At 45.7% G+C, this 72,089-nt stretch overlaps 1 protein-coding gene across 2 annotated transcripts; it reads right to left on the reverse strand.

The window, feature by feature from the left end:
* Positions 1–1,157: 1,157 nt before the first annotated feature.
* RASGEF1B (RasGEF domain family member 1B) lies at positions 1,158–55,919 on the reverse strand. 2 transcript variants are annotated; one of them, XM_040417936.1, is made up of 14 exons: positions 55,708–55,917; positions 41,247–41,429; positions 38,233–38,355; positions 27,386–27,523; positions 22,236–22,448; positions 22,080–22,154; positions 21,719–21,814; positions 21,533–21,635; positions 18,654–18,733; positions 7,757–7,852; positions 5,896–5,991; positions 5,567–5,690; positions 4,603–4,675; positions 1,158–4,148 (listed from the first exon to the last, which is right to left on the reverse strand). In XM_040417936.1, the coding sequence occupies exons 2-14, from the start codon at positions 41,421–41,423 to the stop codon at positions 4,124–4,126; spliced, it is 1,419 nt and encodes a 472-aa protein (XP_040273870.1). In that variant the 5' UTR covers positions 41,424–41,429; positions 55,708–55,917; the 3' UTR covers positions 1,158–4,123. The 2 variants fall into 2 exon arrangements, with proteins under 2 accessions (XP_040273870.1, XP_040273869.1); XM_040417935.1 differs by lacking the exon at positions 1,158–4,148 and having other exon boundaries at positions 4,258–4,675; positions 55,708–55,919.
* Positions 55,920–72,089: the final 16,170 nt, after the last annotated feature.

Raw genomic sequence — 72,089 nt, forward strand, 5'->3', positions numbered from 1 at the left:
CTACCTACTACTACAATTTGGTGCTGCACCACATGGTGATCACCGACGCCACAGCACAGCACCAGTAGATGGCATGACCCAGCAGGCCAATAGCAACCCTGCTACTAATTGGTTGGTTGGGCCCAGTGCCAGGGGAACTTGGTCTGGCAGAAGGGATGCTGTTAGACTGCTTGCTCATGCCACCTTCTGGTGCTGTGGTGTCAGTGGTCATCATGTGGTGGATATTATAAAGGAGACTAGTGTCAGAGTGTCAACACCCAGGCAGTTGAGTGCAATGCTAATGAGGAAGAGAGTTGTTGCCTCTTAACCACCTTGCTGCAAAAATCACATACATGTACTTTGATGGCCACTGGTTACTCTTGTAACCAACAAGCTTGTTGCCCCACGGAAAATCTGTAAAATGCCTGTGTTTCCATCCGCCACCAGTAGGGAGTCACACAAGCCACTCTGTGCCAAAATATATTTTCTGCAAGGACCAACGCCCTTACAAACTGTCAGGGATTAGCACTGGATAATTCTGCCAGGCATACCTGATCAATGAGTGATCTTTTCCATGAGTGCAGAAGAAAGGTCTTCAGGACTGTGCTGTAAATTCAGATCTGACCCACTGAGTCCCTGACACTCACTTGTCATAAGGTTTGCAAATCTTGAGCCTCATAAATTAGGCTTGCGAGACATGTCATTACTTTTTTGACAACCACCTATGTTCCATAGTTACGACTAAATCAAACTGTGTTTTAGATCATTATTTATATAGAGGGGTTTATGGAGGTTGTGTACTCGATCACTTTTTTAGAGAACCGCATTCTCATGAAATTAAGACAAACAGACCTTCATAAAGGCACAGTAGCTTCTACTAACGTCTATCCTCCCAGTGCTTATTCAAGCGAGCACACTAGACTCCTAATATCCCTACCCCATACTTTGTTTCACCAGAAGAGGTATGGCTCCCACCAGAAGGAGCAATGAAAATTTCCTTAAATATAAAGAATCTCCACATTGATATTCGAGATCTAGTGTGAATAAGCTCATTCTCAAATTATCATAAAGTACCAATGCATAGAAGTGGTCTACGAACAGGTGGCTAAACCAGAGCAGATTCTCTCAATTACACACAGAAATACAATCTAAATTATACACAATGTGGTACACTTTTATTTACAGTTTGCTTCAACTACATAAATTATAAATGTGTTTTATAAGCAAGTCAAAATACATTACAATGATATATACACACATACGATTTACTCTCTGAACTAGAGACCCGTTTCCAGAATTATGGAATGCTTCTTCACGTCCAGCAGAGAAAACTGGACAAAAATTAAATTCTGTATCCGATCTGCTTCACCTGTTGCAAGCAGATTTGCTGTGGATTTTGCTGAATTTTTTACCCATTTTGTTGTAGGTTCATTTCTGGTGTGTATTTCCCCCCTGATAGCATGGATGAGACTTTGGAAAAATATCATCCACTTTGCTGGTTATGTATTCTATTGCGGATTTTCTGCCCGAAATTCAGTGGCAGACTATCTGCCACATGTGATCATATGCTAAACTGTACATTTTTGTGTGGTTTTCACCCTTTCTACAAGTTGGTCAGAAGCTCCCATTGTCCAAAGACTTAAAAGGGTTGTCTCACCTCAAACATTGTTGGAATATCGCCAAGATATGCCCCCAGTGTCTGATAGGTGGAGGTCCCACCTCTGGGACCTGCACCTACCTTTAGAACGGAGTCCTTAAAGTGAAGGCAATCCTTTAAAGGCAAGTCATATGACTTGGGCTTCAATATAAGGTTTTCCTACAGATGTCCTGTATGTGGAGCCAGAGGGCACAAATTATACCACATGAAAAGAAAAAGAAAATGAAAATTGTCCTAATATATCAGTTAGAATTTTACATCATTAAAAATTAGTCCAACAACTCGTGTTGATCTTACTTTTGTTAGCATGAATGTAGGTATTGATTTTACTGTCCATGTGATAATTATGCCCAAATCATAATCTCACAAAGGATGCAGATAGATATTGCTCTAAGCTACACTATATTGTATACTTTTCACATTGAGGTCAAGTTCATCTGCATCTTCTCTATAAAATCAATTTTTTCTCTCCAGAGAGGACAAAAAAATAAAATAAAAAAAAGTTACTTTCATGCATAGAAAGACCCCTCAGCAATAAGGAGTATATCATTCAATAATGATGGGCACTGATATTGACAGATCGCACACATCCGAGATACAGAGCCTGTATGCCTGGTGCAGTTTCAATCCAGGACACAGACGTGCCCTTCTCTAGAGATCATGGAATGTATTCATGCGTAGTAGTGAGAAGGTGCCTAATGTCTGGTCTCAGCAGCTGTTTGTCAGAATATTCATTTCCCAGCAGTAGGAAAGGTCTTTAAAATTGATTATGCAAATTCTAACAAATGTCTTTGAAATATCATGAAGCAAGTCATTCCCTAGCAATAGGAAGCTCTAGAGCTCTACTGGAAAAAGTAAAAACAAATCCGCCAGTAATATCAGCGTATTCACAAATTCTATCCACATTTTGCTTTTTCATCGTCCTTCATTGACTTTATGCCATAAATGCGAAAATGCAATGATAAATTATTTCCCTTTCATAAAGGAATGGAGGTCACGATTTATAGTCACATCACTGAATTCATTAAGGATCCCCATCTTGCCATGTCTTGTCTCACGCTGCGCTGTAAACCCTTCTGCTTCAACTAAGACGAATGACAAGATATATATGGAGTCCAATGCATTAACCCCTGGCCTTTTTAGTATCCCAAAACACATCCATCAGTTTTACACGCTTGCAACAAAACTTGTATATTATCACATATTTATTATCGCTGTCTAGTTCACAGTTTTTAGCATTCCTATACGGCACATGCACAAAGTAACCTATCCATCAGTGAAGTGGAAAATTACACTGAAAAAAAAAAAAAAAGTATACAACAGGGAACTCCAATGTCAGGAGGAGTCTGCACATTGCAAAGAGAAATACATGAGGTATAATGGTCCATTAGTCCTCGTCACAGGACAGTCACATCAATAGAGGAAGACTAGTAAACAGACATGATCATGTCGTAGAAATCTGCATTATTAGCATTTCTAACACTACAGCAATGCTCTTACTTGAAACTTTTCAGTTCATAGCAAAATAGACTTTCTTTACGAGAAACTACAAACGTCTCTTCACAGCAGTTAAGCATGGAATCTGTTGCGATTCATTGCTGCCCAGTTATTTGAGAAAACATGCGTATGTATTTCCTGAAATCTCAGTGCCTAAATGCAGCATCTTGGAGGACAAAGCTGATGTTTGCAGCTATGAGGTTGCTTGTAGAACAAAATGGAAAAGTGGTAGAAAGGTTACATATAAAAATGCATTCATACAAAGTGGAAGAGGAGGGGGGAAAAAAAAAAAACCTTTTTCCCGATATACAGTCAGTGCACAACTTGCTCTGTACCAAAATGTTCTGTACAGACCCTTGCTGCAATAAATAAGAAAATCCAAAAATAAAGAATATACAAGCAAATCGCAAAAAAAACAAGGAAAAATACTGTAAACCGGCTTGTGTCCATGTACACACATACTGTGTCCGGCTGCAGCCTAGATCCCAGAAATAGGCTTTAGCTCTGGACGATAACATACAGGAATATTATTAAATGTCCAGTGAGTCCCACTGTTCAGTTTACCATCCAGCGGTAAACTAAAAGCTTTAGACCACAAATCAACACGTTAACAGACCCCGGCCAGCCAGTGTTTTTCTTTTAATATTAATTTCCATCTTCCGCTTTAAGTACTCCTTGTCTTGACCAGCACTGTACATGGTGAGATAGCTGGGTAGGGTTGATAAGCACGATGTGAAACCCGGTAAAGAATCTATACGCGACTGAAGAAAGAAAAGTCAGCATAGGGGCGACTGTGAAACATCAAGTCATTGTCTGTCCTAAGCAGGCTGGGCAGACAAGCCAGTTGTGATTCATTTAATGTGCCTGCCCTCGAGCGGTCTTGATTCATGTCTGCTCTGCTAGAAAGCCTCAGCTGCTTCCAATGCACCCATCATTCAAATCCCACTGTGTCCATAAATAATGGTCAATTCATGGCACTGACTTCATACATTAGACTCTGCCCAAAAGTGCTGACCTGGAAGAAATTAACAAAAGATGGTAAGTGTAAGGGAAAAATCAGTACAAGTAGGATTCCCACATTATAGAAATATACAGTAATACGCAACTGAAGACTCCACACAATGAACCATGAAAATAGAAAATTTTATTATATACAAACAATAAGTTAAAAGATAAATAACAAATAAATACACAATTTTCATCTAGGCCTGCGTCGTTTTATGCCCCAGTTTTCTGTTCTGGCCTAGAAAACGTCGCCAGTGATGGAAAATGACAGTGACCTTATTGACTTTTAAGGGGTCTGTGAGATTTTAAATAAATCTGCGGTGGAGGAATTGGACGTAGATGTGAACAAAGCCTTAGTCAGCATTTCAATCACTAAAGTTTGCAAATATTTTTATGATTGTGAGCATCCAGAGTAAAAAGAAATGCACCCTTGATTGATAGATGGCATGGCCTTTGACACACACCTCATAGTTTTCCATCTGTCTTTTTCAATGTGATTCTCAGGACCCTCGTTCTCATAGGAAGCCAGATAAAGACCTGCAGGCAAAAGGGAGAGTGGAGCAATTAATTCCATACGTCTAATTCGCAAACACATTTTGCCCATTGTCATAACAACCATAGTAGCGTATTGGATGAAACTTGAAGGAATAACCCTGTAATAGAAGGTGCACATGGAAATCTAGCTATTCACACAGCACATTTGCTGTAAGCATCCTTATCTTGCACTAAAGGAATATGCTCAATCACTACTCCATTCTATGGATAGGTGTGATATGTCAACTGTGGGAAGACCCCCATTAAAGACTCATGACTGATGCTGTAGCACATTGATAACTACTACTCCCATACATGGCTACACCTTTGGAATAGGAGAATCACTAAAATTAATTTGTTTAAAAAGACAGTTGTCCAAGATCATAAAAATTAAGGCAAAGGAAGAAAATGTTATAAATTTAGCACTGGTGCCTTGCAGTGCTGGGGTCTTCGGTTAGTTTGACCAAGGACAAGATCTGCATGGAGTTTTTATGTTCTCCCCATGTTTGCATAGGTTTCCTCCGGGTACTCTATACGGATAGGGAACTTAGATTGTGAGCTCCACTGGGGACAGTGAGTGATGGATGACGTCTGTAAAGCGCTGCAGAATATGTCAGCACTATATAAGAGAGTATTACATACCTGTTAAATCCCTGTTGACACCAACAGGTCAACAACACTGGCTACAGTGCTTGGCTGCAGTGGTCACGTGTTGTCAAAGTGACTTCACTGCTGCAGCCCAGTAACCAAAGACCACCAGGGATCACCAGAGTGGTGGTCCTGGAGTGGCAGGGATTTATCAGGTAAGTGCTGCTTCTTTTAGCTTGGACAACCCCTTTATCAGTAAAATAAACTTTCCAGACTGATGTACTTAATGGTGCCCAAAGCTCATACCATCTTCACTGAATATAGGAGCAGTCAGGACATAATGCAGAATTTTTCGATCTTTTTCAAAGGGGCACTCAACTTGCTTCCAAGCCATAAATTCACTGACTTGCTTTGCCAGCTCCCAGAATTTCTGAAGGGTAAGAAAACATGACTAACATCAGAATCTATTTATGATCATAAAAAAATACAACACATCAAAACATACAAGACTGACTTGTTAAAAGGAAACCACCCAAGAACCATTCATAAAAAAATAGAATTCCTGCATATCTCAATCACTTCCTATAAAACAACTGAATGAGGGCCACACACAAAGTATATTGTTAAGTAAATACCTCAAAATTGACGTGACCGTTAGGAAGGCGACTGGTACAGCCCTCATTTAGAAAGTAGAGGTCTTTGATCAGCAAACTGCAGAATGGGATCACAATCTAGAGAGAAAAATATATCCATTATTCTAGACAATGAGAAACGACTCATTGAAAGCAATTCTCCCTCCTAAGCTAGCCATGTACAGTATTTCAGTGGCACTGACGTCATAACTCTACAGTTATAACTAGATTTCATGTGGACTCGAAAAATCACCTCTCATTTAATGCAATGGGGGCAGGGATAAGCAATTTCCTGACATTAAAACCTGCTGGATCATTTTTAATCTCCAATTAATGACAATAAATCCCATAGACCTTAGACTGAAAGATCAGATCGAAATGAACAAATCAAACAAACAAGGGATATCCTCTGTGATAACATTCAGTCTACGAAGAAGGTCAGCAAGACAGTAACATGCTACATCACTGAGCAGACCTTCCTAAATGGATGCGGGATGGCAAGGAACTTGGCTGCCCGCCAAACTCTAGCAGAGAAATGGATGGGCACAGCATTTTTGTGATTATAAAACCCATTTGCTAAAGGTGGATACTTTATTTATAAGTAAAAAGCAGAGTTGCCAGCCTGACAGGCTTGTTAATTTATAAGCTGTGAATATAAATAGGTCTATGCTTTACACAGAGTGTTTGTCAGCAGAAAAAAATGCTGGGAGTTGTTTTTTTTAACCCTGCAGTGGCATTTTATATGCATACCTGAAATAATAAAATAAAATGCATTACCATATCTATGAACTACTGGTATTCAGCTGTTCGACAACCTAGGTTCTCAGCTGAGGGGGTATTTGCCATGCGCTCACATGGAGCTGCACATTGTATCATAGCCTCTGGGGTCCTGCGATGTATTGTATTAGAAGGTTCTAAGATGTTTTACAACATTACTATACCATAAGAAAGTAGAAGCCAACTTCATGTCTGGTAACTTATGTGAGGCAAGGTCTTAACGCCAGCCTCCAATCAGCAGTGGACTGGAAGGGATGGTTTTGGGGATTCAAGTAGAAGGTTAATGCTCATAATGGTGTAACACCAGACTATAAGAAGAGGCTATAACTGGGAGGTAGGGGCAACTAGCTTAACCACCCTTGCAAGTTCCCAACATCTAAAGTGGTGCACATAACCTTCAATGACGGGAACCACTTTGCATAGCACTAATCTAAACAAGCACACTACTAGATGGGAATAAAAAGGTAAATCATTCTGGCAAGCCAAGTACTTCTATAAATCTGGGTGACCCCTGTTCTTACATAGTGCAGTTCACCCCAATTCCAGCACTGGAGGATCCATACAGGAAAAGGACATGCTGGAAAGTTTACAGATACTCAGAAATTTCGAATTAGCTTTCCACAATTGTGGTGCCTGAACTACAACAAGATGCTGTGACATCACTGCAAGATTAGTATGCTTCCTTACAGCTACTGAATAATGCAGGCTATAAAACTGATGATTTAAGGATGCGGAAGCTTGGCAAATGATCTTGTACATGTTGGCAGTCAGATCAAGCGTTTTCATTTGCAGTGGATTTGCCTGCCTGTTATTGAGATGTGCTTGGCTGTTACTGGGATGCGACAATCAATGACGGTTGGGTCAGTCACATTCTTAATTATATTTTCCAGAATACCAAATGGGCATCAGGGATCTTTCCCAAGCTCTTAAAGGGTGGCTAACAGATACAAGGATTACTTCAAACAACTGAAAAATATACTGTCCACATGTATTACCTTCCCCTATGACAAACCTATATCTAAATAAGCCATAGTGCCACCTGCATGTACTCGCAGTACTTGTCTGCTGAGCAGTTTAGTCAACATACCTTTTCTCTGGTGCTGTGAGCAGTTAGGGACCTTTGAGCTGCTCCTCGCAGAGCTGTTCTGTAATTGTAAAAGTTGCTTGAAGGATCCATTTGATGCTGTAGGACCAAAAAATAAATAAATAATTTATATAATATAATATATATATATAAAATTAAAATCAAGATTAACCTGCGAAGAGTAAGCGTATTACATTCCCCCTAAACACTTTCATTTTGGAATAGAATACAGAAGATTTAATGATTTAATGCAGATTTATCCAAGTATGACATACTATTGATTTTTGATTCCCAATTAAATTACAATTAAGCACCCGGACCCCCACTAATTACTAAGAATAAGGGCAGAAGCATGCAGCTAAGCACTGTGCCCCTTCACTGCTGTTTGGCTATGAGCAAGCAGTGTAGGGACTCATAGTCCGCACAGTGCATTTGGAAAGTCTTCCGACTATTTAATTGTATCGTGACATTGTGCAGAAATAAAAAAAAAAAAAAAAAAAAAAAAAATCATCAACTCTTCCCCATCAATGCACTCAATACCACAAAGGAAAAGGGAATTTCTCGCCCATATTCCTTGGGGGACACAGGAAACCATGGGTATAGCTCTGCTCCCTAGGAGGCGTGACACTAAGTGAAAGCTGTAAGCCCCTCCTCCATCAGCTATACCCCTCAGCCTGGAGAAGAGACTGCCAGTTTTTGCTTAGTGTCCAAGGAGGCAAGACACCCCCTGCTTATGCAGGGTTGTTTTCCTATAATTTTTTATTTTTTGCGTTATTTGTTGTTTTAATTCGATTTTTTTCTACTTACAGGGACAACAGAGGCGCATTAGACCCCTCTGTTTCTCCCGGGGTTGAGTTGCGCCAGTGCCGGTAATTCCGCACTGCCGCCTCCCCCACAGAAGACAAGGTGGACCAGGGCAGCCTCGCTCCCCTGCGTCCCGCCAGCTCAAGGGTCGCCCGCACGCCAAGTCCCTCCCCCGGCTTCCTGCCACTGCGGTGCCAGTAGCTGAAGGGGCGACCCTGCTGGATGGATTGAGGGCGAAGACAGCGTATGGTGAGAGTGGCTGCTCCAGCCTCCCCTTCCTTCCCACTGCTGCTACATCGAGCCCCCCCCCCCCCCCCCCCGGGCATATCTTACCGGCACCTTACCGGGTATCATTTGGGGGGGACTTTGTCAGGGCAAAAAATTCACTTTATTAGCGGCAGGGCACGAACTCATGCCTTCAGGGACGGCTGTAGGCTGGGGCCGTCTGCCACATCAGGCGCGGCGGGGGCCGTTTTTTCCTTGGCACGAACAGGCGCCATAGCTGGCCGGCACTCATCCAATCTTGGGGGTTAAAATCATTTTGCCGCGCGCGCGCGGCTTTGCGTCTCTTCAGCGCGGCAAGGGGTGGGCGGAGCTTCATAGCGCTCCGCTACTTCCGGTTTCGTCGGGCTCCACATCGCATACTGCGTGGAATCCTCTCTACGTCCGATCCTGAAGCTGTTCATCCCCGTGCCGGCTGCCTCTCCTCCACAGCCTCCTTCAGTCTGCTTCCCTTGCTGCTGCCGCTTGCAGGGTCTGGTAGGACTGTTAACCCCCTCCGTGCCAGTACTGTTGTTGGGTGTAATCTCCGTTCCTTTTGCCCTGGGGTCTCCCATAAGGCAACATTTTTTTCCACCATGTCAGACCCTTCTGCAGCTGCCAAGCCTTGGTACCATGCCTGTACTGCTTGTAGGGAACCCTTTCCCCGGGGGCAGTCTGATCCGCACTGTCCTGCATGCCGAGCTCCACCGCAGCCTCAGTCGCCCGCTGTGTCGCTCCCTGCTTCCTCTGACCCGCCTGACTGGGCTAGATCCCTGTCCCAGGCCGTGGAAAGCCTCACTCATGTCGTGGGCCGCCTAATAGACAGGCCACCTACCCCGCAGGACGCTACTTTTACTGTCGCGCCCTCCGGGTCCACCGCTTCTGCCGCTGCAGCGGGTTCACTCCCTCTTAGTGACCCCTCCCGAGCTAGGCACTCTCAGAAGCGTCTTAGAGTAGAGCGAGCCTCCTCCTCGGATGCCTCCCTCTCCCCGCCACGCGTGCGCACCCAGACGAGCCTCTCCTCTCCAAAGGATTCGCTCTCTGAAGGTGAATTGGCGGTTTCAGATTTGGAAATGGACTCGGCCCTGCCGTCCAAGCTAGCCTCAGCGATGAGTCAACTCATCTCGGATATTCGTGACACCTTTAAGGTGCAGGATGACCCCCCTAGCTCTGACGCAGCTAGCGTCTCCTTTATCAGACCCAGGCAGGCCTCAAAAGTCTTTCCAATCCACTCTGATTTCTCCTCCGTGGTGTCTAAGGCTTGGGCTCGCCCGGACGCCCGTTTTGTCAATCCCAAGAAGCTGGACATTTGCTATCCATTTCCAGCCGATGTCGTGGCCACCTGGTCGTCCCCACCCAAGGTGGACCCCCCTGTGGCCCGTCTGTCAAAAAACACGGCCATCCCTGTTCCCGACGGGTCCTCTCTTCAGTCAGCGGAGGACCGTCGCATGGAGACCCTTTCCAAGGGCATTTTTGCTGCCTCCGGTTCTGCTCTCAGACCGGTTTTTGCCTCTGCTTGGGCAGGTAAAGCAATCTCTGCTTGGGGTGCGCAGCTGGAACAGGAGTTGGACTCGGACGTCCCCATCCAGGACCTACGTTCCTTGGCCCAGCTTATTATTCGGGCCGGGAATTTTGTTTGTGAGGCCTCCCTTGATGCGGGAGCCCTTATTGCACGCTCCTCCGCCCTGGCGGTTTCCGTCAGGAGGGAGCTCTGGCTGAAAGTTTGGAAAGCGGACTCTGCCTCCAAACGTTCCTTGGCGGGGCTACCGTTTGCGGGTTCCCGCCTTTTCGGGGTCCGCCTAGACGAGCTTATTTCGGAGGCCACGGGTGGTAAAAGCACCCATCTCCCTCAACCCCAAGCCAGGGGCGCCCCCCGCGGACGCCCCGGTGCGTCTCGTTTTCGGTCCTCCCGCAGGACCTCTGGGGCTCCCCCCACAGCTGCCGCTTCGGCCCCTCCCCAGGATAAACGTAGGAAGCCGTTTTTTCGGGCACAGCCCTCCTGGCGCAGGCCGCAGGCTGCCCGCACACCCGCAGCAAAGCAATCCTCTGCCTGAAGGCGCGCCCCCACCCACCCGGGTGGGGGGCCGGCTCCTCCTTTTCAGGGACATCTGGATGGCTCACATCTCCGACGCCTGGGCTCTCGAAATTGTGTCCTCAGGATACAAAATCGAATTTGCGTCTTTCCCTCCAGATCGGTTCTTTCGCTCCCGCGGGACCCGAAAAGCGCGGCTGCGTTCTCCGCGGCTGTTCAAGCCTTACTGGACAGAGGGGTGATTACCCCCGTTCCTCTAGAGGAAAGGTTCCAAGGGTTCTATTCGAACCTCTTTGTAGTTCCCAAGAAGGGAGGTTCGGTGCGGCCCATTTTGGACCTCAAAAAGCTCAACCGTTTTCTCTTCCTTCGACGGTTTCGGATGGAGTCCCTCCGTTCCGCGGTGGCTTCCCTGGAGCAGGGAGATTTCATGTCTTCCATCGATATACAGGATGCCTACCTCCATGTTCCGGTAGCCCGGTGTCACCATCGCTTCCTCCGATTCGCCGTGGGGGACCTCCACTTCCAGTTTGTCGCCCTTCCCTTTGGGCTGGCAACAGCCCCCCGGGTGTTCACCAAGGTCCTGGCCCCGGTTTTGGCCTTACTCCGTTCCAGGGGTGTTTTTCTGCTACCGTACTTGGACGATATCCTCATCAAGGCTCCGTCCCTTTCCCAAGCGGTTGCCAGCATGGATCTCACTCTAGAGACTCTGGCGAGATTCGGTTGGGTCATCAACTTCCCCAAGTCCTCCCTTCCTCCCGCCAGACAACTGGTCTTCCTGGGAATGCTTTTAGACACGGAAGCGGCGGAGGTACGTCTTCCCTCGGAAAAACGTCTGACCCTCCGTCGGGCGATTCAGGGTCTCCTTCACCGTCGACCGTCCTTCCGCTTCTGCATGCGGGTCTTGGGGCAGATGGTTGCCTGCTTCGAGGCAATCCCATTTGCGCAGTTTCACTCCCGCCCTCTCCAACGGGCGATCCTCTCCTCCTGGGACAAATCGCCGGAGTCTCTGGATCATCCCTTCCATCTATCGCCTCCGGTACGGTCATCTCTCCGCTGGTGGTTGCAGTCCCCTCTTCTGGGCAGGTCCTTTCTGCCGATCAACTGGTTGGTGGTTACAACCGATGCCAGTCTCTTGGGCTGGGGAGGCGTGTTTCCTCCCCGATCCGTCCAGGGCATTTGGTCTCCATCGGAGTCCAAACTCTCGATCAATGTCCTGGAGCTGAGAGCGGCCCTTCTGTCTCTGCGACACTGGACTCATCTGCTGAAGGGTCATCCAGTTCGTGTGCAATCGGACAACGCCACGGCCGTGGCGTACATAAACCACCAGGGGGGCACTCGCAGCGTTGCAGCAATGCGGGAGGTCACCAGCATTCTCCGTTGGGCGGAAGCCCACGTCCCGGCCCTATCTGCAATTTTTATTCCAGGGGTGGACAATTGGGCGGCGGACTTCCTCAGTCGCACCACCGTCGACCCCGGCGAGTGGTCTCTTCACCCGGAGGTGTTCGAGGCCATTTGCCTTCGTTGGGGCATACCGGACGTGGACCTCATGGCCTCAAAATTCAATCACAAGGTCCCCGCATATCTGTCCAGGGCCAGGGATCCGGGAGCCTGCGGAGCCGACGCCCTCGTTCTTCCTTGGCGAGGCTTCGCGCGCCCATACATATTCCCTCCCATCCCTCTCCTGCCCAAGGTCCTTCGGAAGATAGCGGCGGAAGGCGTCTCGGTGATTCTGGTCGCTCCGGACTGGCCCCGCCGGTCTTGGTATGCCGACCTCATGCTGCTCCTGGCAGACGCGCCCTGGCCGCTGCCCGCCAGGGAAGATCTTCTCTCTCAGGGACCGATCTTCCACCCGCGTTTAGGGTCCCTACGTTTGACGGCGTGGTTGTTGAGACCACCGTCCTGACGCGTAGGGGTTTTTCTGCGGACGTCGTCCGCACCATGATCCGCGCCCGTAAGCCGTCCTCTTCTAGGATCTATTATAGGACCTGGAGGACCTTTTTGGGGTTCTGTGCCGATCTGGGGATTCCTCCGCTCCGTTTTTCTCTCCCCACCGTTTTGTCCTTCCTGCAGAGCGGACTGGCCCAAGGGCTGGCCCTTAGTTCTTTGAAGGGTCAGGTGTCTGCGCTGTCCATTTTGTTTCAGCGCCCACTGGCCCCCCTTGGTCCTGTCAAGACCTTCCTTCAGGGTGTGGCTCACGCGGTTCCCCCGTACCGTCCTCCGGTACCGCCCTGGGACCTGAACCTGGTTCTCTCAGCGCTCCAGGCTTCCCCTTTCGAGCCTCTGCGGACGGTTTCCTTGCGACTTCTGTCCTGCAAGGTTATTTTCCTTGTAGCCGTCACCTCTCTTCGGAGGGTGTCCGAATTGGCTGCACTCTCCTGTCTGGAACCTTTCCTAGTGTTCCACTAGGACAAGGTGGTTCTTCGTCCGGTCCCTTCCTTCCTTCCTTCCTAAGGTGGTCTCCGCCTTTCATCTGAACGAGGACATCGTTCTCCCCTCTTTGTGTCCTTCCCCTTCCCACCCGCGGGAGAGGGAGCTTCATCGCCTGGACGTTGTCAGGGCGCTCAAGGTTTACCTGGAGGTAACCAGCTCTTTCAGGCGTACTGACTCGCTCTTTGTGGTTCCGGAGGGGTCGCGCAGAGGGATGGCGGCATCCAAAGTTGCTATCGCCCGTTTTGTCAAGATGGCTGTTACTGAGTCTTATCTCGCCAAGGGCAAGGTTCCGCCCCTTGGTGTTACCGCTCACTCCACTAGAGCGGTCGGGGCTTCCTGGGCTCAGAGGAATCGGGCTTCTACGGAGCAGATTTGCAAGGCGGCCACTTGGTCCTCCTTGCACACCTTCACCAAGTTCTACAGGGTGCATACTCATGCGTCGGCTGACGCTGCTTTAGGCCGTCTGGTGTTGCAGGCGGCAGTTGATTGATGCCTCTGGTGTTGGTCTAGTTTGTTCTGGTCCCTCCCTTCTGGGACTGCTCTGGAACGTCCCATGGTTTCCTGTGTCCCCCAAGGAATATGGGCGAGAAAAGGAGACTTTTGTATTACTTACCAGTAAAGTCTCTTTCTCGCTCTTCCTTGGGGGACACAGCACCCGCCCTTCATTTGGGTTACAGTTGTGGTTCCGGCTTGGTTGCCCCCGTTGGGGCTCGACAGTTCTTTTTTCCGGTTGGTGGTTATCTTTCACTACTTGGACACGCAACTGGCAGTCTCTTCTCCAGGCTGAGGGGTATAGCTGATGGAGGAGGGGCTTACAGCTTTCACTTAGTGTCACGCCTCCTAGGGAGCAGAGCTATACCCATGGTTTCCTGTGTCCCCCAAGGAAGAGCGAGAAAGAGACTTTACTGGTAAGTAATACAAAAGTCTCCTTTTTAGAAATGATTTGCAAACTTATTAAAAAGGAAACTTTCACATGGTAATAAGTATTCAGACCCTTTGCTATGACGCTTGAAATTTAGCTCCGGGGGCCTCCCATTTCTCTTGATCATCTTTGGGATGTTATTATTGACTGGAGTCCACCTGTGGTAAATTCAGTTGATTGGACATGACTTGGAAAGACACGGCCCTGTGTATATAAGGTCTCACAACTAACAATGCATACCAGAGCAAAGCCAAGCCATGAGGAGGAAAGAACTGCCTGAAGATATCAGACACATGATTGTGTAGAGCCACAAATCTGGAGAACGGTACAGAAACATTTCTGCTGCACTGAAAGTTCGCAAGAGCACAGTGACTTCCATAGTTCTTAAATGGAAGACGTTTAGAACCACCAGGTCTCTCCTTAGAGCTGGCTGCCACACAAAAGTAAACTGGGATGAATGGCCTTGGCAAGAATGGCAACTCTAGCTGGGTTCCGAAGATCCTGTGTGCAGATGGGAGAAACTTCCAGAAGGTCAACCATCCCTGCAGGACTGCACCAATCTGGGCTTTATGGCAAAGTGAAAAAAACACAGAAATATAGTGGCAATTCTGGAGGAGCTGCTCAACCCCTAACACTGTAGCGTGTTTTTCATTGGGGGAGCACCGCATGTGGACCGCAGCAAACGACTATCCCCAGCAAAAAATGCATACGGTGGAGGATGTCGGCGCGGTCCACATGCACCACAAGGGCATCCTACACAAAACGGAGCATTGTGCGGATGAAAATATAATCATATAAATCACAGAAAAAAATGCACCAAACGGATATGCCACTGACTATACTGGCTAGTCATAAATGCAGATATTAAAAGCTGAGACTTTCACCAATATATTCCTGTCAGGAAAATATCGGAGCCCTTCATGCACCACGTCACGGTCACTCAGCATGGCAAAGTGGCCAGAAAGAAGCCTCTACTCAGTAAAACACACATGACAGTTTGCAAAAAAGTACCTAAGTGACTCTCAGGCTGTTAGAAACAAGATTTTCTGTTAAACAAAGAATGAACTTTTTGGCCTTAATTCTAAGCTTCATGTTTGGAGTAAAATAGGCACTGCCTATTTTATTTCAGTAAAATAATATTTTCTGACATTGCTCCTGATCTTACCTCCAGCTAATTTCAGATTGTGTCCCCTTGTTCTTGTGTTTAGCTTCTTATTGAGAACAGCTCCCTCCTGGAACCATATTAAAAAGGTTTCGATCATGTCCCCCCTTTTTTTTCCCCTCAAGGCTATACAGATTAAGTTCTTTAACCTCCTAACAGTTGAGTTAAAAATGGAAAAAAAAACTTCTCAAAATTGTCACTTTTATTATAGATTTTTAATGTGTCTGCAGTAAATCTGGTTGGCGCATAACTCAGGAGACACTATTGCATTTTCAACCCATTAGTGACAATTAACTTTAGCCTTAAGGACCAATATTTTTCCTCTGTGTTCTAGCAGTCAAATTTTTAAATTGTTTCTTGTAAATTTTTTATTTTTGGGGATTAGTTGTAGGTTTTTCAGGGACCATTTTTGGGTATATATAGTGCAGTAAATAACCTTTGTTATTTTATTATTATTTTGTTGCTTGCTTCTAGCTGCTACCTTTCAGGAGATATCAGCAGCTAAAGCAACCCTCCCCCCTCCACTTCTGCCCGAGCTCAGCTCCAGCAGAACAGTTAGGTGGTTAAAACTAACTGTGCAGGAATCCAGAGGGACGTGGGTGCCGGGGACCGGGTAAGTATCGTCTATAGCAGGGGTGCACAACCTGCGGCCCGGGGGCCACATGCGGCCCTTGAGACCATTCTGTGCGGCCCCCAACCATCTGGTAACAGACATGTATGCCTATGTCTTGTGGCTGCTTACATGTCATTTTTATGTATTTCTCCCATTAGATGGGAGTCCTGGAAGTGTAACTAGACATTATTGGTATATAATGTGTGTTCAATATGCCATAAGTACAAAATTTCAGTTGTTAATACACCTTTCAATTTTAATTTTGGCCCTCGTCATTGGTTCAGTCTGGCAATGTGGCCCCCAACCAGGAAACGTTGTGCACCCCTGGTCTATAGGAAGGGCCCCGGCATTGTGGGGGAAGGGTGTATTTCTACTATTGGATAACCCCTTGAAGTCTATCCTGGTATCCATTTTATCTATGTCTTTTTGTAGATGGGGTCTCTAGAAATAGACCCAGTATTCCAGATGTGGCCTCACTAGCGGTCTATACAGTGAGATCACAATCTCTATCTTCCTACTGGTTATACCTCTAGCTATACAGCCAAGCATCCTACTTGCTTTTTCTGCTGCCTGTCCATACTGTGCACTCATTTTGAAGCTGTCCGATATCGGGACACTTAAATCCTTCTCTTCTGAAGTTCTCTCTAACAGTGATGGCCAGTTCCGAGAACAGCCGCCGGGGGCCTTCATCGGGCTGTTCTCGGAACTGCCTGCTCCCGGTGATCACATTTGTTTCAGACCGACTCACGGCACAGGTAAGGGCTTGTGTGCATCGCCGGACTTGTGAGTCAAGATGGCAGCCTGCATGTGTTCGCAGGCGAACACTGCGAACTGGCCATCACTGCTCGCTAACAGAGCTGCCAATATGATATTTAGACTGAGGGTTCCTTCTCCCCAAGTTATATTTGGAAACATTGAACTGCAGTTTCCATTGTTTGGACCATTTATGTAGTGAAGCTAAATCTCTTCGATGTTAAAAACCCCTCCTGGAATATCAACCCTATCACACATTTTTGTGTCATCGTCAAATCTTACGTAGCAAACCCTCTCCTATGTCGCCTACAAAGAAATTCATGGATGGAACCTTGGGGTACACCACTTGTGACTAGTCTCTCCTCAGAATGTTCCCCATTACCAACAAAACTGATGTCTATCCAACAGCCAACTGCAGATCCACTGAACTATCCAGGTATTACGGTAAGTCCAATCTTCAGTAATTTATCTATCAGCTTATGTGGCACTGTATCAAAGGCTTTTCTAAAATCCAGGTAGGCAATATCCACCTCCTTCATCCAACACTTATGACATAGTCAAAGAAATCAAAAAGATTAGTTTGACAAGATCAGCCCTCAGTAAAGCCATACAGTCAAAACACCACAAGAGAGGCTTTGGGACAACTCTGCAAATGTCCTTGAGTGGCCCAGCCAGAGTCATGACTTGAACCCAACAGAACATCTCTGGAGAGACCTGAAAATGGCTGCCCACCGACAGTCCCTATCCAAATAGACAGCGCTTGAGAGGATTGGCAGAAAATCCCCAAATTCAGATGATGCACCTTGGTTGCATCATATCCAAGAAGACTGGAGGCTGTAATCACTGCCAAATGTACTTCAACTAAGTACTGAGTAAAGGGTCTGAATACTTACGTCAATGCAATATTTAAAGGGAACCTGTCACCTCCAACAAACATCCCAAGCCGGCAGCAGTACCTTAGAGTATCCAGCAGCATGTTTGTAACGATCATTTTCTTCCTGCAGACAGAGAAGCAGAAGCTGTAAAAACGTTACTTCGTCCCCTGCCGGCGCGCTTCTCTAGTCAGGCTTGAAGTCACAGAGGCAGCGACCTCCTTGCTTCAAGTCAAGGTAACCACACCCCCTTCCCTGCTCCTTCGCTGTGATTGACAGCGCTAATGCCCGACAGCCAGCTGGCTTTGCCGAACTGCCAATCACAGCGAAGGGGCAGGGAAGAGGGCGTGGTTACCGTGACTTGAAGCTAGGAGGCCGCTGCCTCTGTGACTTCAAGCCTGGCTAGAGAAGCGCGCCGGACAGGGGATAAAAGAATGTTTTTACAGCTTTTACTTCATCTGTCTGCAGGAAGAAAATGATCGTTACAAACATGCTGCTGGATACTCTAAGGTACTGCTGCCGGCTTGGGATGTTTGTTGGAGGTGAGAGGTTCCCTTTAAGTTTTTCCCTTTCAATAAATAAGGAAAGATGTCTAACATTCTGTTTTCACTTTCTCATTATGGGGTATTGAGTACAGAATGATAGGGAAAACCTTTTTTTATTTTTTAATGCAACATAAAAAAAAATGTGAAAAAATGAACACTTTCTGAACGCACTGTGGACTTTGTAATAATCCGTACACTGCACGCTCCTGCTTTCTGAAGATGTCTGCCCCTTATTTTAGGGATCAGTGTGGTTTCAGCAAAAGGATCCCCACCAATCAAAACTTTAGGCATGTCACTATGACTAGGTTTTTGAAAAAGATAGGTACCCTTTAAAAGCATGCAGTGTCATCAAAAACAAGTTGATATAAAGCCCAGATGATTTTTTTTAAATATTTCTGTTAGGCAGTCTAATGAGCAAAATGCGATTAGACTGCATAACAAAAATAGCATTCAAGTCTTCTATATGATCTTGCTACCATGTAAGCAGCCACAAAAGTACGACATACCTCCAAAATATCAAACTTTGCAGTCTTGACTTTTGCCCATGTTTTCTTCAGCCGAGAAACAGGACTCATGTTCATTCCAGCTGTATCAAGCAAAAAATGTGCGATATATCATATACACAGTGTATGTACAACATGTATTGATCATTATATATTTACAGAATAGTCACATACCAAGCAGAGATTGCATAAGATTTCAGTCATTTACTAAGTACTAAGCTTTAAAGGGAATGTGTCATCAGGAAATTACCCGCTGTTTAAATCACTTTTCATGTTTAACATTTTTAAATAATTTTGATGATGTTATTTTATATTTTCCATGTCACTTTTGATATTTAAACAAACCAAAAATCCTGCAGTTTTCGCACTGACCACTATATCTAATAATAGGCGCCACTTCTTGGTTTGTACAGATCACTTTACTTCAGCTCTCTCATTCTAATCCTGCCTGTGATGAGATCACCTCTGTGTACAGATAAGACAGGATCCACCATTCACAATGGGTGATTGTAAGATCTTATCTATTCTTTCCTACTACAATAACTTCTGCACAGGTCACAGGGCATGCCTAGAAAACTCTCCATAGAAGTCAATAGGGTCCCTTTCTGACCATTGCGTCTATGGCCCATTTGGCTGCCGTAAAGCAATTTCTTAATGCTGTGGTGCTCATAAGAACAGTTCAGGCAAGATGGCCTCCCCGATAATCATGTCCAGAAAAAAAAAAAAAAAAAGATCTACAAAATCAGAAACTAAAAACAGATTAGAAAAAAGGATATATGTGTTACCATTTGCTTTTAACTGCCAGGTAAAATTTTTGGTGACACATTTCCTTTAAAGTACAACTTCTTCAGTAATATATTAAACCAAGTTCATAATTTTACAGTTTCCTGTTACTAAAGAGCAGTGAATTGTGGGAGCAGAACTGACAGCGGAGTTGTGATAAGACAGTCTGTTTCCAAGGGCAACCAGGAGAATTCTAAAAGCAGCGAAGAGTTAAGCAAAGTATCTGTGGATTTTCTTACTTTCATATGTAGATTTTTACCATGCTCTCAGACAAAGTTCAAACTAAAAATATTCATGGATAAGCTTACTTAACACCTACTCCTGAAACACTGCCAATGTCACGGAAATGCCTGAAACTGTTCTCACCCTTGTCGAATACAAACTGAATAGTCGCCTTTAGATACTAATGGCTATTTTTATTTATGCTTTGACCAGGGAGAGTTATCATTTACAATTAAGAGTATAATAATGAACAAATTTCCACAGTACTAACAAGATTGTGCCAAATGAAACCTGATCAACATAAGCTATCAGCTGTAGTAATGAATAGGTGTGCTGCTGACATAATGTAAAGTGTACAGGGGATGAACTATTGTTTGTCCCCCATAAAGCTGCCATTGGCTCATGAAAATGTTCTTTAAATGAGGCAATCGACTTATTTTTTTTTATCGACTGGTTCAAAGACGCCTTGCTGTTACTCAACTTACATGTTCTACACTGCCATTTACTATATGACATGCATTCCTTTTTTGCAGGGTTAAGAAGGAACCCAGGAGTCAGGTAGCTAGTACACTTAAGAACTTGCTACTGGCTAATAAATATTAAAGGGATTCTGTCACCTCGTTTTCGGTTATAGAGCTGCGGACATGCACGGCTAAATGTCCTCCGATGTCCTTCGCGAGATTACGGCAACCTGACTGACGAAAGGAGGAGATTTGGAGGACATAGGCGGTGCTGGGCTGGGCACCAGGAAGGTTCGTACAGCCCCTTGGGCACCTTACAAAGCTCATTTACATATCTCTAAAATCATTTTTTAAACAAAATAAAAGCACACAGCCCTATAGGACAGGTATATTGCGGACATGCTAGCGGCGATCTAGCCGTGCATGTCCGCATCTCTATAACCGAAAACGAGGTGACAGAATCCCTTTAAAGGGAACCTGTCACCAGGATTTTGTGTATAGAGCTGAGGGCATGGGTTTCTAGATGGCCGCTAGCACATCCGCAATACCCAGTCCCCATAGCTCTGTGTGCTTTTATTGTGTAAAAAAACCGATTTGATACATATGCAAATTAACCTGAGAGGAGTCCTGTACGTGAGATGAGTCAGGGACAGGACTCATCTCAGGTTAATTTGCATATGTATCAAATAGTTTTTTTTTTACATAATAAAAGCACACAGAGCTATGGGGACTGGGCATTGCGGATGTGCTAGCGGCCATCTAGCAACCCATGTCCTCAGCTCTATACACAAAATCCCGGTGACAGGTTCCCTTTAAGTCTGTGGAAGTTATCATTATCAGGCCACCAAAAGTCTCAAATTCTTCAGGGTCTGACTAGCTACAGTCTACAGCATTATGACCACCCTGATCTAGCACTGAAAGTCTCTATACACATTAGACTATTGTTGGCTGAACCCACCATTTTCACCAGAACCAGATAAACTACAGTGTATGCGAGCTCCCTATTTTCCCCCTCCAGATGACAGGGGAGAGAAGGATCAGGCACTTTGAATTTCAATGCCCCCATCCTTTTGTTCTCCTGCGAGACAGCTTTCTCCCCCACAGAAAACATATACATGCTTGGCTGAACAGAGCATGCACATGTTTTGGGATGTTGGGAGAAATAGCTGTCGGGCAAAAGAACATTTGGCTCACTGTTATTGTATGGGCACCTTAATTTGTTCTTTACTAGTGCCTGAGGGTTACTGCACGCAATAAACCAAAAAGGACGCATCTTGGTCCATTGATAATATCTAGTTTTAGATTCCAGAAGTAATTCCTGGTTCTATGACAAACACATACACAAATATATGATATAAATTGAACTGCAAATGTAGTGTTGGTGCTTAATATGTATTCAGTAGCTGATATACTTACAAATTATTGCCATTAGAGAGTTAAAATTTCCAATGTTGAAACACTCCCGAGCTACATCGATAAAGAACTCAATGATCCTGGCTCTGTGTTTCTTCTTAACAGGCTACAGAGAAAGTAGGTAGAATTAGCCCTGAACACACAACCTAAACAGAAGATGCTCAATATGCAACACAACTTGGCTCTTACCATGCAGATCTCTGTTGCTACAAGGTAACTAAGGCGGTTGAACCACTCCACGTACGCTTCAAGATTGCGAGTCTTTTTTCGGTCACTGAAACGGTTCTTTAAAAATAAAAACAAAAATGAAAGTTTTTATTATTATACTAAGTCCTAAATATATAGGAAGCTAGAGACAGAGCTAGAGACAGAGCTAGAGACAGAGCTAGAGACAGAGCTAGAGACAGAGCTAGAGACAGAGCTAGAGACAGAGCTAGAGACAGAGCTAGAGACAGAGCTAGAGACAGAGCTAGAGACAGAGCTAGAGACAGAGCTAGAGACAGAGCTAGAGACAGAGCTAGAGACAGAGCTAGAGACAGAGCTAGAATACCTCATTGTTATCCAATGGATCCTTCTGCACAAAAGCCTGCACAAACTCTTCAGGTCCAATATAACTTAGCCTTTCCTGTAACACAAGCAGCAATGTTAAATGTACAGCAGAGGAATGGCACACTTCACCAACCCACTGCATGTACCCATTACTTACTAGCTCTATGTGGGTTAGCTGCTGGGCTAACGTATAGGGGTCACTACAGATACTGATGATGTCCCTTTGTATGGACTGTGGCTTGCTCTTCAAAATGGCCATACGATCAGCACTTTGGGCATTGATTTTTGCAATAAGTTCTTCATACTGGCTTAATGCTGCAAGCTTCCGAATGAGATTTTGTATGATCTGTTGAACATTTTTCCTGTACATCTGGGAAAAGACACACACAATGTAACCAGGGTAAACTAGGGTAACCGGCATCATATGATAATAATAATAATAAGGCTACATGCACACGACTGTTGTGCGTTTTGCGGATCAGCAAAACGCAGATGGGGTCCGTGTGCGTTTCGCAATTTGCAGAACGGCGCAGACAGCCATTAATATAACTGCCTATTCTTGTCCACAAAATGGACAAAAATAGAACAGGTTATATTTTTGGGCGGACTACGGAACAGAGCAACGGATGCGGACAGCACACGGAGTGCTGTCCGCATCTTTTGCGGCCCCATTAAAGTGAATGGGTCCGCATCCAAGCCGCAAAAACTGAGACTTGGATGCGGACCAAAACAACAGTCGTGTGTATGAAGCCTAAGGCCTCTTTCACACGGGCGTTGCGGGAAAATGTGCGGGTGCGTTACGGGAACACCCGCGATTTTTCCGCGCGAGTGCAAAACATTGTAATGCGTTTTGCACTCGCGTGAGAAAAATCGCGCATGTTTGGTACCCAAACTTCTTCACAGAAGTTCGGGCTTGGGATCGGTGTTCTGTAGATTGTATTATTTCCCCTTATAACATAGTTATAAGGGAAAATAATAGCATTCTGAATACAGAATGCATAGTACAATAGCGCTGGAGGGGGTTAAAAAATAAAATAAAATAAAAATTTAACTCACCTTAGTCCACTTGAGCCATTAATATAACTGCCTATTCTTGTCCGCAAAATGGACAAAAATAGAACAGGTTATATTTTTTGGCGGACTACAGAACGGAGCAAAGGACCTGTGGTGAGCATTCATTACAGGTCAAGGACCTGTGGTGACATCACTCCGGTCATCACATGATCCATCACATGATCTTTTACCATGGTGATGGATCATGTGATGACCGGAGTGATGTCACCACAGGTCCTTTACCTGTAAAAAATGCTCACCACAGGTCCCATTTAGTAAAGGAGACAGAAGGAGATGCATCGCGATCAAGTGGACTAAGGTGAGTTAAATTATTTTTTTATTTTTTTAACCCCTTCAGCGCTATTTTACTATGCATTCTGTATTCAGAATGCTATTATTTTCCCTTATAACCATGTTATAAGGGAAAATAATAATGATCGGGTCTCCATCCCGATCGTCTGCTAGCAACCGTGCGTGAAAATCGCACCGAATCTGCACTTGCTTGCGATATTCACTTCTATGGGGCCCTGCGTTGCGTGAAAAACGCTGAATATAGAGCATGCTGCGATTTTCACGCAATGCACAAGTGATGCGTGAAAATCACCGCTCATGTGAACAGCCCCATAGAAATGAATGGGTCGGTATTCAGTGCGGGTGCAATGCGTTAAACTCACGCATCGCATCCACGCGGAATACTCGCCCGTGTGAAAGGGGCCTAAGGGGAGGGTTTTCCTCTTGGACCCATTCTTCCTCCATGAAAAGGAATGGAAAGCCACCTTGTAAAAGCAGCTCTCGTTCTGGTCATCCATGTGTTACATGGACAGCTATTAACCTGAATGGCTGCTAGGTAATACAAAATTTCCTCTGCAGTGGTTCCTGCTAGGGAAATAACTATCTGGACATTACTTTACCCAGCAAAATCAGCCGTTTTCCAGAGGGGCTGAGAGAGGAACATGGTCAAACAGCTGACTGTTCCAACAGCCTCATATGTAAAGGGCTTGTCTCTTAATTATTTAGTATTTCAAATGCAGATAATTCTACAAAAAGCAGTGGAATCAAAGTCAAAAATAAATAGGAGAAAGGTCTTCTTCGCTTTTAGGGTACACGCACATGTGTAGATTTTTTTATAACTTTTGAAGCCAAAGTCAGGAGTGGATCATAAAAAGGAGAGAAAGGGAACAGATTCCCTATAAGGACAGGTATTATTTCTCTTTTTTTAAAACCACCTTTGGTTATGGTTTTAAAAGCTGCATGAAAAACCTGCATGTGTGGCTGTATCCTGTGGTGAATTTAGGCTACTTTCACGTTTTGGGCGGATCCGCCATAGATCTGCAAAAATGGATCTGTTACAATAATACAACTGCATGCATCCATCATGAACGGATCTGCTTGTATTAAATGTAACATAGCCAAGACGGATCAGTCATAAACTCCATTGAAAGTCAATGGGAGACGGATCCGTTTTCTATTGTGCCAGAGAAAACGGATCCGTTCCCATTGACTTACATTGTGTGCCAGGAGACATCCGTTTGGCTTTGTTTCGTCAAGCGGACAGCAAGCGCTGCAGGCAGCGTTTTGGTGTCCGCCTCTAGAGCAGAAAGTAGACTGAACGGAGGCAAACTGATGCATTCTGAGCGGATCCTTTTCTATTCAAAATGCATTAGGGCAAAACTGATCCGTTTTGGACCACTTGTGAGAGCCCTGAACGGATCTCACAAATGGAAAGCCAAAACGCCAGTGTGAAAGTAGCCTTAAGCTACTTTTACACTCGCGTTTGGTGCGGATCTGTCATGGATCTGCACAAATGCATCTGTTCAGAACTAATCCATTTGTTTTATCTTTAACATAGCCAAAACGGATCCGTCTTGAACACCATTAAAAGTCAATGGGAGACTGATCAGTTTTCTATTGTGTCATAGAAAACGGATCCGTCCCCATTGACTTACATTGTGTCAGGACAGATCAGTTTGGCTCAGTTTCGTCAGACGGACACCAAAACGCTGCTGTCAGCCTCCAAAGCGGAATGGAGGAGGAACGGAGCCAAGCTGATGCATTCTGAGCCAATCCTCATCCATTCAGAATGCATTAAGGGCAAAACTGATCCGTCTTGGAACACTTGGGAGATCCCTGAACATATCTCACAAACGGAAAGCAAAACGCCAGTGTGAAAGTAGCCTTAGATGTACAATAATGGCAGTGACAGCCCTGTGACAAGTTCTCCGTAAAGCGCTGTTTGCAGGAAATGACACTTTGCCAGAAAGCTTGCCGAGTTCAACTTATTAAAATAAACAGCTTCACCGCTGTCTACTGATGAATCATGCAGAAGTTATTTGATTACAGTCCTGGCACTGTTTGTCCCAGCTTTAAGAACCCAAGTTCTTTGAACCCTGTAAAGGACCACGGCATGCTGTCCACCTGGTTAGTCGCTGCTCTGCTTGCCTGATACATTCATGCATTCGTGAAAAAGAGAACTGTTTAAGAAGTTTTAACTCTATTTGATCACACAAGGACAGACTGCATGATGCAGCGATCAAAGGGTGTGCCAAAAACAAAGCCTGTTTTGATAAGGGTTTTTTGTGTGCAAAACATGACCATTCACACTGAATACAAAGAATTATATGACAGCATTTCAGGAAGCTGGCTTTAATGTTTAACCATTCACGGAGCTGACAGCACATTGTGAAAAGGTTCAGTGCTGGGTGATTGGTGCCTGCTGAGTACGGCTGAGATAATGTGCCACTTACGAGTAATCTTCTCCTGGTCTACTCTGTCTTCTGTCCAGTTCCCTAATGAGCCCCTACTGTTGTGCCCTTACATCATCCACACATATTTAATGTATCCATAAAACAGACAACACACGGATTGGAAGAGGTTTATCCATGGCACCAGTAAGCCACCCAACTGAGGTCAGTGGTTCATGCCATTCTCTGCGGGATCTGGATATGTCCTTGGAATACAGTCACATCTGCTGACACGCAGGGAAGTTGGTCAATGAACACGACTAGTAGGTGATCAATAAAATATCTATAGGAAGTAATTTTGCAGGATAAAATAGAATAGAGGACCTTTAACTGTTCCCTAAAGGCCCTTTTACACTGGCCAATGAACGCTAGTTGGCTCTGATCTGCCAGTGTAAAGGTGCCGCTGAGTGAAACGCTCGTTCATCAAGTAATATGATCGTTCGTGCAGTCACCTATATCATCGTTTGCCGGCAGCAGATCATGCTGTCTAACCATGCTCTGATGCTAGAAAACAATGAATCAGTATGTGGACGAGCAATGGCATAAGCAAATCACTGCTCCCTATACTGTGGAGGAGATGGCTTCACGTAAATGTAGTGGTCTCCTCCACTAATGAGCAGACACTTGCCAGGAAGGATCGCTTTCTTCCTGACCTTCGTCGGCTCGGTCTAGCAGTGTTAGGGCTGTTTCACACAAGCTACTTCATTACAGGACTCATGCTCTGTATGTGATTGTAATCCTCTGTTCTGGACTTGCAGGAGCTTATGGCATTATCATGATTTATAATGCTGTGTGCCTCTGTATGACCTTACTTCTACAGAATCATACTGACAGCTGTATGTCACTATGATCCTGTATCAGTAAGGTAATGCAGAGGCACACAGCATTATAAATCACGATAATGTTGTGCGCTCCTGCATGTCCAGAACGGAGGATCACGCTCACACACAGAGCATGAGTCCTGTAATGGACTCGCTCGTGTGAAACAGCCATTAAGGGGCCTTTATTAAGAATGCTTCATCTTAAAGACTTTGCCAGTTTGAAATAAACGGCTGCATTCTGGTATTTTGTTTTCTAGTGTTTAAAAAGTCATAAAAAAAAATAAAAAAAAAGGAACTGTACAGTACAATTTTCCTAACGGCAGAAGTCATGTGAGGAGTCACTCTCATGCGATGAAGCAAAGAATAACGGGCAAGAAGCTCATGTGAGCAGTCACGCCCATGTGATGAAGCATACAATGACAGAAACAAGGTTATGGAGGTCTCCGTGAACTCAATGTAGCCTTAGATGTACAATCCTCGCTCAACTCCGTGAACTCAATGTAGCATTCAGCCCTGTGCAGCGACATATGGCTACTGACTTGTCTTTAAGGAGCTGAAAGCATTTCTGAGAACTAATGCTTGCTTGTCTGGCAGCTTAATATAAGCTTAGCAGTAAAGTGGAGTTTAGATTAAGAGTCCTCAGTTTCATGCTCAGTTATGATTAAAATTGTGCAGCAATACCGGGGGCATACCTCATCTCCATGTGTGATGCGGCGTGCTGTGTCTTTGAGATTTCTCATCATCCTCTCATCTCGGAAATCGTAAGGGAAGGTCTCTGTCCACTCTGTCAATAACTGAAGGATTTTGGGAGCAGTCTTCTTCATGTAACTCTGTGGATTAAGCAGATTGTCCCAACATTAAATGTTACTTTAATATAATTAAATTAAATTTTTTAATTTACTCCAGCTGATATATTTTCCCATTATTTCATTATAATGGCATCCTACTACTGAGTTGAACGAGCAGGTCACACATGCTAAATTCCATCCATGAATGGCCACCAGCTGGGCAAAGGCAATGATACAGAACAATCTTCCTCTGCAAGCTGTGATAGGTACAGGAAGAGAGCTGAAGTAAAGGAGGACACATCCGCTAAGAAAGTTGCAAGCCTAAAGAAAATCTAGCAGAGGAACTGGAGTGATGAATGGGGAGATCTCTGGACCCATGTGGTTCTAGCTTTCTAAGACTGTAATATACCATATAAGACAAACCGGTAGGTATGGCTATATTCACATCTCAATTTGAGCCTACGTAGGAGCTCTCCATGTATGCCTCCATCTATCCCAATGAGTAGGCATGTTGCCCATAAGTTCCCATTCTTAAATAGAATATTACCATTTATAGTAATTCTGGAGATGGGTCAATAATACAGGGAGTTATTCTGATTGCCAGATTGTGGTCTGCGGGTCACCAAGGAATTTTTTTTGCCCTAAAATGAGAAAAACCGGCTTCTACCTCGTGAGGTTTTTTGCCTTCCTATGGATAACTCTGCAAGATAATAGACTGAACTGGATGGATGGGTCTTTTTCCGAACGGATCCGTACTGCCCCAATGCATTCTGAGTGGATGCGGATCCGCTCAGAATGGATCAGTTTGGCACCGTTTGGCCTCCGTTCCGCTCAGCAGGCGGACACCCGAACGCAGCTTGCAGCGTTTTAGTGTCCGCCTGGCCGTGCGGAGCCAAACGGATCCGTCCAGACTTACAATGTAAGTCAATGGGGACGGATCCGTTTGACGTTGACACAATATGGTGCAATTGCAAACAGATCCGTCCCCCATTGACTTTCAATGTAAAGTCAGGAGTCCCTATTAATATACCATCAGATCGGAGTTTTCTCCAATCCAATGGTATATTTTAACTTGAAGCGTCCCCATCACCATGGGAACACCTCTATGTTAGAATATACCATCAGATTTTAGTTAGATCGTGAAACTCAGATCCGACAGTATATTCTAACACGGAGGCGTTCCCATGGTGATGGGGACGCTTCAAGTTAGAATATACTAACAGAACTGTGTACATGACTGCCCCAGGTTCCAGGCAGCAGTCATGTACACAGTTATTTTAGTATATTCTAACTTGAAGCGTCCCCATCACCATGGGAACGCCTGTGTTAGAATATACTGTCGGATCTGAGTTTTCACGAAGTGAAAAATAGGATCTGAAAAAAAAAAAAAAAAAAAAAAAACAGTTATGCAGACGGATCCATTCTGAACGGATGCAAGCGTTTGCATTCTAGGAGCAGATCCGTCTGTCCAGACACCAGACTGATCCGCTCCGAACGCAAGTGTGAAAGTATCCTAAAAAGTCCTCCTCTAAATTCTGAGGATATCCAATTGTAGACAACAATATGTTCCTAAACGAATCTCCCAATATTCACCTGAAGGAGGCGATCGGTCCACAGAGAGCGCACAGTGAACTTATATTCGTCCAAACATGCGACAGTTCAGTCCATAAGGCGCAATACAGATTCTGTCATCAGAGCTGCTTTGAGCTAAGTCTGTGACTGGCAATTGGGTAAGGGCGGTAGGTAAAGTGGTACTATATGTCTTACCGGTAAAATGTCAAAGCCGGTGACTGTTGGTTCCGTACCACGGACTCCTACTCACCACACCATGCGTCTGTATGTCTCCCCCTCGGCGTCCTCGCTCACCACTAGCTGTCACGTGGTTTCCGTCAAAGATCGCGAGACCGGCCTTTCAATTCACGTATTCCAGTTGTAAGTAGGACAATCCTAGAGATGTAGGACTTTGGAGCGCTCCAATTTTTGTTTAATCAGTTCATCCAAGAATATTGATCAATATTTCTTTCCCCTTCCTCATGAAGTGCCCTTCCATGAGCCACTGAGGAAGGGGAAAGAAGTCCCCGAAATGCGTCTGGCGTGATCCACCCCTGCACCTTTACTAACCGGAAATATTGATCAATATTCTTGGCTGAACTGATTAAACAAAAATTGGAGCGCTCCAAAGTCCTACATCTCTAGGATTGTCCTACTTACAACTGGAATACATGAATTGAAAGGCGGGTCTCGCGATCTTTGACGGAAACCACGTGACAGCTAGTGGTGAGCGAGGATGCCGACGGGGAGACATACAGACGCATGGTGTGGTGAGTAGGAGTCCGCGGTACGGAACCAACAGTCACCGGCTTTGACATTTTACCGGTAAGACATATAGTACCACTTTACCTACCGCCCTTACCCAATTGCCAGTCACAGACTTAGCTCAAAGCAGCTCCGATGACAGAATCTGTATTGCGCCTGATGGACTGAACTGTCGCATGTTAGGACGAATATAAGTTCACTGTGCGCTCTCTGTGGACCGATCGCCTCCTTCAGGTGAATATTTGGAGATTAATTTAGGAACATATTGTTGTCTACAATTAGATATCCTCAGAATTTAGAGGAGGACTTTTTACTACAACTGTTGGATTTGCCTTCCTGCACAACTAACTAAGGGACTCTGTATACACGTTTTGAGAGTTTATTGCGATTCATCCTTTCTCTCTCTTCTCCGTCCCTGTGTTGGCGCTCTGTTTCCACTTCATTTAGTAATAGATATGTATCACCATCATGGATTGTGAAGTTTAGAAGTGACCCAAGTGGAATCATGCAGTGTCCTTGTATTATTAAAAACTAACAATAAAAATACAAGAGTTTTACTATCTCTTCATCGTCTATTTTTAGAATTATTACATTAATAAATTGTGATCTTTTGTATATGACCCACATAAATTGAGTGCCAGTCTTATACATTGTTTCTACTTCTGTTAATTATCTTCTGATTGGGTGATCAGTCAAGACTAGAGCACCTATTCCATGCTGAGAAGGTGGTGAGCTATCCACGCGAATTATATTCACTCCATTTCTACAATGGGCCCCCTGTTCCGTTCCGCAAATTGCGGAAGGCACACGGGCAGCTTCCGTGTTTTGCGGATCAGCAATTTGCAAACCACAAAACACACAACGGTCGTGTGCATGTAGCTTAAGGGTCTTATTAGAACGAACAATTTTTGGGGAAATTATAGGGAACGAGCGTCCAGAGGAATGTTCATTCCCAATAACTGGTCCATATAATCAGCCAATAAACTAGCAAATGTTCATTTGTCGGCTGATTTTCAACTTTTATCAGGATGAAAGATACAGAATTATCAGTCAAGACAATAAACAGAACTGCATGAGGAAGAACGACTGCAGTAGCAATCATTCCTCCAACCTGCAACAGGCCAGTAAAAATGAGCGCCAGTAGACGCGTTTATCATTCATCGGTATTTGTCCTGCTCAGATATCAGGCAATTTAATAGACATTTAAAGGGGTTGTCCAGGATAAGAACAAGTGGCTGCTTTCTTTCAAAAACAGCACCACACCTGTTCACAGGTTAAGCCTCAATTACAAGTCAGTGTTTCACTGACATGTGCTGTACATGTTCTCCACGGACAGCTCACGTCCCCATTCATTTTAATGCGTGTATTCAGATATCAGTGTTTTAGCACGGTCCGTGGGTCTGTGTTTTTAGCACGGATGTATGCTCTATTTTGTCAGTGTTCACAGATACATCATGTCCATTATAGTCTATGGGTCTGTGAAAACCACAGATGCAACACGGATGCCTTCAGTGTTGCATCCGTGTTTCACGGATCATTAAGAACAGATGCTTTGAAAATTATTTTTCTCGCCCAGTTTCCTTGGGGGACACAGAAGACCTTGGGTATAGCTCATCTCCATAGGAGGCGTGACACTAAGTGAAAACTGTTAAGCCCCTCCTCCACAGCTATACCCTCAGCCTGGAGAGAGAGACTGACAGTTTTTTGCTTAGTGTCCAAGGAGGCAAGACACTCCCTGCTCTGCAGGGCTGTTTTCTCCTTGTTTAAATTTTAGATTTTTACTTTTTTCTTTTCTTTTTGTTCCAGATCATCAGGGACAACAGAGACGCACTAGACCTCTCTGTTTCTCCCGGGGTTGAGCTGCGCCAGTGCCGGTCACCCGCACTGCTGCCTCCCCCACAGAAGACAAGGTGGATCAGGGCAGCCCAGCTCCCCTACATCCCGCCAGCGCAAGGGTCGCCCGCACGCCAAGTCCCTCTTCCAGCGTCCTGCCACTACGGTGCCAGTAGCTGAAGGGGCGACCCTGCTGGAATGGACAGAGGGTGAAGACGGCTATGGTGAGAGATTGGCTTCTCCAGCCCTACGTCCCCCACCTCCCCACCCTGGTCTCCTGCGTGCCTGACCCCCATACTGGGCCTCTGGTCCCCTGCCGGATCTACGCTGGCCCCTGGGGTGACGCAGAGCGGCAATCTGCTTCTGCCTTCCCCCCCCTGCCTGACTTCATAGGACATGCAGCCAGTGGCTGTCTCCCCTCAGCACGGGCACCTGGTCTCTGGGTCCATCCGCCCCCCCCCCCCCCCCCCCCATCATCTCCTTACCGGAGTGTTGCAGAGGCGGTGAACCCAAGGCCTGAGGTCACCCAAGGCCTGAGGTCCGCTCCTGACGGGGGGGGGGCTCTGTGGAGTAAGGCCTCGCCTCCGGCCGGCATTGGTATTCCGATGCGGCCGGGCGCCGCAAAAATCTTATCCCAGGCTCCGCCGCCTGCTAGGCCGCCATTCCGGGTCCCTTACTCTTCCGGCGGCGGGGTGGGCTCCCGCGGCCGGCAAGCCGCCATTCCGGGCCCCTGACTCTTCCGGCCGGCGGGGTGGGCTCCCGCGGCCGGCTTTGGCCTTGACTTATATGCCCCAGCAGGCCCCGGCCGACCGTCGGTGCCGGTCGGTGGTGCTCCGCAAATTGTGGCCCAGGCTTCGGCCTGCTGGGCCGCAATTCCGACCGGCCCGCGGGGTGGGCACCCGCGGCCGGTTTGATGCGCCACTCCGCCACAGGTCCCGGCGGTACATGCCGGGCGGCGCAAATTTAGTCCCCGGCTTCACGGCCTGCTAGGCCGCAAAATTCCGGCCTCTGGTGGAGAGGGCGGGAACTTCTCCAGGCGCGAATTCTTCCCGCCGGGAGGTTCCTCCGCCCCCAGGGGATCGCAGCGCCACCCTCAAGGCCGGATCCCTGTTAACCCTTTGGGTACAGGCCGGCTCCCAATGGACCTGTATGGTTGGCCCCCTTTTTCCCCTTTCACTAGGTGGACCTCCTGCGTTCATGCTGAATTATAGGGTATGTCTTGCTTCTCTGAAGTAGGGACGGCCCTAGGCATCACTCCCTTTTGGGACCGGCCTTTGCACTCTTGCCGACTGCAGTTTGCCAGGTACAATTCCCCCTTTCGGGGCGGACTGCTTGCGTTCCATCGCATGCTATACTAGGCTTGTGCATAACTCCCTTTCAGGTTGCACCTTGCAATTCCGTACATGCAGTGGCACTCTGTGGCGAGCCCCCTTCTTTCGCTGAAGTAACCTTTTTGCAGTGAGCGGACGTTCTTGTGCGTTGTTTGGGCTGTGTATGCCTTCTCCTCCTGTAGGTGGGTTGGCCTTCTCACTGCTTACGGGGCTGCTCGTACGTATGCCTCACCTGCTTCCTGCGGCATACTTTTGTTTTCTTGGGATACGATGCTTGCCGCAAGCCTTGCACTCGTCTCTAAGGAGTTCATTCTGTCCACCTGACCCGGACGGGCTCTACTTGCTCTCTGCTGCACGGAGCTGGGTGGTACTCATTCATTTAGTTGGCCCTTCATCCCAGGGAGTGTTCGTGGTTCTTAGTCTGCATACCCTCTTTCCACACGCGGCATGGTGTTGCGCTCCCAGCCTGCGTCGCTGTTAGGGCATTTCCCCCTTTTAGGCGGTTTTCTTGCCCTCTTCCAGGATACGGCGCTGGCCAAGTGCATGCGCCCCTTCTGTAGGCTGCATTCATCATCTCTCCAGTTATGGTGCCTGCCATGTGCATCCCCCCCCCCCCCCCCCTAGGCGGGATACTGTACTCTCCCTGGCTGCCGGCTGGCCATGTGCATGGCCCCCTTTTAGGCGGAATACTGCACCTTCACCGGATACGGTGCTGGCCATGTGCATGACCCCCTTCCTTAGGCGGAACGCTGCACTCTCTCTGGATTTGCTGCCGGCCATGTGCGTGACCCCCTTCCATGGGCGGAACGCAGCACTCTCACTAGATTCACTGCCGGCCATGTGCGTGACCCCCTTCCATGGGCAGAACGCAGCGCTCTCACTGGATTTGCTGTCGGCCATGTGCGTGACCCCCTTCTCTAGGCGGAACGCTACACTCTCACTGGATCTGTTGCCGATCATGTGCATAACCCTCCCTTTTTAGGCGGAATACTGCACTCTCACCGGATACGGTACTGGCTTGTGCACGACCCCCTTCCATAGGCGGAATGCTGCACTCTCACTGATGTGCTATGATGTACTTATGTACTATGTTACTATGCTGCACTCTAGGCGGTATGCTGCACTCTCATTGGATTCGCTGCCGGCCTTGGGTATGCCTCCTTCCCTCAGGCAGCATACATACACCCCTCTGTCTGTAGTTGTTTTTTCGCAGGTAAGTTGCTGGCCATGTGCATGTATCCCATACATGGCGGGGTGCTTGCACTCTCGCTGGACCGTTGTCGGCCATATGCATGACCCCTCTTCCGTGGGCGGTGTACGCACTCTCGCTGGATTCGCTGCCAGCCATGGGCATGCCTTCCTTCCTTCCTCAGGTGTCATACACACATTCTCACTGACTGTGTTTGTCTCTCACCAGTACGTTGCTGGCCATGTGTATGACTCCCATACATGGCGGGGTGCTCGCACTCTCCCTGGATGAGATGCTGGCCATGTGCATTACCCTCCCTTTTTTCTGGGCGGCATGCTACACTCTCACCGGATACGTTGCTGGCCATGAACATGACCCTCTAACATGGGTGGAACGCTTGCACTCCCATTGGATACGGTGCTGGCCTTGTGCGTGACCACCCCTCATTCCATGGGCAGATTTTGGCACGCTCATGAGATTCACGACTGTCCTTGTATGGCTGTGCTGGACTTGTACATGTCCCCCTTCATTGGCAGAGTACTTGCACTCTCGCTAAGTTCAGTGTTGGGTGTATTATTGCACACTCGCTTAATGCCGGTTGGAGGGTGTTATGCCGGCCTCTGTCTTGACTACCATTATCTCGCCGTCTCTGTTTGGCTCCCACTCGGTACAGATCACTCCGATGTGGCTTCTACCCCGCCAGACTTCAGAGGCTGTTCCTTCACTGTCCTCCCCTTCTGGGGAGAGCATGGTTATTCATGTGGATGGTTCCGGTGTTTCCCTTTGGCCTCGTACTGTCTCCCTTGTTCACACTGGCTGTATTAGCTGTGCCGATTTACCGAGTCTACCGCGTTTCTGTCCTCCCGCTAAGAGCAGATTGCGTGGTCCATTCTAAGTCAATGGTCCTACTGTAGACTTACCTTCTCGGTAACTTGGGGGGGGGGGGGGGGGACACACTACCTTTCGGTCCAGATTGTCCTTTGATCTCCCACACCGGGACTGTAGAACATGGCTACATCAGCATGGACTTGTCCTGGCATCTGGCGGATGCTGGGCGGACCCTTTGGTTCCTTTCCGTCTGTCCTTCTGCTCCCCCACTCGGGTGAATAGGGACAACGTTGCTCGGGGGCCGACGGGACTAGTTTTGTCGACCCTTCTGCCCGTGTTACTGGTCTGCGCCTGATCACATTGGGTTTTCGCCCGCTTGCCAGGCGACTCCAGCGGGTTCGCTACTGTCCGCTCCTGGCTGTGTTTCGTCCAGGATCTGTCGTAAGATTTATGTTTTTTTTGTCTGGGGTTCTGTGGGAAGCTGTGCATTCCCCACTCTGACTTTTCTCTCCCCATGGTTCTGTCTTTTTTTCCAGTCCGGCCTGGGACTGGGATTCCTTTTCTTGAGGTGTCAAGTGTCGGCGCTGTTCTTCCTCTTCCAGCGTTCCCCGGCCCTCTGGGCCTGTCAAGACCTTCTTATTCGAAGTGGCTCTTTTGTTCCTCTGTACTGTCCTTCGGTACCGCCCTGGGAACTACATACTGAGCTCTCGGCGCTCCAATCTTGTCCTTGGAGCCGTTACAGAAGTTCTCTCTACCCCGGCTGTCCTGTACGGTTGTGTTTCCGTATCAGTCGTGTCTCTGACGGGTGCCTGAATGGCCCCCTTTTTTTGTTCGAGCCTTCTGTCTTTCCCAGGACAGGGCTGTTCTACATCCCGTTTCTTCCTTTCTTCTGAAGGTGGTGTTTGCCTTTCGCTTCAACACGTCACCGATTTGGACGTTGTTTGGGCCTGGCCGTTTTTACTGGGAGATCTCCGACTCTTGCCGACGTTCAGTCTCTTGGGTTTCCTGGAGGCCCGCGCTTAGGGTTAACGGACTCCAGGGTGGTTTTTCCTCCGCGTTATCAGATTGGCTATTGCTGAGGTTACCGCACCGAGGGCAGGATTCTGCCTTGCAGTCACCGAGAGCGATCGGTGCCTCCTGGGCCGGAGGCATTGGGCTCCGGCCATGCATTTGGGCAAGGCAGCCACAGGTCTTCCTTGCACGCCTTACCGAGTTCTACAGGGTGCATACTCTGGCTTTGGCAGATGCTGCCTTGGCCCGCCTGGGTCTGCAGGCGGCGGTTCCTTGATGCCTTCGGGTGCTTCGCCTTGGAGCTGTGGTCCCTCCCCTTTTGGACTGCTTTTGAACGTCCCAAGGTCTTCTGTGTCCCCCAAGGAAACTGGGCGAGAAAACAAGATTTTTGTATAACTTACCAGTAAAATCTCTTTCTCGCTCTTTCCTTGGGGGACACAGCACCCACCCATTCATTGTTTTTCTCTACACGGTTTCCGAGTTTTTTGTTACCCGTTGGGTAGTTGGCTTGTTGGTTCCTTGTTGGACTTTGCCTTTTCTCACTACTTGGACACGCAACTGGCAGTCTCTCTCTCCAGGCTGAGGGTATAGCTGTGGAGGAGGGGCTTAACAGTTTTCACTTAGTGTCACGCCTCCTATGGAGATGAGCTATACCCAAGGTCTTCTGTGTCCCCCAAGGAAAGAGCGAGAAAGAGATTTTACTGGTAAGTTATACAAAAATCTCGTTTTCAGCTGTTCAGCGTCAGTTAAACACGGATGCAACACGGACAGCAAAAAACTGACACACAGATCCTTCACGGATACATCACTGACCACCTGCTCATGGATTTGAGCACGGACACAGACATGTAATGCACTTTAGGAAAGCAGCCATATTTTTCTTATCCTGGACAATCCCTTTAAGGCTCCATTCACACGTCCGTGGTGTGTTGCGGACCCACAAATTGCGGATCCACAACACACCCGCCCGGCACCCCTATAGAAATGCCCATTCTTGTCCGCAAACTGCGAACAAGAATAGGACATGTTCTATCTTTTGCGGAGCTGCGGACCTGAAGATCAGGGCTGCGCTCCGCAAATGCGGATGCTGACAACACACTGTGCTGTCCACATCCATTCCATCACCATAGAAAATGAATGGGTCAGCACCCGTTCCTTAAAATTGCGGAACGGATGCGGACCCATTTGCGGACGTGTGAATGGAGCCTAAACATTTATGCATACAAACAATATATGCGCACCGGCCGTTTGTTCACCGTATCACAGATGCGGACCTATTTACTTGAATGGGTCCGCAATCTAGAAGATATGGTGCGGAGGCATGGAGCGGAAGGCCATGGAAGCAGTACGGAGTGCTTCTGTGGCATTTTGGTCCGTGCCTTTGCAACGCAAAAAAAAATTTAAAATAATAATATAATAGAACATGCTTTTTTTTTTGCGGTGTGGACAGATCGCAGACCCATTCAGGTTGAATGGGTCTGCATCCACCAGTGCAGGCCACATCGACGGTGCTCGTGCTCACGGTGTTCAATGCACAGCAGGGGCGGGACACGTTTGTGTGCATGAGCCCTAAGCGTTTCTACAAAGACAGTCACTGAAAGTGGCCTTACGTTCAGAAATAGACACTTAAAGGGAACCTGTCACCGGGATTTTGTGTATAGAGCTGAGGACATGGGCTGCTAGATTGCCGCTAGCACATCCGCAATACCCAGTCCCCATAGCTCTGTGTGCTTTTATTGTGTAAAAAAAACGATTTGATACATATGCAAATTAACCTGAGATGTGTCCCTGAGGTGAGTCACGTACAGGACTCAAATCAGGTTAATTTGCATATGTATCAAATCGTTGTTTTTTTTTACACAATAAAAGCACAGAGAGCTATGAGGACTGGGTATTGCGGATGTACTAGCGGACATCTAGCAACCCATGTCCTCAGCTCTATACACAAAATTCCGGTGACAGGTTCCCTTTAAATGTATAAATGACAAGTTTTACTGAGTGTTTTCCCACAAAGCTATACCAATCTGCTCAGCTCCTGCTGCTCTATAACATGCTGTCTGCAGACTGCGCTGCATTTCACAGAGACAAGTTTCTTTAAAACTGCACAATGTTGTATAGAAAATGAAGTGGCATTGTTACCCCAATTAAACCAATCTATGTGAATCTACACGGATCCCAGATACTAAAACAAATGACAATTAGCTATTGTATAACTAGTCTGAGACCTAGGAGTCATCTCTTACCTTATCAGTTCCTGGTTCATTTAGCCTCTGCTGCTCTACACAAACATGACAGACTTTAGCCATTAATTCAAAAGGATGGATGAAAAGGCGAGAACTGAGGAGGAAGGTAAAGATGTATGTTCTCTGAGGGGGAAAACAACAGAATGTTAACAGATACAGAAATCTTAGCAAACGCCAGAGTCTACAGTACATGTAAATATCTACTGGAAAGATGGCCCTACACCATAGACAGCAGTCGGCTGAATGCTATTTCTTCTAACCCTCCATACACATAATGCTCTGCTGAAAGGGAAAGTCAGCCTCGGAGAGAAACTTCTGGAATCAGCTTATCTCCTGTGAGAACAAAGGACTGGGCATGTTGAAATCAAACATGCTCTAGGCTTCTATATCCTGAATAGGACCTTGAGCGGAGTTAGGACACCTCCATACACATTAGATGGTCAGTCGTGGTGACAATCTTCTGACGCTGGGTTCACATCTGAGCATACCGAAGGAGCGTTCTGTATGCGCGATTTTATCGGGCGTGTACAGACTAGGGTTGGGCGATATACCGGTATCACGATATACCGCGGTATTAAAAAACCGGCGATATGGCGATATCGCTGTTTCCAAAATACCGCGGTATTTTGTGACGTCATCAAAGCGGTCAGCTCACATTGTGCGCTGACCGCTTCTAAACGTGCGCCCGCCCGCCGCTGCACCTTGCATAGCGCTGCCGCTGAGTAACATTACTTCCTCTCGCTCCTGGCCTGGCTCCTTCTTGCTCCGCCTCCCTTAGTCAAGTCTCCACCCACCATCTGACATCATCACCGTCGTCACCCACCGGCTCTATTGTATATGTGGAGATGGCGAATCGATCCCCTGTGTGAGTACTGGTGTCTCTGGAGAGACTTTTCCTGCAGCTGCCTCACTAGTGTGTGCTCTGGTGACGAAATTATAAACTTACTACTTCCCGCAGCGGCCGGCCCCGGCTCTCCCTCCTCCTTGCTCCCATATTCAAATCTCTGCCCACCGGCATCTGATGTCAGAATCAGAGCACACAAGCGAGGCAGCCGCGGGAAAGGTATATCGCAAAGTATTACTGCATGTATGGTGGCCTGTGGCCACAAGACCTTATTATAACGCCTCCTTGTGGCCCCCCCATACAGTGTAACGCCTCCTTGTGGCCCCCCCCATACAGTGTAACGCCTCCTTGTGGCCCCCCCATACAGTGTAACGCCTCCTTGTGGCCCCCCCATACAGTGTAACGCCTCCTTGTGGCCCCCCCATACAGTGTAACGCCTCCTTGTGGCCCCCCATACAGTGTAACGCCTCCTTGTGGCCCCCCCATACAGTGTAACGCCTTCTTGTGGCTGCCCCCATACAGTGTAACGCCTCCTTGTGGCTGCCCCCATACAGTGTAACGCCTCCTTGTGGCTGCCCCCATACAGTGTAACGCCTCCTTGTGGCTGCCCCCATACAGTGTAACGCCTCCTTGTGGCCCCCCCCATACAGTGTAACGCCTCCTTGTGGCCCCCCCATACAGTGTAACGCCTACTTGTGGCTGCCCCCATACAGTATAACGTCTACTTGTGGCCCCCCATACAGTATAACGTCTACTTGTGGCCCCCCATACAGTATAACGTCTACTTGTGGCCCCCCATACAGTATAACGTCTCCTTGTGGCTGTCCCCATACAGTATAACGTCTCCTTGTGGCTGTCCCCATACAGTATAACGTCTCCTTGTGGCTGTCCCCATACAGTATAACGTCTCCTTGTGGCTGTCCCCATACAGTATAACGTCTCCTTGTGGCTGTCCCCATACAGTATAACGTCTCCTTGTGGCTGTCCCCATACAGTATAACGTCTCCTTGTGGCCCCCCCCATACAGTATAACGTCTCCTTGTGCTTTTTTCTCTTTTAAACGGGTATTTATTGCGATATATATCGTTATCGCGATAAATTTTTTTAATATCGTTATCGTCTGAATATTTTTGATATCGTCCAACCCTAGTACAGACGCGGCTCCGGCAACTAGCAAACGCCCATTGTCGCGCGTTCCCGTAAGTCTATGTACGGGAATGCGCGACCATACGCCCCAAAGAAGCTCCTGTACTTCTTGGGGCGTAGGGCGTTTTACAGCGAGTTCGTACGCGCTGTAAAACGCTCAGATGAGAACCATGCCCATAGGGGATCATTGGTTCTTGCCTGTTGAGCGTTTTACAGCGCGTCGGAACGCGCTGTAAAACGCTCAGGTGTGAACCCAGCCTAAGGCGACTTTCACACTTGTGTTTTGTGCAGATCCATCATGGACGGATCCGTTCAGATAATACAACCGTCTGCATCCGTTCAGAACGGATCCGTTTATATTATGTCTTCTATAGCCAAGACGGATCCGTCTTGAACACCGTTGAAAGTCAATGGGGGACGGATCAGTTTTCTATTGTGCCAGATTGTGTCATAGAAAACAGATCCGTCCCCATTGACTTACCTTGTGTGCCAGGGCGGATCCGTTTGGCTCAGTTTCATCAGAAAAGCAGTGTTTTGGCATCCCCCTCCAGAGCGGAATGGAGACTGAACGGAGGCAAACTGATGCATTTTGAGGAGATCCTTTTCCATTCAGAATGCATTAGGGCAAAAACTGATCCGTTTTGGACCGCTTGTGAGAGCCCTGAACGGATCTCACAAACGGAAAACCAAAACGCGAGTGTGAAAGTAGCCTTAGTCGTATGGCCACCTACATTCTACTATAAGAAACTTTTCTACTTGTGACTCCCTTTGTATTGGTTGAGCTGGTTATTCCTTGTACAGAGTTCTACCACAACTGAATGGAAATTATTGATTTATAGCTTTATGCGATTTATTGAAAGAAAAAGCCATACAAAGCCAATAACTGCTTGTGTCTGCCAGCCCAAGTGTTACAGAGATAAGCTATCTTCATGTTTCCTGTGCTGAGAACGTTTCCTATGTCTGCATCCAAAGTGTGAAATTGCATGCTTGACAACAGATTTATTTTCGGCCTCCTTCAACTTACATCCGGATAGTAATCAACGCTGGGCACCAAGTGCTGGATGAGGGCTTCAAGGGATCCAGACAGCAAGTTGTTATCTTGGTAGTACAGGTCCGAACAACTCTCTTCTTTGGACGGATACAAGTTCCGGTTGAAAGTACCACTGTCAAACATGGCTACCAAACCTGGAGTTTGCGGCATTCGTTCCTGTAAACAAAGAAGAAAAATACATAAATGTATGGCCACTACAAGCCCTCTCACATTTGCTTCATCAGATCTTCTCTGGAGAGTTCATGTAAGTTTACTCAGAATTTCTGAAGAAACACAAAAGGACACAACAGCTTGAGGCAATGAAAAAATGGAAAAAAAATAACTCACCGAGGTGCATTAGCATCTACTTGTTCTCAATTCTAAAGGAACAGATGCAGCATCCTACCCCCTTTATGAGGCTGTTCTCTAAAAGAAGCTCGGTTTGGATGGTGGACAATACCCCAAAGCAGACATCTGAGCGAAGTAACAGCCTGCAGCTAAGTACTTTCCTTCCATCTGTATGGCATATCTCTCAACAAAGGAGGTCACAATGAGCGCTTGGTGGGGGGAGACTACTAAGTTATTAGCCGGATTCCTGGGGACAAAATGCACCACTCACACACTTCAAGCTTCTGGCCGCAAACAACAGACTTATTCAGATCTACTCAAGAACGACACGCCTCAGCGAGCAAACAATCCGAAAGATCCAAAGTCCGCGACACACCACTCGTGACCCGTATTATTCTCTCCTACAAACTAATATTTGCATTAAAGTAAGAGGAAGGCTTATGGTCATTTATAAAAAACGGGAAGTTGTGTTCCACATCTGCTCAGCTGTGGGATGGGGCCTGAATAAGACACGAGCCTCAGCTTACCGTGATATAAGGAGCCCAACTGTTTTACAGCCAGATAGATTCAGGGCCAAGTATGAAATGAGACATTCTTCCCGAGATTAGACAGCTGGGGAATGGGGACAAGGCGGTCTGACTGGTCATTAGAAGTGCAGAAGAGCAAAGGGACAAATACATGTTTCCTATGTGAGATCCTTCTCGCCAGAATAATCCTCCTGGGTAAGCCAGGTCTAAACATCAGACCCAATAACCTCAGCATAAATGTCTGAGCCCTGTATCAGAATAGAAAATAAAAACCAAGAAGGATTTCTAATGTACACCATGAGAACAAAGGGGTTGAGTGTTCAAATTCAATATGCCCCTTCCTTCCCAACATCATGTCGGGAAGGAGAGTCAGGAGGCCCAAAAAATTATATATATCTTAAGAGATTAAAAAAAATAGTGATAGCTGCGGGGCTGGCCAGCTCTTCCATGGACTTCAGCCAGCCACAATTGCGTGACTATGAAGCTCTGGTGTCAGTAAGTATATGTCTCATGCGCAGACAGAAATGTCATCTCTGCTCAGAGCGCTTTGAAGTCAGCGCAGTATCTCATGGACCACGTATGAAGACTGCATTTGCCTGCGAGGGGAATTTACATAAAGCTTCGTTCACGGTAATAGAATAGGAGCCGCTTGCTGGCGCTTCGCTCTATTATAGGAAGACTGGCAACGTCTACAGATTAGTAGCTTTCAAATCAAACCAACCTACAGTGTCCAGGTTAAGTGCAGCATCTACCCAATTGTCTCGTTCTAGTGAAATACTAGCAATGAATGAGGTACATTAAAAAGCTGAAAACTACAAAACAACATCCAAAAGGTTCCCATCACCGTTACGTTTTCTGTTCTGACCAGTCAGAAGATCAGAAAACAAACAAAAAAAACGGATCCTTTATTTTGAGCAGCCGTTGTACTCATTTTGCATCCGTTTTAGCCATTTCCATCTGAGATCCGTTATTTTAGACGGGAGGAAAAGTCCTCCACAAAAGGAACTTATTCTGGTTTGTTTTCTGTTCTTCTGGTGGATCATGATGTGCATTCCCATTCCTTCTCCACAAGCTGACGGCAGAGACAGGAGCGATTGCTACACACTTCCTTCAGAGGAGCACACAGCACGTGCACAAGCTAAGTCAATATACAAATCAGCCATTACTAGATCATTGTGAAATATGTAAATATGTGTGAGCCATGGGGAGCGCTGGCAAACAAGGAAATGAATGGAAATGCCCGACACTCCAAGAAGGGCAGGGGTGGTCATCTCCACAGTAACCAGCAATGAGGAAGTACCCACAGCAGTGCTCATCATACTACCATCATTTGGTCATATCATTTTTCTGGGGGCTATTAGACCCCCCTGATGTCATGAGTAAGGTTAGGTTTTCCATCTCGCACTCTTTTCCAGTGATGGTGTCTGAGGTATCTGGAAGCTTTAAAATCTTCCAAACCACATTTCTCATATATCCATACGATGGCTGGGTGCCCACAATTACTACAACAGTGACCCTGAGCCTCTGTTCCAGGGAATCAGTGGTCACACATTTGGAGATGGCTGGACTCTGCTATACTACCTCCGTCGAGCCCATAGAGCAGCAGTGCACGTGCATTACAATTTACTACTGCTCCATTTAAACTCCCTGAAACAGGGGCTCTGGACCACTGTTCCGTTAATGGTGAGTGATCACACATTTATGGAGAGGAAATAATCCATCAGCTTTCATAGCAATGACAATCCTGGAGCATATTCTCTTAGAACTCTGTGATGTGCCAGCCCTCTATTATAATTCCTAGAAATGTATATGAATACCAGGTGGAATAACAGGAATGACCCAACACAGAATTCGGAGAAAAGATGCTCTTATTGCACTGGGATGTCAGGAGAGGTGGCAGCTCCCAATGCTTCTGAACATGCTCTACCAGTTATGGAAGTTGGAATCAGAACAGTACGTATGATCCAAATTGTGGATGATTTCACAAGACAGGCGAGCACACCTCCATAGACACTACTGGATAGTTCCTTGTAGGCTCACGTGGGAAGAACAGGGTGTACAAAGAAACGCTGAGATCGCTTACTTCAGCAGAAACAGTTTGCTCTCCACCTCCATGTCTAGACAGGACGAGAAAGATTGTGACAGCACTCAGAACTAGACTCTGGCTGACAAAACACTGAGAACGGTATAACTAAATATGAGGATGGGCGGAAATAGACGCAGAGAAAGCCTGGAGAGCGAATCAAGATCATAACTGCCGTGTGCCACCGCACATCAATAAGAATACACTCTACACTATTGGGGACATTTATACAGGACTGGCTTAGTTTCTCAAAGCAACCAATCGGATCCTACTTTTCATTTTGGGAAATGAAAGGATCAAATCTGATTGGTTGCTATGGGCAACTAAACCGGTTTTCCCTTCGCACCGGTTTTGATAATTCCCTCCTAATATCTTCTGTGCTGCGGTGGAATATCCAGCAGGCTATACGGGGAGCCTGTTCTTGCACATACGCTGGCTGTCTGCGGGACAAAAAACCTTTGCATGCAATGGTTTTATCTATCTGAAAGCCGAAAAGTGGCTGGATGACTGCCGTAACCTATTATAGTCAATGGGGATCTGGTGGTGAACTGGAGAATCCAGCCTGCTGGATCTAGTGCTGCAGATGTGAACATAGCCTTACAGAAGCCACACTACTGACTAAAGGGCAACTACAAAGGCAGGATTCAAGTAGTGAACTCATTGCTATACTTCATAATAAATCCATGCCCAAACGCCTGCATTCATCTCAAGTGGCCATCAAGACAGTTCGGCCTCTTTCAGACGGGCGTCCCGGATTCGCTCCCCGTAGGCACGCAATTTCAGTCAGTTTTGTCTGCCATTGAGTTCCAATGTTCAGTTTTTGCCGTGTGAGTGCAATGCGTTTTGCACGCGCGCGTGAGAAAAAAAACTGACTGTGGTACCCAGACCATAACCCGGATTTCTTCACTGAAGTTCAGACTTGGGTTAGGTGTTCTATTCATTTTATTAATAATAGCATTCCTTATACAGAATGCTTACTAAAGTAAAATGTGCCTTGAGGGGTTAAATAAATAAAAATTAACTCACCTCATCCACTTGTTTGCGCTGCCGGCTTAGTCTTCTTTCAGGACCTGCAAAAGGACCTTTGATGACGTAATCGCGCTCACCACGTGGTGACGTCAGCGCAGGTCCTGCTGAATGAAGATAGAAGGATCAATTACGTCAAAGGTCCTGAAAGAAGACTATGCCGGCTGCGCGAACAAGAGGATGAGGGGAGTTATTTTTTATTTTATTTTTTTTAACCCCTCAATCCACATTTTAGTAAGCATTCTGTATTAAAAATGCTATTTTCCCTTATAACCATGTTATAAGGGAAAATAATACAGTGAATACACTTTAATGGGGTCCGGGGTTGCTTTCATCCCCTAGCAACCATGCGTGAAAAATCGCACCGCATTTGCACTTGCTTGCGGATGCTTGCAATTTTCACACAGACCCATTCATTTCTATGGCGCCTGCGTGGCGTGAAAAAAGCAGAATATAGAACATGCTGCGATTTTCACGCAACGCACAAGTAATGCGTGAAAATCACCACTCATCTGCACAGCCCCATTGAAGTGAATGTGTCCGGACTTGCAGGTAGCCGCCGCATGCTCGGTCTAAAAAAAACGCTCCCTCCTCCACTTGATTGACAGGGCCAGTGAGCGCTCTCCTCCTTTCGCTGGCCCTGTCTGCAGCTTAAATCCTGCGCCGATGACATCAGCCCTACACCAGGAAGAGAAGACTTTAAAGCACAGCCAGAGGTAAGAGGAGTATATATGGACTCTGCGTACATTAGCAATTATATTAAGTCCAATACTGAAAATTGCTGTTGGGGGGGTGAAAGAAGCCCTTTAAGCACAGAAAAGTGAGCAACTAAAGCCATACGTTCAGGGAAATAATGAGAGCAAGTGGCAAGGGCCTCAATTTTCATCTTCTCCTGTGTAGACGCAAAAAACAACATTGGTCCCTCGCAGACTATTAAGAAATATAAAATGACTCAAAAGTCGCAATTTACTCCAAGATAAAGAAAAAAACATAATGATAAATCAGGGCCACTGTCTCAGGGCAGTGTAAATATCACCAGCTACTGGAAGAAGCCATGTGTTGGCCACTGCACCGTGACCACCTGGTTAGCAGCACATGCATACTTGTGGTATTTTACACCCAAACTCCGCTCAGCCTGGAAAAATAACCTCCAAAAATAACTACAAAAAGCAGACGTGTTACATGTGACACAATAATGCGGACCTGGGAATGACTCTAGTATCTGACACACTTACCGGACATACATCGTCACCCCTCCTTGGACGCAAAAAGGCATACACTGTACTAAATAAAGAGTCCCGTTCAGGTTTGAAAAGTGCATTGAAAGAAGCTAAAAGGTTAGAACTGACATCACTCACTTCTAGGATTCATACAGGTCAGATTACAGCGAATGGTCAGATCCCAGGAAGATTTTTTATTTATTTATTTTTTATATCTGAAGGGTTTCCCAGGTTCTAAGACTACTCTCCCACTACCTCAAATGTGATAGCATAAAAAAAAATACTTATCACTTGAAGGGGTTAACTGGGGATAGGTCATCAATATCAGATCAGTGGGTGTATGACTCCCGATCAGCTGATAGAAGAGGCCGCTGACTCGCCTAATGCTGTGGTCTCTTAAGCTAGGTCATGTGACTGATGAACGTGACGTCACTGGCCTACGCGCTCATGGAGCGCCATAACCTCTTCAAACTGCTGATGGATGGGGGTCTTGGAGTCAGATCCCTAGATAACCCCTTTAATCCTTCGGCTAGTGCTGCTGCGGTCTTCACCTCCAGTCTCTCCCACTTTACAGGCTGCATCAGTGAAGAAGCTGTAAATGACATGTGACCACTGCAGTAGGGTCGTTTCGATACCAAAATTTTGATTCGGTTTAGATACCATAAAAAAGTATTGCGATACTTGATACCATGCGGAAAAAATAAAAACACCCAAAAAAAGCTGCGTGCATTCCGCATTTTATGGAACATCCAGCTCATAATCAAACAGTCCGATCCTATTTTTTGGAGGGGACAAAGTGACTAATAGAGGCAGGGTGCTGGCTATGCGATTCTGCCGCCTCCTGTATTTGTATTAGAAGTTAACTTACAATGGTGGCGCAGTGTGCCCGCCCCTCTCTTTTTATTGACAGCGCAGCACAGGGGGGGGGGGGGGGGGGGGGGGGGGAAGAGTCTGCTTCCTTCTCCCCTGTGCTGCTGAGGGAACTTGGAGCGCGCTGAGAGCAGCGCGCTCATGTTCTGTAATACTAGACTGCGCAGCCCAGTATTGAAGAAAAAAAAAATGGAAATCCCGGTATCGTATCGAAACCGGTACAAAAGTATTGATTGGGTATCGAAATTTCGATACCTGAAAGAACCCTACATTGTAGCAGTTTTGTGTCATATATTGCTGAGACCAGTGACTGGCTGCAACAGTCACATGCCATGAACTGCTATGTCACCAATGCAGCTGGTGGACAGAAACTGGAGGTAGGGACTAGGAACTGGAACTACACCATTAGAAATGGGATTAAATAAGACCCGTGCCCTCTACTGACATGTCTATTTCAGCAACTACTTTCTTCCTCCTTTTAATAACAATTCTGGAGCATCCATCACTATGATGTGCCATTCCTTTATTATACCTGCTAGAAGTTATGAATTAATAACTAACAGTCTACAATAAAAGGTCCAGCTGGGCGTTACCAGTTGGGGTGTGTGCACAGTCTGACACTATCCTAACAGTTTTGCCAGTGTCAGACTGTGCACACCCCCAACTGTCATCACCCTTCTGGGACTTCTAGCAGGAATAATAAAGGAATGGCACATCATAATAGGCACTCCAGTTATAATTACAAGGGGAATGCAAGTGGTTACAGGAGAGGTGACGGCCTGTGTGCCAGTATCATTACGCTCAGCACTATGGAGAAGCGAGCTCGCTATAAAAAGCCAGATCCTGATTCCATTGTGATGACTGGATGTGGACCTAATGAAAGCTAGAGCTTCTACTCCTAGTAAGGTGAAGGGAGGTGCTGCTGGAGCTTCTCCCAACATACAGCGAAGGCCAAGAGTCCTCTTGGGGCCTTTCAAACGTAAACCTCTGAAGTTAGATCACTCCAAAGCCATCTACCATAAGCTTTTCACAGAGGAGATACAAAGCAGACTGGCCCGGGCCCAGTGCGTGCAGAGACGGACACACAGATGGGTCATCAAACATTCATGTCCCTATTCTACACTAGCTGTTAGTAGAGGGGATGAACAGCTTCTGATCATACGCACCATCGGCTGCACATAGCCACATACATCCCTTACACAAGCAGCGCCCCTCACAATGTGAAATAGACGGTATAAGGGTGCACTCATGACCGTATTTTCGGTCTGCATCCAATCTGCATTTTTGGTGGATTGCGAGAGGACAGATTCATTTCTAGGGGGCTGCATAAAATGTAGACAGCACACGGATGTCATCCATATGCGGCCGAGCTGCAAATGAACATGTCCTATTCTTGTCTGTTTCGCAAGAATAGACATGTTGCCTGCAAAAAGTGCGGGATGCACACGGACAGCATCCATATCTCCTCAAGAACAAAAGGATGGGGGCGCTATAGGCATGATCATGTGTAACCTCCGAAATCAGCATTTTGTTATATCTCCATGAAGTCACCCATCACAGGATGAGACTCCACCAGCAGCCCATATGCAGCTTATAGGATGTAGAATATTACAGGATTTGCTCCCGATTAAGTCTGCATTGGATTAGTATCAGGGGTCACAACGTATCCAACAGGAGCGGCAGTGAATTAATCCTCTCCAAGAGGAGCGCGAGCAGGGATCCCACCAGAGTATGTATGGTTTCTCTTCTCCACAAGGATGCAATTGTTCTATACCCTGTAATTGTCAGGAAACGGGTGTCTGGTATATTATAGACCTGGCATGCTGTGGATCTCCTCGCCCACAGAAGAGCTGAGCCCTACTTTACAAAGCTTCATGCTGGTTTGCCCTTTAGTAAATTATCCATTCTCCTTATTCAAAACCATGCATTGAATAATTGCAAGAATCAAAGCGCTCTACACTACCACTCCACTAGTCACCACTGGGTGGCACTGTCCCAGTGTACTCCTTCCAAACTGTGCCACCAACCATCTCCATTCTTCCACTGACCCACAATGGGAGTTTTGAAGCTTGTCTGGTCAGACTAACGAGACAAAATAGCATTGGAGGAGTAACCTGAAAACGCAGTGTAATCTGCCAGCAGCATGTTATAGAGCAGGAGAAGCTCAAAAGATTGATCTATAGTCTTATGGGAAAAGATTCAGTATAACCTGTCATTTATACATTTAAATTCCTGCTTATTCTGGGCTTTGAACTGAAGAAGACGGTCCTATCAGTGACTGACAGCTCTCTCTGTATACACAGCCATAGAGGGAAGGCTGTCAGTCACTGATAGGACCGTCTCCTTGTCTTCAGTCAGTGACTGACAGCTATCTCTGTATACACAGTCATAGAGGGGAGGCTGTCAGTCACTGATAGGACCATCTCCTTGTCTGCAGTCAGTGACTGACAGCTATCTCTGTATACACAGTCATAGAGGGAAGGCTGTCAGTCACTGATAGGACCGTCTCCTTGTCTTCAGTCAGTGACTGACAGCTATCTCTGTATACACAGCCATAGAGGGAAGGCTGTCAGTCACTGATAGGACCGTCTCCTTGTCTTCAGTCAGTGACTGACAGCTATCTCTGTATACACAGCCAGAGAGGGAAGGCTGTCAGTCACTGATAGGACCTCCTCCTTGTCTTCAGTCAGTGACTGACAGCTCTCTCTGTATACGCAGTCATAGAGGGAAGGCTGTCAGTCACTGATAGGACCTCCTCCTTGTCTTCAGTCAGTGACTGACAGCTATCTCTGTATACACAGTCATAGAGGGGAGACTGTCAGTCACTGATAGGACCTCCTCCTTGTCTTCAGTCAGTGACTGACAGCTATCTCTGTATACGCAGTCATAGAGGGAAGGCTGTCAGTCACTGATAGGACCGTCTCCTTGTCTTCAGTCAGTGACTGACAGCTATCTCTGTATACACAGTCATAGAGGGAAGGCTGTCAGTCACTGATAGGACCGTCTCCTTGTCTTCAGTCAGTGACTGACAGCTATCTCTGTATACACAGTCATAGAGGGAAGGCTGTCATCACTGATAGGACCGTCTCCTTGTCTTCAGTCAGTGACTGACAGCTATCTCTGTATACACAGTCATAGAGGGAAGGCTGTCAGTCACTGATAGGACCGTCTCCTTGTCTTCAGTCAGTGATTGACAGCTATCTCTGTATACACAGTCATAGAGGGAAGGCTGTCAGTCACTGATAGGACCTCCTCCTTGTCTTCAGTCAGTGACTGACAGCTATCTCTGTATACACAGCCATAGAGGGAAGGCTGTCAGTCACTGATAGGACCTCCTCCTTGTCTTCAGAAAAGGAGTGACAGCTATCTCTGTATACACAGTCATAGAGGGAAGGCTGTCAGTCACTGATAGGACCGTCTCCTTGTCTTCAGTCAGTGATGGCTCTCTCTGCATACACAGTCATAGAGGGAAGGCTGTCAGTCACTGATAGGACCTCCTCCTTGTCTTCAGTCAGTGACTGACAGCTATCTCTGTATACACAGTCATAGAGGGAAGGCTGTCAGTCACTGATAGGACCGCCTCCTTGTCTTCAGTCAGTGATTGACAGCTATCTGTGTATACACAGCCATAGAGGGAAGGCTGTCAGTCACTGATAGGACCGTCTCCTTGTCTTCAGTCAGTGACTGACAGCTATCTCTGTATACACAGCCATAGAGGGAAGGCTGTCAGTCACTGATAGGACCGCCTCCTTGTCTTCAGTCAGTGACTGACAGCTATCTCTGTATACACAGCCATAGAGGGAAGGCTGTCAGTCACTGATAGGACCGCCTCCTTGTCTTCAGTCAGTGACTGACAGCTATCTCTGTATACACAGCCATAGAGGGAAGGCTGTCAGTCACTGATAGGACCGCCTCCTTGTCTTCAGTCAGTGATTGACAGCTATCTGTGTATACACAGCCATAGAGGGAAGGCTGTCAGTCCCTGATAGGACCGCCTCCTTGTCTTCAGTCAGTGACTGACAGCTATCTCTGTATACACAGTCATAGAGGGAAGGCTGTCAGTCACTGATAGGACCGTCTCCTTGTCTTCAGTCAGTGATTGACAGCTATCTCTGTATACACAGTCATAGAGGGAAGGCTGTCAGTCACTGATAGTCACTGACTGAAGACAAGGAGACGGTCCTATCAGTGACTGACAGCCTTCCCTCTATGACTGTGTATACAGAGAGAGCTGTCAGTCACTGACTGAAGACAAGGAGACGGTCCTGACAGCTCTCTCTGTATACACAGTCATAGAGGGAAGGCTGTCAGTCACTGATAGGACCGTCTCCTTGTCTTCAGTCAGTGATTGACAGCTCTCTCTGTATACACAGTCATAGAGGGAAGGCTGTCAGTCACTGATAGGACCTCCTCCTTGTCTTCAGTCAGTGACTGACATCTATCTCTGTATACACAGTCATAGAGGGAAGGCTGTCAGTCACTGATAGGACCGTCTCCTTGTCTTCAGTCAGTGATTGACAGCTCTCTCTGTATACACAGCCATAGAGGGAAGGCTGTCAGTCACTGATAGGACCACCTCCCTGACTTCAAAGCCCAGAATGAGCAGGAATTGAAGTGTATAAATTACAGGTTAGGGTCCATTCACAAGTCCGTGGTGTATTGCAGATCCGCAATACACCCAGTCAGCACCCCCCATAGAACTGCCTATTCTTGTCCGCAATTGCGGACAAGAATAGGACATATTCTAATTTTTTGCAGGGCCGAAGCCCGGAAGCTCGGGGCCGCATTCCGGAAATGCGGAGAGCACATAGTGTGCTCTCCGCATCTCTTCCGGCCCCATAGAGAATGAATGGGTCCGCACCCGTTCCCAATATTGCGGAACGGATGCGGACCTGTGAATGGACCCTAAACTGAATCTTTTCCTATAAAACTATACATCAATCTGCTCAGCTCTTCCTGCTCTATAACATGCCGCCTTCAGTTCAGATTCCATGTTAAACCTGACAGGTTCTATTAAACGTTTAGGATCCACCTCTGGTCTTCACTGAACACATCCAGAGACTGCCCTGTGTCTGTCTACAAGTCTACAGACATATTAGATTAACGTTGGCCAAACCAACTTCAGCAGGACCTCCAGATGACAGCTATCCAAAAGGTCCATGGTCAACTTAAAGGGAACCTGTCACCTCCCAAAACCATCTCAAGCCGCCAGCAGTACCTGAGAGTAGTCAGCAGTGTGTTTCTGACAATCGTTTTCTTCCTGAAGGCAGATGAAACAAAAGCTCTGAAAACATTCTTTTATCCCCTGCCCGCACACTTCTCCTCACATGCTTCAAGTCAAGGTAACCGCGTCCCCTTCACTGTAACCGACAGCGCTTATGCCCGACAGCCGGCTGTCAGTCACAGCGAAGGGGACGCGGTTACCATCACTTGAAGCAAGGAGGCCGCTGCCTCCGTGACTTCAAGCCTGACTAGAGAAGAGCACCGGCAGGCGACTAAAGATCGTTTTTGCAGCTTTTACTTCATCTGCCTGCAGGAAGAAAATGATTGTTACAAACATGCTGCTGGCGGCTTGGTATGTTTTTGGGAGGTGACAGGTTCTCTTTAACGCTGAAGATAAGTCACAAAAAACATCTAAGGGTACCGCCACACTAGCATTAAAGTTTTCCGGTATTGAGTTCCGTCACAGTGGCTCAATACCGGAAGAAAAAATAAAAATAAAAAAAGGGAAGAGCAGGACAGCCTTTAATATAACTGCCTATTCTTGTCCGCAAAGCGCGGACAAGAATAGGACATGTTTTTTTTTGCGGGGCCACGGAACAGAGCAACGGATGCGGAAAGCACACAGAGTGATGTCCGCATCTTTTGCGGCCCCATTGAAGTGAATGGGTTCGCATCAAAGCGGCAAAAACTGCGGCTCGGATGCGGACCAAAAACGGCTGTGTGCATGAGGCCTTATCCTGATGCATTCTGAATGGAGAGCAATCCGTTCAGTATGCATCAGGATGTCTTCAGTTCAGTCCCTCTTACGGTATTTGACTGGAGAAAATACTGCAGCATGATGTACTATTTTCTCCGTCCAAAATTCCGGAACACTTGCCGGAATGCCAGATCCAGCATTATTTTCCATTGAAATGCATTAATTCCCGATCCGGCACCAAGTTTTCCGGCAAAACGGATCCAGTTTTCCGGTCTGCATGCAAGTGTAAAAGTAGCCTAAGGCCAGCTTTACTACATCAGATTCTCCAGCTTCGAAAAACACCTTCATCTTCTACTATTTTGATGGCTTTTAAAAAGTCCCCAAATGCTAATTTATCTGCAATTATCAGGAGAGCTTCTAATCGGTGCTCATCCTGAGGGGATCCAAGCTTTAATGGAGATTTGGAAGAGACCTCTTGTTTGTGGAGAAACACAATTGCCAAAGCTCATTCTCCTTGTCTGAAAGAATCCAGCCCGGACCTTCTTGTGTAAAGTCCTCTCACCCACACCATGACACAAGCCATTCATTAGCTCCACAAAGATCAAGCAGGGGTTTCCATGTATTCATTCATCTGTGCTGAAGACATAATGCAAATACAAAAGCTAATAAGAAGCCAAAGGACGGAGACTGAGTCACCGGCTGTCCTCATTTTTCATTGAACGCAAGAATAAATACTGGCCAGAGATCATACATTACTTTTAGAAGATCTGTGAAGAGTAAGGCTGGGCACAGATGTCACAAGTCAGGGCTACCACCCTCCAATAACAATGGGACCTGCTAACTATGAGGTCATTGAATCCCAGAAGATCCTTTGTGGTGGGCTTCTGGATGGATTTTGAGACACTAAATTGGTCTCCAAAATCAACTTGTTTCCATGCTGGATTTTGGAGGCAGATTACATCTGATTTTTGGCATCGCTGATGACTTTTTTCTTCTCAATGATTATATTGCCACAATAAAACTCTTCGATGGGGTGACATGCTGCTTCTTGAAGTTTCCTTCAAGTAAAAATATGTGCCGTATGAATGACACCAGGTATGCCCTTTGAAAACGATAGGAAGCTTTTTTTGGTGCCCAATACGAGCATTCTGCACGCCAAAATATGCTTCAACTTTAGCCAAGTGATCACCGTCTCGCCAGACATGCGTGGTACCATTTGTGGTCTGGCAGATGCTTCTCCCCCACCTCAGTTTAAAGGAGTATTCTTACCACAACCATCCACACCAACCCGCACTGTGCCTTTGCCTTTAGCCAAAAATGTTTTGCCACATCCTTTAGGCATCTGTTGTGCTCTACTTAGCGCCACAACCCCTCGGTGACCAGATACTGGAGAATCACCTTCAGAATACACACTGTAAGGGTCCATTCACACGTCCGTAGTGCATTGCGGATCAGCAAATTGCACCCGGCCCTGCACCCCCCATAGAAATGCCTATTCTTGTCCGCAATTGTGGACAAGAATAGGACATACACTATTTTTTTCCTGGAGCTGCGGACCAGAAGATGGGGACCGCGCTTCGGAAATGCGGATGCGGAGCTCTCCGCAACTATTCAGTCCCCATAGAGAACAAATGGGTCTGCACCCGTTCCACAGAATTGCGGAACGGGTGCGGACAACACTTGCGGACGTGTGAATGGAACCTAACTGGCAAAAGACAGTTTACTTTTTCGACTGGTACGTGCCATTAATCTGTAAGTTTATAGCTATACATTTTGGAACTGAATACCGTACATATTCCCTAATGCCCCATGCACACAACCGTAATTTTGGTCTCCATTTTTTGCAGATCGGATGCGGACAGTTTCACTTCAATGGGGCCACAAAAAAAATTTAGACAGCACACTGTATGTTCTCCGCATCGTATGTCTGTTCTGCCGTCCTGCGAAAAAGGATAGAATATGTCCTATTCTTGTCCTTTTTTAGGACAAGAAAAGGCATTTTTAACATAGGGCGGAACAGGTAAATGCGGAGGACACACGGCTGGTATCAGTCATATGGATACGGTCGTGTACATGTACTCATATTTACTACTGGTCATGGTGGGAACGGTTCCACCAATACACTGGGAAGTGTCTCCAGACCCTAACATATGAATGAAGAGGATGCTCAGGTTTTAACATAGTAAAGGCAGTGGAGGAAGTGGTATTGTATAGACGTGGAGACTAACACCTCAGTCATCCTCTTCTGTTCCCCATGACTAGAAGAAAGTGTCCTAGTAGGAAGGAGCGGTGGCATTCAGGACCCAGTGTACCATAAACAAACCAGTAATACTTCCACATCATCTCCATTAATAGAGCAGATTACAGTCACTGCAGCATCCCCATGACATGATGTCATCCCAACTATACCCCCATAGCATCTGCACACAGCACCTATCTGCACACCCCTCACGAGCCATACCTGAGAATCTGACTGACGCGGAGCACAATCACTGTGGTAACGCGGCGTCCATGCAGGGGGCTCCGATTACTTATCCTGAGGTGAAAGCGCGGGAATTCCCTCAGAGCTGCCGGGCTAGCTCCATGCACGGAGCGCTGTGTACAGACTGCCTGTCCCTAGCAATGTGCACTTGTTTCTTTGCTTTCAAAGTTCACTCCTCCTGCTTCTCCTCCCTCACACGTCAGGGCTGAGGACTCCATATTCCCTTCTACTCCACACATCTCCTCCCATCACAAACGCCCCCTGCTTCCCAGACATTGTGATCACTGGCCGGCCACCCAGACAGCTGCAGGGAAGCCCCCCTCCTCCATCATTCCAGTTGTAGCCTGAGGGCCACTGGGGAGACAGGCTGATGACTGCAGAGAACTGGGGACGCTGGGGGGGAATGAGCATTCCTGCACAGGGGACTGAGGACCTCCAGTTTATTGTAATAGTACATGAACACGAGAAGTGTGCGCTGCCGGTAATATGGAGCACAAAATAAAAAGGAAATTCCCATTGACATCAATGGCTATGTGACTGAAACGCAGTGGATTTCCGTGCGGCAGATCCGCAGCGTTGTACTGTACCAGCAAAGTGGGCGAGATCTTAAGGAATCTCATCCACGAAAAACGCAGCATAAACTGACCCGTGGTAGGGATTTGAAATCTGCAGCGTGTCAATTTATGCTGCCGATTTGTACCGTTGCAAAGCAAAAGACGCAACAAACCCCCACGTAAGCAATGCAGATTTTTACTGCAGTCATAGGGGGTATTTACGCATATTTTTTCGCCAGCTTTTGGTGTAAAAATAGTCTCAAGTCCACTTTTTTGACCGACCATTCGACAATATTAAGTTTCGAAATGTTTTCGGGACAGGACAAGGGCAGAGAAGGGGAGAATTTACTAAGGCTGAGTTCACACTAGTTATTTGGTTAGTTATTTTCATTAGTTAGGGCTCATGCACACAAGCGTTTTTTTTCTTCCGTGCCCGTTCTGTTTTCAGCCCGTATGCGGAACTATTTACTTCAGTGGGGCCGCAAAAAAAAACAGAAATGACTCTGTGTTTCCGTAGGTCTGCATGGCCGTTCCGCAAAAAAATAGAACTTGTCCTATTAGGGGCCGGCACTTCCGTTCCACAAAATGCGGAATGCACACGGCCGGTATCCGTGTTTTGTAGATTCGTAATTTGCGGACTGTAAAACAACCAATGGTCGTGTTCATGAGCCCTTATTGTGAGCCAAAACCCAGAGCGAAGCCTACACAGAGAAAAAGTATAACGGAAAGATTTCCTTCTGTTCTGTTCTTTTGACTCGCACCTGGTTTTGGCTCACAATCACTGATGGAAATTAGTGTTGAGGGAAGCGAGGTTCATAGATCCGAAGTCACTTCCTTCAAAACTTCGTTTGAATGCCATACAGAGATCCGTCTCCATACAGCATACAAATGTATGGGCTACGCGGAGGTGAAATTCGTTATCTCCAAAGTCTCACGGGACAGCATTCAACTGAAATTTTGACCGAAGCAACTTCGGATCTATGATCTTGAGGCCGGTTTCGCTCAATACTAATGGAAAGAAATGACCGAATAACTGAACTTGGCCTAAGGCCTAGTCCACACTTAGTTTTTCACAGATGTGTTGTCTGCTTTTTCCATGGACAGCGCACGTACCCATTGATTTAAATGTGTCTGTTCACACATCAGTATTTTTTTACTGACTGTGGGTCAATAATAAAATCACGGAGACATGCACTACTTTGGTCCGTCATGTGGACCAAACACGCCCATTGATGTCTATGGGTCTGTGAAAATCACGGACACAACACGGATGGTATCTGTGGTGTGTCCGTTTTTCATGGAAGACAGGAATTTCTCTTGAAATTGATTTTCAGTTGAGTAATGTTCGTGGATTACGGATGACACACGGAGGGTAAAAATGGACACGCGGACCAACCACGGACATCTTAATGGATTAAATAAGGGATGCTTATTTCACATACGTAATACTGACACGGAAATGTGAATGAGGCCTAAAATGTACGCCTACAGGTTGGCGAAAAACGGCACCAGCCTGGGGATGGCCTAGTTTTCCCGCTAGGCGCATGGCTGCCTTGGATTAGCCACATTTATGACGAGGCACAGGCTTCATGAACTATAAAGTCTAAACTATAAAGAATATAAGTAATACATGTCCATCAGGTACTAATACTAAGCACATCACCAGCATTTACTTTGAGCTCTAAAATACTGAGAATTACAAAGTAACCTGCTCAAGTACCAACAGCGAAAACTGATACTGGAAAAAAGTCCCCTATTTACAGACTGTCCAGAAATTTCGGGATGGTTGGCAACCCTGGCATCCGGATGTAATGTGTTTTTCACTGATGGTTGCTTGGAGATGTTGAGTGTTATTCTTCAGCTTTTCTCCGGCCTCATCAAATTTACTAACAATTAGGCCTCTTGCACACAACCGTGTGTCCCCCGTGGCCGTATTGCGTCCCGCATACGGCAAGTCCACAATACACAGGACACCGGCCGTGTGCATTCCGCATCACGGATGCGGACCCATTCACTTGAATGGGTCCGCAAATCTGGAGATGCGGTGCGGAACAGAACAAAAGCACTACAGAGTGCTTTCGTGGGGTTCCGTTCCGTGCTTCCTTTCCGGAAAAAGATTGAACTTGTCCTATCTTTTTGCGGAACGGACGGATCGCGGGCCCCTTTCAAGTGAATGGATCCGCATGCGGCTGGCCCACGGTCAGTGACCGTGAATTGCGGACCGCAATTTGCAGCCCGCAGCACGGGCAGCCTACATTCGTGTGCAAGAGGCCTTAGGGCTCATGCACACGACCATATGTATTTGTGGTCCGCAAAAAAACAGATCCGCCAAAAATACAGATGACATCCGTGTGCATTCCGTATTTTGCGGAACAAAACAGCTGGCCCCTAATAGAACAGTAATATCCTTGTCCGTAATGCGGACAATAAGAGGACATGTTCTATTTTTTTGCGGAACGGACATACGGAAACGGCATGCACACAGAGTAACATGTGTTTTTTTTGCGTATCCGCAAAAAAACGGAATGGACACGGAAAGAAAATACATTCGTGTGCATGAGCCCTTACACCTTACAGGAGCTGGCATAATTTTTTTCGTCAGGCGAAAGGACTGCCATAGATGCGCCTAATTTATGACAAGGAGCATGCCTCATCATAAATTAGACAAAACAAAGGGGGAAAATAAGACCGGTATAAAAAGCCAGTCTTAGTAAATGGGCCCCAATAAGTGGTGGCAAGCATGTACAGTAGTTTTGGTACAAATTCTGGTACATTTAGCTTAGTAAATCTCTCCCAATATTGCATACATGTGAGTTAATATGGAAAATGGGGAAACATTTGCACCTGCTGGCATACTGCCGAGCTGAGCGCCAATATGTAATTATAATGTGCCATTATCCAAGACTGTCAACTACTTCTGTGGTAAGTGGCAGAGGCCACTTCCTTTCCGCCAAGGAAAGAGCTGGCAGCTACTTTATGTATATGACAAGCCTCAGCAATGGCAGTGTAGGTTCCCACAGTTTTTGGGAGCAGGTTTTGAGTCAGATTTTTCAGCAAGTGTTTCAGCAAAGACATAGATAAAAAAAAAAGAAATCAGAAATATAAAGGATGGACTTCTACTTCTCCATCCACGTCAGGCTTTGGCTGAGAATCCTTCTGGAAAACCTGCCTTAAAACCTACCGTCAGGGCTACTTCTTCAGGTCCACACAAATGAATATAATGTCAGGTAAACTTGCTGATGTCAGCAGGACTGGCCATCCATCTAATGTGTATGGAGGTGTCTCAACTTTCCCTTGATGGCAGAAGTCAGTATGGGTGGGCTGAGGGCCTTGTCCACCCAACAGCCGTCTCGTTTTCAAAAACTGCAGTGTCTAAAGATGCCACCGATCAGCCGGTGACCAAGCAACATTGATGATGTGGACTCCAAAATCTTTGTTTCTGCTGAGTTAACAGGGATCTGGTGCCAATGAATCTGCATAAGGACAATGACAGTAATGATCAGCAGGTAAGTGCAGCTTTCCCCTCCACACACGATCAGGCGTTCCCGATAATTGCCTGCACAGTTGGCCTTTAACAATACTATGATAATCATCTAGGACGCAGGACAATTTACTTACAATTAGTTCTGCTAATCGTCTTGTCAGCTAAAGAACTCAGATCTAAATTTAATCAGGAAATTGTTCAGATGTCTGATATAAAAAAAAAAAAGTTAAATAAAATCTTTTTGTTTCCTTTGGACATTCCTACAGTCAGATAATACAATAGCCTTCCATTAAAGGGGTTCTGTATGGAGACGTTCCTGAGATAAATGAACAGATAAAGGGCCCCTTGTGTCATAAGTGACCTTGTTGACCATAGCATCCAGAATTCCGCTTTCATCTTCTAAACTTTAATTGACACATCAGTGTCCTTGGGCAGCTGCATTTCTCTGCACACAGTGACCAGTGCACCATAACAGCCTGGTGCACACCCTGTTGATGGACCTGGTGTAGACCAGATTGGACCCAGTGTTGTTTTACAGAACATTTTTAATAAAATCTTAAAGGGGTTCTCTGGGAATGATTTAAAATAGCGGCCAGCAACCTGCCCTAGAATGTGAGCAGGACTGGTTGGCACCACCTGCAGAGCTGCCTAGTGGGGGGGGGGAGGTAGGGCCTCACTGCACACTACACTCTGGCTCTGGCATAACACCTATCGCACATAAGGGCAAAAAAACACGTGCCCCGATACATGCCCCAAAATATAACACCAAAGAATAGCAACAACCGGAGATATACAAATGAATAAATCTTTATTATCACATGATTTTAAAAACACACATAAAAAATAACAATCTCAGGTGGTCATAGAAAACATGGGGCAAAACGCCCTAGCAAGTCACGTGGGTCAACACTTTTTTTTTTTTTCCATTTAATAATAATTTTATTATAACCAACCAAATACACATGATTGACATAGCACATTAAATAAAAACACAGTTAAAAGACCTAACTGGCTGAGGGTGCGTGGTCAGCAGAGCATTACATAAAGTGCAAATGCAAAAAAGATCAAATCAGCAAGATGTTTAATACACCGTACTATATTGCCAGCAGGTATAAACACGTGATGCAGTTAAGAGTACACTGCAGGTGTCCAACAATATATTTGTGGAAACCACATGCAGTGTTCAAGACATGTACACTTAAAGATATACACTCACCTAAAGAATTATTAGGAACACCATACTAATACGGTGTTGGACCCCCTTTTGCCTTCAGAACTGCCTTAATTTTACGTGGCATTGATTCAACAAGGTGCTGATAGCATTCTTTAGAAATGTTGGCCCATATTGACAGGATAGCATCTTGCAGTTGATGGAGATTTGAGGGATGCACATCCAGGGCACGAAGCTCCCGTTCCACCACATCCCAAAGATGCTCTATTGGGTTGAGATCTGGTGACTGTGGGGGCCATTTTACTACAGTGAACTCATTGTCATGTTCAAGAAACCAATTTGAAATGATTCGAGCTTTGTGACATGGTGCATTATCCTGCTGGAAGTAGCCATCAGAGGATGGATACATGTTCTCATTCTGTTTACGCCAAATTCGGACTCTACCATTTGAATGTCTCAACAGAAATCGAGACTCATCAGACCAGGCAACATTTTTCCAGTCTTCAACAGTCCAATTTTGGTGAGCTCGTGCAAATTGTAGCCTCTTTTTCCTATTTGTAGTGGAGATGAGTGGTACCCGGTGGGGTCTTCTGCTGTTGTAGCCCATCTGCCTCAAGGTTGTGCGTGTTGTGGCTTCACAAATGCTTTGCTGCATACCTCGGTTGTAACGAGTGGTTATTTCAGTCAACGTTGCTCTTCTATCAGCTTGAATCAGTCGGCCCATTCTCCTCTGACCTCTAGCATCAACAAGGCATTTTTGCCCACAGGACTGCCGCATACTGGATGTTTTTCCCTTTTCACACCATTCTCTGTAAACCCTAGAAATGGTTGTGCGTGAAAATCCCAGTAACTGAGCAGATTGTGAAATACTCAGACCGGCCCGTCTGGCACCAACAACCATGCCACGTTCAAAATTGCTTAGATCACCTTTCTTTCCCATTCTGACATTCAGTTTGGAGTTCAGGAGATTGTCTTGACCAGGACCACACCCCTAAATGCATTGAAGCAACTGCCATGTGATTGGTTGACTAGATAATTGTATTAATGAGAAATAGAACAGGTGTTCCTAATAATTCTTTAGGTGAGTGTATATGCATCAACATGAGTTAACACCAATAACAATACCGTAAAGCTATGCTGAAAAAATAGCAACAAGTGTTAGTGCTGAACAGACAGCAGTCCACAACCAACACAAGTTTACAGTCAATTCATTTATATAGTACACAAGAAAAATGGTTAATCATAATATACATCAACATAGCTTTTTAAACCTGAATCCCCCCCCCCTTAATTTGCTCGTTGTTGCCCTATTGTTACCCCAGTGTCGCCAGGAGCGCCGCACGGCCCAAAAAAAAAAAAAAAGCACTGCTTCTCCCACGCCTTTCCCGGTCTCCATCGATCCTAGAGCCTATCATCAATCTTCCCAGATTCGTTCCCAATCGAGTATCTTTTGGGATCCTTCAAATAATATCTTTTCATAATTCTTGATCTTATTCATTAATCCTTTCCAGGTTTCATATTCCGGGTATTTTTCAGAGCCCCAGACCCTAGTAAAAATAACCCGAGCTATCATTAGTCCTTTCAACCACAGTAGTTTACGATGTTTATTTATCATGGTGCCTGGTGGTTGTCCCAGCAGTGCCAATGTTAATTCCATTGGATATTTCTGGGAAGTAGCTCTATGTAATTCATCATATATTTGTTCCCAAAAAGTTTTTATAGCTGGGCAATTCCATAACATATGTTTAAAATCTGCCTTTTCATAACAACACTTAGGACATTTATCATTAGCACTGTTTTTAAACCTACCAAGCAACAATGGAGTATAATATAACCTGTGTATAATGTTGAATTGTATCAAACGATAGTTTTTCGATAGAGATGCTTTCTTTATGCTGCTATATATACTGTGCCAATTAAGTATGATCTCGTGTCCGGCATCTTGCTGCCACCTATCTTCACTAGTGAATTTAATAACCTTACCTAAACCTAATAACATATTTTGATATATTTGTGAAACAAATATCCGTGTGCCACAAAAAGTGTAGCAAAAAATAGTGAATTCATCATCTTCAACTATTGTATAATGATTATCTTTAATGGAGCGAAAAGCGTGGGTGCAATTGTGCATATCTATACTTAACCATTGTGTTAATCCCGCTTCCCCAAAAAAGTTCCTCCAGTGTACACAACCCAGTGTCGTTAATTATTTGCGAAATTCGAGAGATGCCCCTTCTTTCCCAGAATTTGTGTTCTATAGATCTTAGCTCTGTTAAGTTATTATTATGCCAAACTGGAGAAAAAATAGCGCTATTCTTAATGCCCAATATCTTTTTGATTTTCTTCCACATGCAATGAAGCATGTGGCTTATTGGGCACGATCTTCCCTTTATAGCAAGAAAACCGGACTCCAATACCGTGATTATATCTCGGTGAATCCCCTCAAATTCCGCTGTTAGTTACTGCATTAAAAAAAAAAAAAAAAGGAGAAGGCTGGAGGGGGCGGAGGGAGGCGGGAGGTGGGATGAAAGAGGTTTTGCGAGGATGTACCATCCCCGTAGATCATTATTATGGGGGGGGAGGGGGGGGGGTTGGTGGGGAAGAGGGAGGGATTTGCTTGTTGTCGCCCAGTGTCGCCCGGGGCGCTGTACTCGGCTAGACTGCGCTAACTTCTTACGGTTTTTCCTAGGGATATGATATATCTGATTTTGTCCTGAATGTGCGGGGCCTGGCCGATAGACTTAAAAGGTGTATTGTATTCGATCAAATGGCACTTACCCGCTATTGTGGGCTTGGTAGAGACTCACCTCATTCCAGATAATATAGCACGGGTTAATAAGAAATGGGCCTCATACGAATATCATGCCTGCCAGTCTACTTATTCCAGAGGTATAAGTGTATACGTCCATAAGAATGTCGATTACATCCCCTTGAAGCAGTGGGTTGATAAGGAGGGAAGGTATATTTTTTTGCATGCTCGATGGAATGGGGTTATTTGTATAATCACATTTATTTATAACCCTCCCCCCTTCTCGGCCGCTGTAATGACAGATTTGGCAGAATTTATGAGTACTCGGCAGGGCTGTCCCACTTGAATAATGTCATGGACATGGACCTGGACAGAGCGTCTGTTTCAGCCCATAAGAGAGTTGGGGGAGCTACCGCACTAGCCAGGATGTCTCATGAAATGGCGCTGGTGGATGTATGGCGGTTCCTGTATGGAAACAAGAGGGAATACTCCTGTTTCAGCCGCTCGAATAGGTCCATGTCCAGGATTGACCTGGCGCTTGCGAATGTGGAGTTTCTACAGTTAATAGTAGGGATGAAATATGAGGTACACAGTATCTCGGATCATTCACCTATATTAGTGACGATACGGAAAAAGGATGAATTGAGGAAGGTAGTACGATTCAGATTAAATCCCCACTGGATAAGTATTATAAAAGAACACACAGCTATGGTTGAAACCATACAGGAGTTCTGGAGCAGAAATTATGAGTCGACTCACATACATTTTGTGTGGGACGCATTAAATGCTTTTTTACGGGGACTTTATTTTGTTAAAATAAAAAATCTGAAAACGGAGTTTGCTAGAGAGGGAAAACAACTAGCTGAACTAGTTAAAATAGCAACAGGTGAAGTGTCTAAAGATCAAAATATGTCCACGGCATCTCGACTACAGCAGGCGAAGGAGGAACTTAATAACTACTTAAGAAATAAGGCCCAACAAAAGGTTTTCTTTACGGGACAGAGATACTTCTGTGAGTCAGGCCGAGCAGGCGGAATGTGCGCGTCCATCGTATGAAATCAAAGACCCACTAGTAAAATAATGAGTCTGAAAAATAGGGATGGGAGTTACAGAAACAGAGCCTATTAAACAATTACTGATAGAATATTTTGCGAATATATACAAAACTGAGCAGAAAGAAACGGTGGATACCATTGATGCTTTTCTTGACACATTGGATATTCTGACACTCACCAATGAGGAAAATATAAAATTAAACGCCCCACTTCAACTAACTGAATATAGGGAGGCACTTGATACTATTAAGGGGAATACTGCCCCGGGCTCTGACGACTTACCTTTTGAAATATACAGGAAATACGGAGAGACTCTTCTTCCTTTGCTGCAGCGAGTCTTTGATGAGTCGATAAACGTGGGTAGACTGTCACCTTCTATGTCGGAGGCAATAATTACCCTGATCCTGAATAAGGATAAGGATGCGCATGAGGTCGGCTCATATCGGCCGATCTCATTGCTCAACACAGACTATAAAATACTCGCAAAAACCCTTGCACTGCGTCTCAAGAGTGTGATTATTAAAATAATAGATCTGGATCAAACCGGGTTCATTCCGGGTAGACATATACAAACAAATATTCGCAGGTTATTCGCCAATGTTCAGTTTGAAGAGGGACGGCTCCGCTCCATCCTGTCACTTTACGCGGCGAAAGCGTTCGACAGGGTGGAGTGGAGCTACCTCTGGCAGGTAATGAGGAAGATGAACTTGGGCGAGTATTTCATCAAATGTGTTAAAATGCTATATAGTCGCCCCACCGCGAGAATATTGGTGGACGGAGATTGGTCTATGCCCTTCGTATTAAGTCGGGGAACTAGACAAGGTTGCCCGCTCTCTCCACTGCTTTTTGCTATATTTTTAGAGCCCCTGGCTATGAAAATAAGAACAGATCCGAATATAGAGGGTTTTGGGGAGGGGGGTATACAGGATAAGATTAGTTTATATGCAAACGACGTCCTCATATACTTGAAACAGGGATGGAAGTTGCTGGAGTATGTAATGAAACTGATAGATGATTTTGGAAGTATTTCCGGATATGAAATTAATTGGACAAAATCAGTCCTTCTGCCCCTGTTTCACACTCCTCCCAACACTAACTCTAGAGTTACGGTACTTAAGCCCCCTGCACATCTTGAATACCTGGGAATTAAGATAGGGACTAGATTAGCGGACTATAACAAATTAAACTTGCGCCCCTTAATGGAAAAAATAAAGGGTAAAATAAATACATGGCAAAAGTTACATCTACCCCAGGCGGATAGGATGGTGCTAATAAAAATGGTCCTGTTACCACAAATACTGTACCCACTCACCGTTTGTCCAATCTGGATTGGTGATCCCTTTTTCTATGCTCTAGAACAACAATTTAATTATCTTATATGGGGGAGAAAAAGGGTTAGAATCCGCCAGAAGTATCTATGGCTATCAGAAGAACAAGGCGGATTATCCGTTCCTTATTTGCAAGGATATTATCTGGCGGCGCAGATACAATGGTGTATGTGACAATGTTCTCACGTGGGTCAACACTTACAAAGGTATTCTATTCTTAGTAGACAGCATGTATATAGGAACAATACACATAGTTTTATATAGTAAAGTGCTTGTGCAAGTAAACATAAGCTCATAATCCTATAGCAGCCACATCAATAACAGTACAACAATATAATAGCAGCATACCAACCACGTGTCCTGCGCCCCGGCGCACATTTCGCTCAATGCTTCATCAGGGGGTTTGCCACATTTAAAAATAAATTGTGGAAAACACTGTATGGTACAGGTTTTCTGCCCCACAGCATTGCTTCCAGCAGAATAAAATCACTTTAAGGGGTTATCCCATGACTAAAGTAAAAAAAATTCTAATCAGACATCATATAGTACATGACAACCTCTTTCTAACAAAGCTAGAACCAGCCCTGTACCTCACATGGACCCAGAGATCTCCCCATTCAATGCTCTACTAGATTGATATCAAGCTGGCCGCTCAAAGGGAGTGTCTTTTCTGCTGCAGCTAAGGGGGCGTGTCCATGCTCTCCCTATCACAGCTCAGTGGGAGTGTCTTTTCTGCTGCAGCTAAGGGGGTGTGTCCATGCTCTCCCTATCCCAGCTCAGGAGCCAGTTGAAGGATGAAACTGAGCATGTGCGGCCATCTCAGTGAGCAGGTCAAAGAAATAAGAAAAAAACAAACAGCAGGTTGCGCTATACAGATACATTTTATTGAATAACTGTGCAAAATTTTTAGTTACATGCAATTACAAAAGTATTCAGATCCAGGTGCTGGTTTGAAAACTGTAGAATATTTTTTGTGAGACAACCCCTTTAACCACCTCAGCCCCCAGTGCTTAAACACCCTGAAAGACCAGGCCACTTTTTACACTTCTGACCTACACTACTTTCACCGTTTATTGCTCGGTCATGCAACTTACCACCCAAATGAATTTTACCTCCTTTTCTTCTCACTAATAGAGCTTTCATTTGGTGGTATTTCTTTGCTGCTGACATTTTTACTTTTTTTGTTATTAATCGAAATTTAACGATTTTTTTGCAAAAAAATGACATTTTTCACTTTCAGGTGTAAAATTTTGCAAAAAAAACGACATCCATATAGAAATTTTGCTCTAAATTTATAGTTCTACATGTCTTTGATAAAAAAAAAATGTTTGGGTAAAAAAAAAATGGTTTGGGTAAAAGTTATAGCGTTTACAAACTATGGTACAAAAATGTGAATTTCCGCTTTTTGAAGCAGCTCTGACTTTCTGAGCACCTGTCATGTTTCCTGAGGTTCTACAATGCCCAGACAGTACAAACACCCCACAAATGACCCCATTTCTGAAAGTAGACACCCTAAGGTATTCACTGATGGGCATAGTGAGTTCATAGAACTTTTTATTTTTTGTCACAAGTTAGCGGAAAATGATGATTTTTTTTTTTTTTTTTTTCTTACAAAGTCTCATATTCCACTAACTTGTGACAAAAAATAAAAAGTTCTATGAACTCACTATGCCCATCAGCGAATACCTTGGGGTCTCTTCTTTCCAAAATGGGGTCACTTGTGGGGCAGTTATACTGCCCTGGCATTCTAGGGGCCCAAATGTGTGGTAAGGAGTTTGAAATCAAATTCTGTAAAAATTGACCTGTGAAATCCGAAAGGTGCTCTTTGGAATATGGGCCCCTTTGCCCACCTAGGCTGCAAAAAAGTGTCACACATCTGGTATCTCCGTACTCAGGAGAAGGTGGGGAATGTGTTTTGGGGTGTCATTTTATATATACCCATGCTGGGTGAGAGAAATATCTTGGCAAAAGACAACTTTTCCCATTTTTTTATACAAAGTTGGCATTTGACCAAGATATTTATCTCACCCAGCATGGGTATATGTAAAAAGACACCCCAAAACACATTCCTCAACTTCTCCTGAGTACGGAGATACCAGATGTGTGACACTTTTTTGCAGCCTAGGTGGGCAAAGGGGCCCATATTCCAAAGAGCACCTTTCGGATTTCACAGGTCAATTTTTACAGAATTTGATTTCAAACTCCTTACCACACATTTGGGCCCCTAGAATGCCAGGGCAGTATAACTACCCCACAAGTGACCCCATTTTGGAAAGAAGAGACCCCAAGGTATTCGCTGATGGGCATAGTGAGTTCATGGAAGTTTTTATTTTTTGTCACAAGTTAGTGGAATATGAGACTTTGTATGAAAAAAAAAAAAAAAAAAAAATCATCATTTTCCACTAACTTGTGACAAAAAATAAAAAATTCTAGGAACTCGCCATGCCCCTCACGGAATACCTTGGGGTGTCTTCTTTCCAAAATGGGGTCACTTGTGGGGTAGTTATACTGCCCTGGCATTCTAGGGGCCCAAATGTGTGGTAAGGAGTTTGAAATCAAATTCAGTAAAAAATGACCTGTGAAATCCGAAAGGTGCTCTTTGGAATGTGGGCCCCTTTGCCCACCTAGGCTGCAAAAAAGTGTCACACATCTGGTATCTCCGTACTCAGGAGAAGTTGAGGAATGTGTTTTGGGGTGTCTTTTTACATATACCCATGCTGGGTGAGATAAATATCTTGGTCAAATGCCAACTTTGTATAAAAAAATGGGAAAAGTTGTCTTTTGCCAAGATATTTCTCTCACCCAGCATGGGTATATATAAAATGACACCCCAAAACACATTCCCCACCTTCTCCTGAGTACGGAGATACCAGATGTGTGACACTTTTTTGCAGCCTAGGTGGGCAAAGGGGCCCATATTCCAAAGAGCACCTTTCGGATTTCACAGGTCAATTTTTACAGAATTTGATTTCAAACTCCTTACCACACATTTGGGCCCCTAGAATGCCAGGGCAGTATAACTACCCCACAAGTGACCCCATTTTGGAAAGAAGAGACCCCAAGGTATTCGCTGATGGGCATAGTGAGTTCATGGAAGTTTTTATTTTTTGTCACAAGTTAGTGGAATATGAGACTTTGTATGAAAAAAAAATAAAAAATAAAAATCATCATTTTCCACTAACTTGTGACAAAAAATAAAAAATTCTAGGAACTCGCCATGCCCCTCACGGAATACCTTGGGGTGTCTTCTTTCCAAAATGGGGTCACTTGTGGGGTAGTTATACTGCCCTGGCATTCTAGGGGCCCAAATGTGTGGTAAGGAGTTTGAAATCAAATTCTGTAAAAATTGACCTGTGAAATCCGAAAGGTGCTCTTTGGAATATGGGCCCCTTTGCCCACCTAGGCTGCAAAAAAGTGTCACACATCTGGTATCTCCGTACTCAGGAGAAGGTGGGGAATGTGTTTTGGGGTGTCATTTTATATATACCCATGCTGGGTGAGAGAAATATCTTGGCAAAAGACAACTTTTCCCATTTTTTTATACAAAGTTGGCATTTGACCAAGATATTTATCTCACCCAGCATGGGTATATGTAAAAAGACACCCCAAAACACATTCCTCAACTTCTCCTGAGTACGGAGATACCAGATGTGTGACACTTTTTTGCAGCCTAGGTGGGCAAAGGGGCCCACATTCCAAAGAGCACCTTTCGGATTTCACAGGTCATTTTTTACTGAATTTGATTTCAAACTCCTTACCACACATTTGGGCCCATAGAATGCCAGGGCAGTATAACTACCCCACAAGTGACCCCATTTTGGAAAGAAGAGACCCCAAGGTATTCGCTGATGGGCATAGTGAGTTCATGGAAGTTTTTATTTTTTGTCACAAGTTAGTGGAATATGAGACTTTGTATGAAAAAAAAAAAAAAAAAAAAAATCATCATTTTCCACTAACTTGTGACTAAAAATTAAAAATTCTAGGAACTTGCCATGCCCCTCACGGAATACCTTGGGGTGTCTTCTTTCCAAAATGGGGTCACTTGTGGGGTAGTTATACTGCCCTGGCATTTTACAGGGGCCCTAATGTGTGGTAAGTAGGTAAATGACCTGTGAAATCCGAAAGGTGCTCTTTGGAATGTGGGCCCCTTTGCCCACCTAGGCTGCAAAAAAGTGTCACACATCTGGTATCTCCGTACTCAGGAGAAGGTGGGGAATGTGTTTTGGGGTGTCATTTTACATATACCCATGCTGGGTGAGAGAAATATCTTGGCAAAGACAACTTTTCCCATTTTTTTTATACAAAGTTTGCATTTGACCAAGATATTTATCTCACCCAGCATGGGTATATGTAAAAAGACACCCCAAAACACATTCCTCAACTTCTCCTGAGTACGGAGATACCAGATGTGTGACACTTTTTTGCAGCCTAGGTGGGCAAAGGGGCCCAAATTCCTTTTAGCTGGGCATTTTTAGACATTTGGATACCAGACTTCTTCTCACGCTTTGGGGCCCCTAAAATGCCAGGGCAGTATAAATACCCCACATGTGACCCCATTTTGGAAAGAAGACACCCCAAGGTATTCAATGAGGGGCATGGCGAGTTCATTGAAAAAAAGAAATTTTGGCACAAGTTAGCGGAAATTGATTTTTTTGATTTTGTTCTCACAAAGTCTCCCTTTCCGCTAACTTGGGACAAAAATTTCAATCTTTCATGGACTCAATATGCCCCTCAGCGAATACCTTGGGGTGTCTTCTTTCCAAAATGGTGTTATTTGTGGGGTGTTTGTACTGCCCTGGCATTTGAGGGTCTCCGCAATCATTACATGTATGCCCAGCATTAGGAGTTTCTGCTATTCTCCTTATATTGAGCATACGGGTAATGAGATTTTTTTTTTCCGTTCAGCCTCTGGGCTGAAAGAAAAAAATGAACGGCACAGATTTCTTCATTCGCATCGATCAATGTGGATGAAAAAATCTCGGCCAAAAAAAGAAAAAAGGAGGGGAAAGGCGTCTGCCAGGACATAGGAGCTCCGCCCAACATCCATACCCACTTCAGCTCGTATGCCCTGGCAAACCAGATTTCTCCATTCACATCAATCGATGTGGATGAATAAATCATTGCCGGGATTTTTTTTTTTATATATACAAAGTGTTTGCCAAAGTATATGAACACCGCCACCTCCTCAGCTCATATGCCTTGGCAAACATATCTTTTACTGCAGAGGAGAAATCTCGTCTTGCAGCGCCGCATACACCGACTTGCGTGTAATCTGACAGCAGCGCAATGCTTCTGTCCGAATGCACATCAGTGCTGCAGCTGGTCGATCGGATGGTCCACCTGGAAGGTAAAAAAAACAAAACAAAAAAGAAAAAACCAGGCCGCAAAGCAATAACTTTATTAACTTTAGAACAGAACATATTAACTTTTTTAAACTTTTTTAACTTTTTTACTTACCGGTAATTTTTTTTTTGTTTTGTTTTTTTTACCTTTATAGAACAAACCTCTCCTTCCCCATGGGACAATGTGCAAAGCGCAAATCGCCCAAAGATGTGGCGAAGTACGTTATGCACTTTATCCCAGGTGAAAGGAGAGGTTTGCAGCAGCTGTGAGAGAAAGGGCCCTAATAGCCCTGTGTGCCTGTCCTGGTGAGATGTGATCCCTATGCTAGGTGTACCTGTGTGTGGTACTTCCGGAAACACTCTCCTAAGCATAGGGCAGGGTGGTCCGGACAGTCAGGACAGAAATAGCGGGTGTCACGCCTTATTCCACTCCTGCTACAGACACGACATTTTTTTCGGGGTGGCGGTTGGGTTGAGGTACCAGCAACGACACTGGGGAAATGTCGCTCGTGTAGACGGCTAACTACACTGGTGGATGGGGCCACGGAACCTCCTGGGTAAAGGAGGTTCTCGATGATCTCTTCCTGGAATTTGAGGAAGGATCGTGTTCTCCCAGCCTTACTGTAGAGAACAAAACTATTGTAGAGCGCCAATTGAATTAAATATACAGACACCTTC

Source organism: Bufo bufo, chromosome 2 (assembly GCF_905171765.1).
Source record: "Bufo bufo chromosome 2, aBufBuf1.1, whole genome shotgun sequence".
NCBI classification, from domain to species: Eukaryota; Metazoa; Chordata; class Amphibia; order Anura; family Bufonidae; genus Bufo; species Bufo bufo.

Bases quoted from the DNA above. Each gene is read 5' to 3' on its own strand.
- RASGEF1B (XM_040417935.1), bottom strand. From the start codon at position 41,423: ATGCCGCAAACTCCAGGTTTGGTAGCCATGTTTGACAGTGGTACTTTC. The intron at 38,356-41,246 runs GTAAGTTGAAGG...TTTCCCCCTCAG, and splicing joins GCGTTGATTACTATCCGGAT to AGAACATACATCTTTACCTT. The intron at 21,636-21,718 runs GTAAGAGCCAAG...CTTTCTCTGTAG, and splicing joins TAGCAACAGAGATCTGCATG to CCTGTTAAGAAGAAACACAG.